Raw genomic sequence first — 60,948 nt, forward strand, 5'->3', positions numbered from 1 at the left:
AGTCAGTCACCTTCCTGCTCTGAGAGCCAAGGTCAGATGAGAGGGAAGCTGACGCCATTGGAGATACCGTCAGAGAGCCAGAGCCCTACCCCAGATCCTGTGAATCTGGTCTCCCCAACCTGAGACCCACTCCTGGGGGCCAGCGGGGAGGGCCAGTGGGGAGTGTCAGTGGGGAGGGGCATGCTGGCTGAAATGGAGTTTCATCCCCTTGCAAGAATGGGAGCCTGAAGTAGAACCTGTCCAAGGCTGCAGAACAGACCCACAGAGCGCGCTCTTGGGCACTCAGGTGGCAGACACTTTAGAAATAGGCAATATCACCTGGACAAACTTCCAAAAATCATCTGCGACCATTACACTGATTTGAAAAGAACAAAACTCCCTCAACAGGCACAAACTTTACAAAAAGAGAAAAGAAAAAGAAAACGACGGGTAATATTTCTTATGAGTATAGAAACAAAATTCCTTGAAAAACAATAGCAGGTCAAATCCTTCTATGTCCAAAGGAGGAAGCATCTGATGACCAGACTCAATGTATGTAGCTTTAAAATGGGAAAAGAGTAACTGTAATTCCTGTGTTATCAAAACAAAAGGAAAACTTTGTGATTATTTTAATAGATGCAAAAAATGTGAAAAACTTCATCCATTCATGATAAAAACTTTCAGCAAAACCAGGAATATAAGAGCATTTAATCTGATAAAACGAATCTATGAAAAACCTATAGATAACATCAGAATCAGTGGTGAAAGACTAAATTTATTTCCCCTAAAAGTAAGGTAAATGCTGTTGATACTCAACATTTCCCCCAAATCATGCTACAATTCACAGCCCACTCAGCAAGAGGAGAGAACACAGTCCAGACTGGGATGAAGATGTAACCTCGCCTCCATCCTAGGCCACAGCCCAGGGTCCCCAAGAGCCTCAGGAACCCACAGCGCGCTGATGAGTGAGCTCAGCAAGGCCACAGGTGCCAGCTGATCTGCACAAGTCCACTACTGGTGCTGGGCACTAGCAATGAACAGCTGGAGATTGAATTAAAAACACAATTCCCGCCAGGCACAGGGGCCCACGCCTGTAATCCCAGTGGCTTGGGAGGCTGAGGCAGGAGGATTGAGAGTTCAAAGGCAGCCACAGCAACAGTGAGGCACTAAGAAACTTAGTGAGACCCTGTCTCTAAATAAAATACAAAAAAGGGCTGGGGACTTGGCTCAGTGGTCGAGTGCCCCTGAGTTCATCCCCGGTACCACACACACACACACACACACACACACACACACACAAAGCAACAACAACAACAACCCCATAATTCCTCTTAGAACGAAACATACTCAATGTTTAGGGATTAAATTTAACAAAGGCTGTGCAGGATTTGCACACTGAAAACAAAAGATTGCTGAGAGAAATTAAAAATGACCAAAATTAATTAGAGTCTGATATAATTTGTGCCTATCTATGTTCAGTGCAATCCCAGTCAATGTTCAACATGCTTATTTTTTGGTAGAAACTTGCAAGCAAATTCTAAAATTTATGTGGAAAAGTAGAGGATTTAAAAATAGTTGAAACAATTGTGCAAAGGGGGAAAAATCCAGAAAATACATATTTTCAGATTTTGAGACATTATTAAACTAAACAATTAAAACAATGTGGGATTATCCCAAAATAGACATTAAGATTAATAAATAAAAACCCAAAGCCAGACTCACACATGTATAACCAACTGAGTTTTGGTGAAGGTGCTGGTCCAAGCAGATAGAATACAAGGCTCTTCTCTCTGAAGGGTGAGGGGACAGATGGATACCCATAAGGACCAACAGCAAGAACCCTCTTTGTACACCAGAAATTGCTTCCCAATGGAGCAGGACTTGAAAGCAAGAGTAACAAAATCATAACCTTGGTAATTTAATGGAGGCAAAGATTTACTGAGATACATAAAGCACAAGCCATAAACAGAAATATTAGGTAAATTGGACTCTATCAAAACTGAAATTTTCTGCTCTTCAAAAAACTTCTTCAAGAAAATTAGAAAGAGCCGGCCAGGAGAAGGAGCTGGTCAGGAGAAGGACCTCGGTGCATCGATCCCACGAAGAGCTACAGCCAAAGCACGCAGCAGAGCTTGGGAACCTGAGTGCAGGAAGACCCAGCTTCTGGGAGGCAAAGATCTGAACACAGGCTTCTACGGACAAGGGATGGATGCTCAACAGGCACACAACATCCTGAGCCCCAGGATCCACAGTGGAGCCGCATGGTGCCCCACTTGCCCTGGGGTGGCCAGGACGAACCATTGCCATGGATCACAGGCAAGGCTGTGGGGCCGTGGTGGCCCCGCATGTTCTGTGGTGTGACCGCTCTGGGAAGAGCTGGGCAGAGCCTTGTGGGATCAGACAGGCTGACCACATTCCCCACGGCTTCACTAGGGTGTTCATGTGGGAAGAAAAGAGCACAGGATTACAGGGCGAGACTGTAGAGGGGCTGCATTCACAACAGCCCGAGTGGGAGGCCAGCGGACGTGCGTCATCAGGTGAGGGATGCCAAAAGGGCGTTAATACAATAAGACACAGCTAACAACCGAACGCAAACGCTACATACAACAGTCACAGCCTGGGATGAGCCTTGAAAACATCATTCTGAGGAAAAACAGCCAGATCTCACCTGCACTAGATGGTGGCCAGCGTCACTTTTCCCTGAATGAGAGGCACGCGGCTTTTGCAGCCTCCTGGCACACCTGAATGCCCACACCGGTAATGACTCTTGCAGTCTAAAGATGTGCGCAGGGGCACAGCCCTCCAGGGACACCAGTGTGTCTGCGGCAGGTCCTCCCCAGTGGGTGGGCAGCGGTGACGTCGTTGGAGCTGTTCACACCTGTGTTGGGGCGCTCGTGAACAGAGTCCTGTAGGCTGAGGTGCCAGATGGCCAGGCCAGTTCACTCATTTAAAATGAAAGGGTTTGCCCCATGACTCCCACTCACATTTGAGGACTAGTGCTTGTCTTTAAGAAATACCCAAGAAGCCAAATAATCGTTGCAAAGTCATCTGAGGGCTTGGAGCTGGCGTGACGGCTGGGGGTGGGTTCCTAGGGCTGTGTCCTCTTCCGTTCTGTCCCAGCCATGCCACCGGGCAGAGGGCTGAGGGGTGCCTCTCGCTGCTGCCTGCAGCTGACCCTCTTGTGTCCCATCTGGACCAGCCCGGATCACATACTGACCTTGCTGGACACAGACACCTCTGCCTTGTTGGAAGACCTTAACTAGGTCTTTTTAGATCCATTTTGAATCATCCTTAGATTTTATGGCTTAATTGAGAATATTTTTTTATTTCCAAGTTGCAACCTCAATAATTGAATAAATGGAATATTTTCAGGTAAATTTAAGAGTATGCACTTAATGCATACTTACTATTTGAAAAAAATCCAGAAATCTATCATTTAGAGGAAAAATAAGTACATAACATTTTAAGTTGCAAAAAATTAAACACAGGACTTTCAGACAGTCGTGGTCACTTTTTAAACCTGTCCCCTCCTCCTCTGCCTGGTCTTTTCCTCCTTGCCCCCAGTGACAGTAGCCTCCTCTGAGTGGGCAGTCTTCTGTCCCCAGGCACATGCAGAACCTGCCTCCCTCAGTCCAAGTCCCTCACCAGGTGGCAAGAGCCAATTCCCAAGGCTCGCAGTCTCCAGTCACCCTGGCCAACACCAGTTGGGAACCAAATTGCTTTTAAAGAAGCCCACTGCTTCCACTGGAACAGCCCCTCTCCACGGTGCTCCTATAGGTGGCTGTTGATCAGCAACCGTCTCCTGGCCAGCGAGCAACCGTCCTCGCCCCAGAGCAGCAGAGCAGACCGTGTTACACTGGAGTTTGCTCCGTAGCCAGACCTGTCCATCTTCTCAGGGTCTGAGGCTCTGCTTCTGTGATGCAGACTCCTTGCCAAATCCTACAACAGCTCACTCTCTATTCTCAGGCTTGGAGAGATGAGCATCTGTGCCATGAGGGGCAAGTTCTGGTAGAAAGGCTACCGGGGCCATTTGGCAGATGGAGAGCAGCAGTGAGCTCAGTCGGACGACCCCACCCTTTCTGCAGAGACCCACTTTTCCTGCGGGAAGGCGCCATTTCTTGGGAACATATTCACAATGAAACCAGTTTCTTTGGTTTGGAGTTCTTTGGCATGAGTGACTACTGCATGGGTCGTGGTAGACTTTGAAAACTAGGAAATGTGTACTTCCATCAGATGGGCAGGAGGAGGGATGGTGAGGGATCCTGTGGCACCTTCTTGGGCACGTGGCTTGTTAAACCTCCACCATGCTTCTCCTTGGTCAAGGCACCAGGAGCCCCACCTATACCGCCATGGCCTGCAGATGGTCCACTGGCCAGAGCACTGGTGGCCAGAATAAGGAGGTCCCAACGGTTCCCTAGGACACATTCCTCAGTCTTCTTCTGCAGAAAGGCACAGACTCTGATTTAGCAAGATCGACAGGAAAGAAACAGAACATAAAGGAGTTTGTGCTGATTCCAAGTGGAACTTACTCTTCTCTAATGATTTTAAGGAGGATTTTGAAGTGAAGCAGATATTCTCATAGAGTAATACTCATCAATATCAAATTGGGAGGAAAATAAGGAGGGAAACACAATCCCCGTTGACCACAGGGTCCTTCACCCCACTGTACCTGGGCTGTACTGCCGCTGAAGCCCTCGCTCACAAGACTTCTCCACCGCCATTGCAGGTGCTTTGCCTGGTCTTTATGACTTAGAATAGCCCTCGAGTGGCCTGCAGAGTTCATTTCAGTTGATGGAGTAGCTATTTTTGTTCTTACTGTACATGGGATGCTCTCAGCTCTGCAGAGCCAGCCCCTACGTTATGGCCTGGCAGCCTCCCACCTCCTGCTCTCTGCCAGGGAGTGGAACCCGCCCCACCCGCAGGCTCCTCTGGGTCCAGACCTTCACTCCCGCTCCAGGCAGAGACAGAAGCATCTAGAACAGACAGCTCCCTGCCCAGCTGGTGTGGCTGCTGCCTGAGGCTGACTGGAGTGCACCTTGTCCTCCACAGCCCGCCTCCCTCTTCCCACGGGGGCCAGGCTCCTGTGCTTTATTACATTGCTGGCAGGAAACTCTCACCTTGTCCCCAAAGTGTCGCCTGGCTGGGCTGGCTGCTTTGTTTTCTGTGATGTCCCCAGGGTCACTGCTCTGTGATGTCCCCATGGTCAGTGCTCTGTGATGTCCTCATGGTCAGTGCTCTATGATGTCCCCAGGGTCAGTGCTCTATGATGTCCTCATGGTCAGTGCTCTGTGATGTCCCCAGGGTCAGTGCTCTATGATGTCCTCATGGTCAGTGCTCTGTGATGTCCCCAGGGTCAGTGCTCTGTGATGTCCTCAGGTTCTCTGTGATGTCCTCAGGGTCAGTGCTCTGTGATGTCCCCAGGGTCATTCTCTGTGATGTCCCCAGGGTCAGTGCTCTGTGATATCCCCAGGGTCAGTGCTCTCTGATGTCCCCAGGGTCAGTGCTCTATGATGTCCCCAGGGTCAGTGCTCTGTGATGTCCTCATGGTCAGTGCTCTGTGATGTCCCCAGGGTCAGTGCTCTATGATGTCCCCAGGGTCAGTGCTCTGTGATGTCCTCATGGTCAGTGCTCTGTGATGTCCCCAGGGTCAGTGCTCTGTGATGTCCCCAGGGTCAATGCTCTATGATGTCCCCAGGGTCAGTGCTCTGTGATGTCCCCAGGGTCAATGCTCTATGATGTCCCCAGGGTCATTCTCTGTGATGTCCTCATGGTCAGTGTTCTGTGATGTCCCCAGGGTCAGTGCTCTGTGATGTCCCCAGGGTCATTCTCTGTGATGTCCCCAGGGTCAGTGCTCTGTGATGTCCCCAGGGTCATTCTCTGTGATGTCCCCAGGGTCAGTGCACTGTGATGTCCCCAGGGTCATTCTCTGTGATGTCCCCAGGGTCAGTGCTCTGTGATGTCCCCAGGGTCAGTGCTCTGTGATGTCCTCAGGGTCAGTTCTCTGTGATGTCCCCAGGGTCAGTACTCTGTGATGTCCTCATGGTCACTGCACTGTGATGTCCTCATGGTCAGTGCTCTGTGATGTCCCCAGGGTCAGTGCACTGTGATGTCCTCAGTGTCAGTGCTCTATGATGTCCCCAGGGTCAGTGCTCTATGATGTCCTCATGGTCAGTGCTCTGTGATGTCCCCAGGGTCAGTGCTCTATGATGTCCTCATGGTCAGTGCTCTGTGATGTCCCCATGGTCAGTGCTCTGTGATGTCCCCAGGGTCATTCTCTGTGATGTCCCCAGGGTCATTCTCTGTGATGTCCCCAGGGTCATTCTCTGTGATGTCCCCAGGGTCAGTGCTCTGTGATGTCCCCATGGTCAATGCACCGTGATGTCCCCAGCCTCCAGGGCTCGCTGACATTCCAAGCTTTCAGTGCTCAGTGAGACCCCGGATCTTGAGCCTGCTGGCCCTCCTCTGTCCTCCCCTTACTTCCTGGGCTCCTACTGCAGAGCCGAGGCTGCTGGGCTCCAGGCTGTGGCTGTGGCTGTGGGTCGTGGTTTTGGACTTGGCTCGACTTGACTCTGGCTAGTCTTGGGATGCAGCCCGACTTGGCCACCTCTGGGCCACCTCCACACATGCTAGATGCTCCTCTGTCAGCTGGACCCTGGCCCAGTCCTGCTGCTCCACCTTCCCTTGTGTGGGCGCTGCTCCTTTCACCAGTCCAGGGGTCCCTGTGAACTGTGGAAGCCGCAGTGGGACCACGTGGATGGTGATGGGGGATCGAGGACCCTGAGTAGCCACGCCCTGGGGGACCACCGAGTGTTAGAGTCGGGATGGAGGGATGGATCCACTGGCCCAGAAAGGTGGGACCCCCACAGACTCCCTGGCTGGCTGGGGCCACACGACAGGTAACCTGGGCCTCAGTTCTTTGAGGCAGGAGGGAGGAAGCAGGGCCAGTGGACCACATGGGAGGCCAGCACCTGGGGACGCCAGGAACTTCCACAGTGGAGGAGCAACACCGAGCAGTGTGTCCATGGCCACTAGCTGCCCCTGAGGGCAGAGGCTGAACCTGAGCAGTGCTCCTGTCTCCTGCTGCCAAGAGCTATCACCAGGCAACCGGGGTGGACCAGGCGCTGCGTGCGGAAGGCGCCTGCAGTGAGGCAGAGTCCAGGGCAGGTGTGTGCTTGGGGGCCAGGCTGAGTGACAGCCCAGGGAGCCTCTGCTGTCCACCTGCAGCAGCAGGTGCCCAGGCTTCCCTGCCCGGGGTTTTAGGATAGTTTCTAGGGGGTGCTTGCCATCTTGGATCCCAAAGCCTTCCCCAGGGGCAGAGGTCGAATTCCTGCCATCATCCAGACCAGAGCAAAACGGAAGGCAAAGGGCATCTTGTGGTTTTTCAAAAATACTTTCAGTCACAAGATGATCAGCCCCAGAGAGCTTCCTGGGCTGGGTTGGGTCCAAGTAGGGTTGGGTCCCAAGACCACCCAGAGTAGAGTCAAGCCAAGTCCAAGGCTGAGTTTGCCCTGAGCAGCTCTCACAGCAGCACGGCCAGCTTCCCTTGGGCTGGAGAGGCAAGAGCCGAGCTGCTGGAAGCCAGGGAGGGAAGGGTCAGCCAGCCTCCTTCCTCCTAGCTCTGCCATCCCTTCCCAGAGATCCCCTCTCCCTCCTCTACTTCAAAGCCACCTGCAGACGCAGGCCTCTGCCCTTGCTGGCTCTGCCCAGGCTTCAGCTGCCCTGGCTATCCCCGGCATCTCGTCCTCCTGTGGCATCCCTGTGTGCATGGCCGTCCCCCTGGCATTTCCGTGTGCTCAGACCTCCAGCTCTGCTGCAGTGGGAAGGAGCCTGTGGATGAGGCTCTCAGGACCAACCCAAGGCTGCCCATGCCTCAGTGGTGGCCTCCCCAGCCGCCTGGTTGCAAGCAGCGGCAGAGGAGCCCAGGTTAGGCAGAGCTCGAGTGTGGGGTGGTCCGAGGGTATGAGCACTTACAGGGTGTGTTCAGTAGGAAGGGTAGTGAGGTGCAGGAGAAGAAAGCTGTATTCACAAACGTAATGCTGCTTTATCACACATAGTCTGAATGCGCGCCACGCACATGGTCTGCTTGGAGGTTGTTTTGTCAGTGATGATTTTGCTTTGTTTTGTTTTGGGGGTGGGAGACGGTGGAACTTGCCTTTTGGTTGTGTAAACAAACCATGTTCCTTGCTGAAAAAATGAAAAGAAAAAACATACAAAGATTAAAAACTTTCCTTAGCCCATCCCCAGGTCATTGCTTTGATTTCTGACAGTAAGGGTGCTGCATCACGGCGCTTCTGCCCTCCTGGGGAGGCGGCTCCCTCAGTCTGGCTGCTTCTGCAGGAGCTCTGCGCTTGAGCACAAAGCCTGCGGCACACCTGCAGCCTCCACCGAGGCGGAATGACTTGGTGGAAAGAAAGGGAAACAAAAGTTCAAGTTAAACAGTCCACCTCAGTGCCGCGGTTTGGAGATGAAAAGCCCGCAGAAGTTGTTATTGTCATTACCATGAATAATGGATGAGCACAGGCGGCCACAAGGAGCGTTTGTCTCAGGGAGTCCAGGCCCATGTGTCTCAGGCGCGGCTCTGGGCCTGGCCTCTGTGCCTGCTGTGCGGTGGGATCCTCTGCCTTGCTGCATTGAGAAGTGAGGTCCCTTAGTCTGGGCAGTGCAGGGCTGGGGTCATCCTCGGTGGCGGGCTGAGCTACCGCGGGGAGTCTGGGGGACCCCAGCTTGGGGCCAGGCTCTCCTCTCCCCAGGCAGCTCTCCGTTCCATTTCAATACTCTCCTGTGTCTGCCCTGTGCCCCAGACCTGGGATAGGAAAGCAGTTTGGGAGCTGGGGGGCTGTGGGCAGGGCCCGGATCATGAGGTCAAAGCTCTGGGAGTCCAGAGCAGTCAGAAACCACCAGTCAGAAACCACCAGCGCTTCTTAGCTCACAAGGTGCCAAAAGGCCTCTGCCCCTGGGGTCCCTGCCTCATGGGATCAGGAGACAGAGCCGTGGTGGGGGAATCTGGGGACAGGCCAAATTCTGAGTGGTCTGAGTTGGCACCGCTGCCTCTGGACTGGACCCTGGCCTTCCCTAAACCTCGGCCCAGTGAAGGGGCATTACTGGGCCTTATCCCAGAGAAGAGAGGGCTGCTATTGCAGAGGCTACAGAGAGCGCTGGTCAGAGTGGCAGGTGGCCCTGCCCTTTTCCACCTGTTGGGGCCTTTGACCTTGGAGAATGCACAGACCAGAGGGGTTGTCAGTAGTGGGGGTTAGTGTTAGCCCAGAAGAACCTGTCGGCACACGAACTGCTTATCCCAGGCCTTGGACCTGCACTTCTGAGGATATGAGCAGCATGGGAATATTCTGCCCAAGGTGTTCATTTCTGAGAACTGCACGTTTGTGGATGTTCATCCTTTCCTGCTGGATGGGGTGGGGACGGTTACAATCTCCTGTGAGAACCACACTTATCCTGTGGTCTCACCCTGACTATGGCACTGGCCTTACGGCCTTCAAGAGCAGGTTACCAAATCACTGCAAGAGCCTCGGTTCTCACAGAGCAGAACCACTGCCGACCAGTGAATACCGGGGCCTGCTCACTGAGTCACTTGGATTCTACCACTTCTCATTCCTTTATCCCACCTGCGTGGAAATGCTCAAGGACTGGAGGGCTCCTCAGCCACCAAGAAACCTGCCTGGAGGGGGGACCTCGAGTATTCCAGACAAGAGTCAGAGCGACCAGGACCCTGGGTGGCTGAAAAAGAAGCCCCAATTGCCGCAGTCCGGCTGCAGCAAAATAACCGGGGGTGACGAGCAACTTGTGTAGGTTGATACAGCAGGAGTGGGAGCCGTTTATTGTAGGACAGGAGGGGTATATATACATTCCACACAGCTTATCTTAATTAGCATAAACTAGATACAGCAGTCAACCAATAAGGAATCTCCACACTTAATATCTCGCTGGCGCCACCTCACAAACCACTCCCTCTGGCAAAGTGCCAGGCGCCATCCTGACTTGTTTACAGACTCTAACATTTCCCCCTTTTGTTTAATTTAAATAATGACCATAGTGGTTTTTACAGAAACACCATAAATAATCTGCTACAAGCAGAAGGGGAGGATACAAAATGTCACAATACCAAGCCAATTGATGGCTCCATGTAAGAAGCCCTAGGAAAAATTATACCAGCAATGACACCGTTAGTAAAGATACTGAGTTACAATTTGTTGTAGATTACAGTTTGTTGTTTTAGTCTAGGAAAAGCAGTGTCTCAATAGATTAACTCACAGTCTAAGTAAATCACAGTCCAGGTAAGTTTTGTAGGCAGCTAGCTTAAATCACAGTCCAGGTAAGTTCTGTGGGCAACTAGCTTAATCTGAAGTTTCGTCCGGTTTTCAGCAACACTGGAAATTCTTCCACCCTCGTCTTTACTGGCACTGGGACGAAGGGCAGGAACTTTGGATGGCTAAAGAAAATCTTGTAGTATTCCAGCAGGCACTGAGAAAACAACCTCCTGAACAATTTAGCACTTTATCTCAAGATTTTTTACATTTGAAATAAGCCTTAATGGTGCTCATTACTCATCAGCCTCCAGGTGTGGGAGAGCCATTGTAGCTTAGTTATTGGCATTGAAAATGACCAAAAATCAGGGACACAGTGGGCTATAGCGTCCCAGGCAGCCCTAGATGGCCCTGGGGAGAGTCCTGGACTCAAACTGTTTCTGGGCACAGGGAGCAAGAGCCTTCGAGACTGTGCCTCCGGGTCAGGTCTGGATTTGGGCTTTCGCAGTGTTGATTTACGCACCCTCCCGCAAGGAAAAGTATTTAGTGATAGCCTTTTGTTGTGACTTTTTTTCTGACAATCCTTTTTCCTCTGAACTTTTTTTTTTTGACTAGAGTTTTTGAGCTTCCATCAACACATGACTCAACTATTTTTGGTTTTACTGGGGTGTCTTTTTTTCTTATCAATTTACTTAACACCCCTTCCATATTTTTGTCACAAAGACAATACAACATTTCAAGACAAAACAAGACACAAACATACTGTATCAATTTTTTTCCATTTTTTCAAAATGTCCATTTTTCCTCTCGCCCTATCTGTCTAGGGACGAGCAGATTTGCTTCCGTCCTATCTAGAAATGGGCAGATTTTTTTTTTTGTCACTTACCCCCAAGTGCCCCAGGGCTCCCCGTACAGGCCACCATCTGTGGAAGCCTGGCTGGCTGAGCAAAATAGCTGGGGGGTGACGAGCAACTTGTGTAGATTGATCCAGCAGGAGTGGGAGCCGTTTATTGTAGGACAGGAGGGGTATATATACATTCCACACAGCTTATCTTAATTAGCATAACCTAGATACAGCAGTCAACCAATAAGAAATCTCCACACTTAATGGCTCGCTGGCGCCACCTCACAAACCACTCCCTCTGCAAAATGCCAGGCGCCATCCTGACTTGTTTACAGACTCTCACACCAATTACCCCACCCAGCAGTGCAGGCCCCAGGCTGGAAGGACCAGTTCTCGGAAATGGGGGCTGGTACGCAAGGTCAGGAGGACATCTGGCCCAGGAGTGCTGGGTGGCGGATCCCTGGGGCACGGAATAGAGCAGCGGGGGGCAGAGGGGAGCACCCGACCCCTGCACCTGGACGGGAACCCATAGAAGTTCCGAGGACTTGCCACGGCCACCCGGCAGTACATGGGAAGTAGGAACTTGAAGCCAGTCGCCTGGCTCAGCTCAGCCCGAAGCCCAGGACTCTGGGCTGAGAAGAGGCAAACATCAGAGCTACACACACATAAGGAACATGCCCATAGGACCGCTGGACAGCAAAGACAGGTGACCCCAGGCTCCTGGCTGCTGCTGGAGTGGCAGTGAGCCAGGGAACAGCCCAGCCAGTCCCCCCTCCCCCGCGGGGCAGAAGCATCGCACTCACGGTTCCAGCTGCGGAGGCTGGGGTAGAGGGTCTTCAGCTAGCCTGGTCACATCACTTTCAAGTGGTTGCACCAGGGCCCAGACCCTGGCCATCTGGTCCCCCGCCCACCTACTGGGGAGGGTGCTCAGAGGATCCAGGTCCCACCAGACAGGGGAGGCACCCCACCTCAGGATCTTTCAAGTGGAAGAGCCTCTGAGCTCTCCTGAGAGTGGCCCAGGGCAGGCTGCAGGTCCCTGTGTGCTCGCAGAACGCGCATTTGCTAGTGAAGCGTCTGTCTGAGAGGTCCTGCAGAGAGAAGCCCATGCTATGGAGCCTCTCCTGCGTCAGGGATGTCTGTCACCCTGTGGCTCAACCTGACTACTGCTGGGACAGAGCTCAGGCTGCCTGGGTGGAGAGGGAAGGATGGAGTCTGCAGTCACCCAGACCTGGGTTCACACCTTGCCTCTGCTGTGCAGTTCGAGCATGTCTCAATGTCTGGGTTCCTCATCCGTTAAGTGGGGACAGTGAAAGCCACATGGTGCTGCCCCTTAGGAGGTATTCAGTCAGTGGCACCTGTCCTTCTCAATATTCTTTTTATTATTCTTATCAGTAGGATTCTTATTAAATTGGAATGTTCATATTTAAACTAAGGGTCACTTAGTCTCCTCTTGTCCCCTCCGGGGTGTCTAGAAACGGTTTCAGTGACTTTCACAGGCTATCTGGAATAACCACCCTCTCTGCTTGCCCAGGTTCTTGGCTTCAACCAGGGCAGTGAAGTCAGAATTAATAAGAAGTGGCGGCACTTTCCCCCTCTGAGAACTAACAGTTTTGAGGAAATGGTTGAACTGTCCGTGCATTTAATAATTAGAAGGGACACACTCATTTGTGTTTCCTCTCAGAACTCACCGTAATTAAGATAATAGCACCGTGGGGGGATGAGGACCTGAAGGTGAGCCTGGCCCGCTGCGAGGTGCACGGCCAGGCCCGCTCTGCTCCCCCACGCTCTGGAACAGCCATCATTAGCGCCTGATTTATTTGCTCATTCTCATTTCCAGCCTGAGAGTCCTCGCTGGTTATTACTGCAGCCACTCCGCCCGCCCGCCGGCTGGGGCGGGGTGTCACTCTGCTTCCTCACTCACGTGACGCCTCAGGAGGGGGACTCAGATCCCCAGGAGCCCTGGGAGGGTGTGTCTGCCTCCCTGCTCTTGGGCACATCCGCTGTGCTAGGGTGACTGCTGGCCTGGCCTGTGATGGCGACACTCCGCCCAGTCGTGAGGAATGTGAGCCTCAGAACCCCAGCGGCGGGGCCCCAGGGGAGTTCAGCGATGGTGGGGCCTGCAGACGGGGACAGGAGCTCCGAGGGACCAAGACCACTGACTTGCTGAGCTGGGAGTGGCACACGCCCTCTGCTCACACACAGGTGTCCCATGGTCCCTGGGGCCGTGGCCTGGGAAATCCTGGCTGAGCCACCACCTCACAGCAGTGCGTTCAGTGGAAGGGGTGTGGCATTTGGTGGCAGGCTGCCCTGTCTCCATGCCTGCTCTGCTCAGTGGGACAGGGCCTCAGAGTCCTCTGGGCCACCCGTCCTTCACCCACCTCTGACGCGCCAGGGTTTGTCTGAGTGGCTTCTCGTCACCGCTCTCAGTGCAGACCCTCCTGCTGCCCCCTCCCACCTTTGCTCTCCATAAGGGTACTCCATTTATTGTTTCATAGTGTTTTATATCTCTACTCAAATAATCTCCTTTTTTTTTTACTTTTGACATATCATTTTTTTTCTCCTCTGATTGGATTTGACTGTCTCAGTATCTTATAAAATCTCATAAAACCTTTATTTATTCACAATAGGCATGTGCTAAATATTTTCTGCACAGATGAATGGATGGATAGATAGATGGGTTGGTGGGTGGGTGGGTAGGTGGGTGATAGAATGGTAGATGAATGTATGGACAGGTGGACGAAGGGATGGATGGACCAGTGGATGAACAGACCAGTAGATGAATGCATGGATGGGTGGATAGGTGGGAGAGTGGGTGGGTAAGTGAACTAGTGGGAGAATGGATAGATGGGTGGACAGATGGAAGAGGGGGTGGACGGGTGGATGGGTGGAGTGGCGGGTCACAGACTGCTATTTGGTATATGATGTCTGCTGAAGTGCCTGGGTGGAGGTATTTGTGATGCTGACTGGGTGTTGGGAGTGGTAGGATGTGGTCATTCCTGTCCCTAGCCCTCAGGGGTTCAGGCATGAAGAAAGGGAAGAATTCACTATGCGACCCTCTAATGAAATCTCTCTCCTCTCCTTGCCTGCAAGATCGCTGACCAATTAGCACTTAATGTCATAAGCCCTCAAAAAGGGATTAGCAAGTTCCCTGATTAGGTTAGAATATCGATCAGCAGGGAAAGCACATGGGTGGAACTTGCTCTTCTGATTAGTAGTCTTCTCCTCGGTCTTAAGTGTGAAGGATCCAGAATGGGATCTGAGCAGAGCAAGCCAGAGCCCGGCATCCCATTTGGTTGCTAAAAAGCATCGTGAGGGTAACCCCCAGAAGTGTGGCCAGCACAGGCTCTGGGTGGGTGGGTGAGGGGCCCAGGGACCAGGACTCCAGGACCCCAGCTGTATCTGCCTTTCCATGACTGGCCAGACCAGTCAGCCTCACCAGACAGGTTCATCCGGAAGCCCATTCATTCTTCTAGCATTTGTGAGGCAGAAAGGCAAGTCGAGAGAGAAACAGAAAAGGGAAGTTGTCAGGAAATAACTGCTATAGATCAAAGACCAAAACAACGTGCTAAACTGTGACACTCGGAGAAAACAAAGGGAGAAACCTTCACGACTCTGGGCTTGTCTGTAATTTATTGGATGTTACCTCAAAATCACGAGCAAAAAAGAAAAAAAAATAAGTTAGCTTCATGCAGCGGGAGCAAATATTTGCAAATCTTATTTCAGATGGAGGTTGATATTTAGGATATACAAAGACTGTCTGGCACTTGATAATATCAACAAGAATGAGCAACCTGATTATAAATACTGAAGGACTTAGCAGGCATTTTTACACAGAAGATGTGTATTACATAGAGCCAATAAGTATGTGAAAAGATGCTCAGTTACCTATTAGGGAAATGAAAAACAGAATCCAGTGAGATACTGCTCACACCCATTAGGATGGCTACTATCAAAAAATACCCAACTGCGGCAGAAAATAGCAAGAGAAGCTGAGACCCTGCCTGGCTGGTGGAGTGACTCACGGAGTGACCCAGCACCACTGCTGGGCACATGCCCACAGACGGTGACACCAGGGTCTCAGAGGGTGTTTGTGCACCGGTGTGCATAGCAGGATTAGTCCCAGTAGCCAAAGGTGGGGGCAGCCCAAGTGTCAGTCAGATGGACAGGCCAGCAATGTGGCACAGGCAGAAGCTACTTGGCTTTAAGAAGGAAGGACATCCCAGCATCGGCCACATCATGCATGAGCCTTGAGGACATTGCCAGTCCCAAAGAGCAGATACCCCCTGTGTCTACCCTCCATGAGGCACCAAGGGCAGTCAAGCTCACAGACACAGAAAGCAGGATGGTGGAGGGCTGGAGGGCTGGGAGCTGGTGTCCCTCAGGGACAAAGGTGGTGGAGGTGAAGGTGGTGGTGGCTGGGCGACCTCCTGGGGTACGGGAGCCTCCCAGGTGTGCAGGTAAAAATGGCTAAAGGGTCGATTTTATGTCACGTATATTTTATGCTATGAATAATCCACCACAATGAGAGGAGCAATAGCTGCTTGTTGATTTTAAAACAGTGCATGTCCTTTGTACAAGTTTTATACAAGATGAAAAGGACCACGTAACACCCACAGTCCCAGAGCCCAGGGAATCCCTGCAGCCCGGTCTGCTCCTCCTTCCTGTTCATGGGTGCAGTGAGTATTCACAAACACTTCCCTCATCGATGTCACACATAGGCATCCTTGGGACTCGGCTCGTGCTTGCTCTGTGGCACTCCATGGGTCTGGCAGAAGTTTTCCTCCAATGCCATCGAAACCACTTTGGTTTTAAAAAAGCACATAAACTACCTTTTTTCGTATTTAAAAGTAAAACAGTTTCACTGTGTGAAAGTTGGGAGATCACCCTTAGGTTGAAATGAAAACTGTCTAAGAGGAAGGCAGAAAGCCCCTGTCATCTTCGTGGGCACCTTGACCTTGGCTCTCTGTCTTGGACGAGCTTATTGGCCATTCTAGTTTAGTGTTGCCCACCTGCCACGTGGCGGTCCTCAGAACACAGACGCAAACCCCACTCACAGATGTCCAGGAGGCCCCAGGCCCTTCTCTGAGGTGGTCACAGGCCTTGGGAGAGGGCCCTGGCCAAGACTGCGAGGACAGGAGGAAGGTGCTGGGCGCAGACCTGCCCAGCAGAGCACAGGTGAGTGGAGGAAGGAAGCCAGGCGGGGCAGGTCATGCAGGTCTTGGCTCCTCCCCCAGGGTGGCATCTCGTTGGGGGTCTTGGGCCTCAAGGAGGACCCTTTGGTTTGGGTGTACATTGGAGGCCCAGGAAGTCTCCCACCACCCCGGGAAGCCCCGTCTCCCAGGGCTGCTGCCCCCTCCCGGCTGGAGTTTCCCCGTCAGTGCTCGGTGCCCCGGGCTCACTCTGGCGGGGAATCCCGGCGTGCCAGGCCCTTTGAAGTGGGAGCCCCATCAGGCCTGCAGGGTTCCATCTGGGCTTCAAAGGCAGATGAAGAGGGAGCTTCTGCCATGCAGGGGTGGGAGGACAGGCTCCCCTGCTCCCTTAAAGCCAGGGCACCAGGGAACCTGGAGCTGTCCGTGCAGTTCTGCCCTGGCCTCCCGGTCCTTACCTCCCCTGAGCTAGGAGAACCTCATTCACTCACTCACCAAGAGTCTGCTGGTATCCCAGGGGCCGGCTGCAGACAGATGGCTGTGGCTGTGGGTCCTCTCCTGCTCCAGCAAACCCCTCTCAGCCTACCTGCTCCATGCTGTCACACAGTGCCCTGGCCTCCGAATCCCTGCCATTGTCCTCACCTCCTTGAGCTCAGTCTCCAGGAAGCCCAGCTACTCCACATCAGCTGGGATCCTGATAGATTGGCCACCTACGGGGGCCACCTCAAGCAAGTCAAGTGGCTGATCTCCGCTTCAGTCCCCTGGGAGGACTGCACCTGGCCTGCCCTCCAGGAGGCCGGGCGAGTGGTGTGCTGCTCAGGCCTGGCTTGCAGACTCTCAGCTGCACGGTGGCCACATGGATCCAGGGTGCATGTGCCACTTGCCATCCCACCTGGGCATGCAGTGAATGTGGAAGGGGTGCTGTCAATGGCCCCTGAACAGCAGGGCAGCAGGCCCCCAACCCACATTCCCGAGACACATGGCCAGCTCTGCAGTGTGCATGTGGCCGCCCCTCCCGCCAGCCAGAGCCTTCCTTTCCTGTCTTCCACAGCACAGCTCTGAAAACTGTAAGTTACAAACCATTAGTGGATTTTTAAATCAATTTGGTGGGTCATGACCAGCACTTACATTAAAAAAGAAATAGGATAACATAAAACAGAAAGACGGAGGACACCTTGTGGAGGAGGGGTGAGATGGACGCTGTCCCATGAAACTCATTTGCTGACGGGCACATGCACACAGTGCTGGGGACGCACCATGGCCTGGGAGAGGCCGCTCCCAGCTGAAGGCGGTCCTCGTTCCTCTAAAAGCCACTCTTCTGGAAAGCCACGGGTCATCGATCGCATTGCCCATGCCACCAGCCGCCTGCCCCTCGAAGGCCCTTCTCTGTAGCAGGAACACCGTGTTGGCTCCTCCCAGCTTTGTGGGACAGCGCTGCGGGCCTCCTGGGGTCTTCCTGTGGGTGGTGACGGCCCCACTGTTCCCTGACCCTCCTTGGCTGCCCCGGCCCAGGCCAGCTTCAAGATCACTTCCTCTTGTCTATAGATTTGCCTTCAGTTAGGTTAGGCGTGCCTTGCAGGTGGCCCTGGTGGCCAACACAGGAGGCACACTCAAGGCACACACATGGCTTCTGCAGAGCGTTGGGGTGTTCCTTGTGGGAGGCTCTGAGGTCTGGGCCTCCCAGGCTTCTGTGGTCCTGTAGGGCAGGGCGCAGAAAGGCTCAGCTGATGCCCCCGATGTCACCCATAAGAACTGGAATCCACGCTTCCTTAGAGGTGACTTTGTACCAGGAGACTGGGTAACCCTGGTCTGCAGGTGGGGAAACCGGCACCGGCTCCCGAGTCAGCAGGGGTCTCACAGCTGAGCGTCGGCACCAGGACTCAAACCCTCACACTAGACGGTGGCGCTTCACTGCTGCTGTGGAACCCCGGACTACAGAGCACGCAAGGTGTCCGCAGGATCAAGAGGTTGCCGGGCAGGCCACCATGGCCATTCTGTCTCTTTAGGCTTGGCATCTCCCCTGGCCCTGATAGTGCTGGGCTGGGCACTACCCTCTGCTGAGACTTTCTGCTGCTCGTTTCCCTGCCAGGGCCTGAGGGGGTCTGCAGGACCTTCTGGGAGACTACAGGGGCCTCTGGGGGTCCTGCTGGGTGTCCTGCTGGGGACCTGCTGAGGAACCGGCGTGGGGCCTGCAGGGTCTTGTGGGACTTGCTTCCTGTCTGTTCTGCCTCCAGGACAGCCGTCCAGGTCACAGGCCCATCAGGCACCAATGGACCTCCCCATACAGCATCTGTGTACCTCCACAAACCTGTACGGTGGGGAGGAGAAAGGGGAAATGAGGTGATAAAAGTGAAACTAAGTTATTATCTCAAAATGTTCCGGAAACCAAAATAGAAAAAATCCTGGAGGTATTTTGAAGCCAGATGAAAACTTTGTAGGTAGATTCTCGGGCTTCACGCCTCCTTCTCACCACAGTTAAACCCAGATTTTGCATGGAGAGGGTCTGGTGGGACTGCCCACACTCCCGCCTCCAGGGGAGAGTGGAGGGTCCCCCGTGGGGGCAGCCCCCATCGTCCTCATCTGGTTCCTTCTCTGCTGCTCTAGCAGAACAGCAGACTCGGGAATTCATAAGGAACAGATTGACTTCTCATTGCTCGGAAGGCTAGAAAGTGCAAGGTTGAGGGCTGCGTCTGGTGGGGCCTTTGGTGGTGTCACCCCATGGCGGAAGGCGGAAAGGGGATGAAGGCACAGGACAGGCTTGCCTTTATAATAAACCCACTCTCAATATGGGGGGCCACGCCTGTAATAACAGCGACAATCCCCCTGAGAGGACAGCAGCAATGAGTCTGGAGTCTCCAGGATGGTCTCTCCCATGCGCTGGACACACTGGGCTGGCCCCACAGCTCCGGGCAGCCCTGCTCCTGTGGCTTGCTGGCTCAGCCCAAGGTGGCTCCCCCAGTGAGACCCACCTGCAGCTCTCTAGAGCTCGATGGCCCTGGTCTCACTGGTCCTGCCCCTGCACCCATGGCTCAAGCACTTTAGTCAGTTTTTGCATGACTGTGACAAAAAATACCCAACAAGAATGACCTGGACGAGTGAAGTTCATTGGGGCTCACGGTTCCAGAGGCCTCAGTGCACACACTGCTGACTCCATTGCTCTAGGCCCAGGTTGGGGAAGGGGCCGCAGGGAAGATGCCCCCTTCCAGGGCAGCCCACCTGCCTACAGCCCCACCCAGCGCGTCCACACACACTAGATGACTGACCAGCTCACAGCCCTCTAGCCATCCCACGTCTGAACACTGCTTCACTAATAGGAGGCTTGGGGAACCTCAGATCCAAACAGGACAAGGAGGGGGTGCCCTGGGGGCTCTCTGCCACACCATGCTGTAGGTCTCTCTCTGGGACCCAGGCTGTCCATGACATCCTCTGAAACCAGGTTGGTGCTGCCAGGCCCCTCAGCTCCCAGACTCTGCATCTGCAGAACGGGTAACACACAGGTGCCATCGGGTCTCCAGATCAGCCACCTGAGCTATGTCGTGGCTGGGCAGCTGAGGAGCACAGCACCAAGCTGTGGAGAGTGGACCTTTAAGGACCACAGGGCAGTGAATGCTGAGATCCTAGAGGGACCTCGCGGCAAGCCGGGCCCTGTGGTCCTGCCCTGGCCTGCGGTGGAGGATCCAGGCTCCTCCTGATGTCATGGTAGCTAGCACTTGGCCCTTCTCCCCAGTGAGCCCTGTAGCCCAGGTCGCTCTGGCCCACCCGAGCGCTCTCTCCTGAGCACACCTTTCCTTCCTTTATGGTTCTGGGGCACGGCCACCAGGTCTCCTGGGGGAGGGTGTGCGGGGCACAGCTACTCTTCTCTTCTGGACCCTCTCCAGAATGGTGCCTGTGCCCTGCTCACAGCCATGGGAACTCCTCAGGACTCCTCCAGCCTCCACCCAGGGACAGAACCACAGTGGCGTGCTCCTCAGGACGCACCTGTCACCAAGAACTGCCCGAGGGCAGCCCTCACAGCAGCAGCCCCAGGCCTCGTTCTGGTCTCCTGTCTCAGTCTTCCTCGAGCTGCTGTCACAGAGCCACAGAGGGATGACTGGTAAAGACAGGGCACCTATTTCTGAGGGTTCTGGAGGCCAAGATCAAGGTGCCGGTCTCTGGAGAGGGCCTTCTGCTACAGCGGCCATGGGGGACGGGAGACTAGGTCATTCTCATGAGACACGCTCCGCAACGGCGTTAACCCAGGCGTGAGGGCAACACCCTGTGACCTCTGGCCTGTTACAGGTCCCACCTGTCAGCACTGCGGCTTGAGGATTTGCCCCGGGACACGTTCCAACCACAGCCTCTTCCTTCCCTGGGACAATCAACGCAGGAGGAGAGTGAGAGCTGGGGGCGGCCTCCGGGGCTCCGGGGGAGGGTCCCTGATGCTGAAGAGAGTCCAGAGGCTGCTCTCTGCGCTCAATGTCCAGGTGGGGACAGCAGTGGCCCTCTTGCTCCTGAATAGGGTGCTGTGAGCCTCGCGGGCCTCAGCGTGGCGCCTGTAGAAGCCGCATGGCACAGCCTGGCGGGAGGCAGGAGGACACGCTTCTTGGTGACTGGTGACGTGGTGGCACACTGCCTCTGCCAGGGCTGCCTCGGGCGGGCACCAGCCACAGGGCAGGGCCCAGGGTCTGGCTCCAGGGGGACTCGTAAGTGCCGTGGCCCTGGCCCTGCAGCCAGACTCCAGGGACACTCCTGCCAGCCTCGTGTTCTGTCATGTGACTTGGGGACTCTCTTTCTGCCAGAGCTAGGGCTTGGGTTTGGTCGTCCACTTCTGAGCTCAGGGGAGGGGCTGGATGTGGGTGGTCACAGACTCCATCTGTCTGTGAAGTCAGCGTGCCACAAGTTACAGAGCTGGGACGGCCAGACGCCAGCCTCAGTGAGCCCGAGAGCACCCTGCACGTGAGCGGAACCAGCGTGGCCCACCTTCCCCCTGGAAGACGAGAAGCTTTAATCAGCCCTCTCCTGGTATCAGCCTCACCCCTCGGTCTGCGTGGGGCTTTCCTGCGCGATCGTTCCATCGGCCTGTTTCCTGGGAGTGTTTCTACGTGGTGCTGGGGCTGTCACCTGGGAGCATCCTCATGATTAGATATGGGAGCCCCCGGGCACCCCCGTTTCTTCTTCATCCTGGACTAGGAGGAAGTCCCTGTGACGTTCTCAGGCACTGTATCGGGTGTGGGGACCGTCCCTTCCTCCTCACCTGAGCCATCTGTCACTCTTCCTAAGCAGCAAGACTTGCCTGTCTTCGACCTTTCCACGCTGACCCTCCCTGCTGTGGGCGGTCACTTCATCAGGAGTCCAGCATGGCTCTGAGATTGAGCACAGAGGTGGCCCCTGCCAGGCCTCCTGCTTCAGACATGAGCTTCCTGTCCTGGCTCCCTGGGGGTCTGCCGTGTCCCCGGGGTCTGCTTGGAGTCAGGGCTACAGTCACTGTGCAGGGCCACCAGCTCCCTCGTCCCCTCTGACTTCTCCACGGTTCCCATCATGGTGAGCAGGGAACCAAGTCCTCACCTGGTGCCGTGGGCCTGGTGACAGGTTCTCGGGAGCCGTGGGGGTGGGGGAGGAAGCAGTGGAGAGTTCAGCAATGATTGCTTTTATTTAAAATTCGTGCCCCACGTGACCCTACTTTATTTAACACCCCAACACACATCAGAGCTATTGACAATTATGTGGAACTTAGACTCATCTAATTATTCCTTAGGATCTCTCAGTTTTAAAGTGAACTGAATGACCCTTTTAGAGACATGTTATTTCCCTGCTTCTCTACATTCTCAGCCCTAATTGGTTAAATGAAGGGATTGCTAAGTGTAAACCAGGTTCCGTGGCTTGTGCAATCAGCAACAGTTTTCTTTCAAATGAATTCAAGTCGAACTTGGCAAAAGGTGAAAGGAAGCGTCAATAATTCAAGCTAGTTATGTTTTTCTTTCCTTATTAAAGCAGTTAGGTGATCTTTGTTCTTCCAAGACAGCTCTGAGGCCCATTAGGCCATCTGCAGCTTTGCTCCCTCACCTGTGTGCGCGGGCGGCAGTCATCCCTGGCTGGGATTGCACCCTGTCCAAGAGCGAGGAGGGGACCTTGCAGGACATGCAGAATCTGGCTCAGCCTTCTGAAGTCAGACCCCCAAATCAGGGTCCCGTGGGTATCAGAGGCCACAGGGCTGGTGTTGGGGTCAGAAGGAGAGCCAGGGCCAGCAGCTGTGCCCAGCAGCCCTGCGGGGCAGGTTCCCACGTGCTCTCACGGTGCAGCCGCCGTGCTGGGTGGAGGAGGTGCTGGAATTCCCCTGCTGGAATCTCCCAATCCCGTCCATCCTCCAGGCCATCACCACACTCCTCCTTTCTGGTCATCCCAGAGGCTGGACACCAAGCGTGGAGCCCCGGCTCTCCTGGCCCCTCAGCAACCTGAGTCTCCCCAGGCCCCAGAGGCAGCGGGTGTCATGCCAACTTCATAGACCAGGAAACAGGCACGTGGAGGTGAGATGAGCCACGCGACACCACTTGGGGACAGGGGTGAAGCCACGGTCAGAGCCCTGCCTGCAGGACCTCAGGCGGATGCTGACACCATCCGACACTCCCACGGGCTCACACTGTGCAGCTGTGGGTGGAGTCTGCGATCCAGTTCCCCAACCAGGAGCCCGCGAGTGCCCTGTACCTATCCCCGTATCCTCGGCCTAGAGCACTGGCAGATTCTGGAGTCCCTGTGAGTGTGGGCGCTGAGGGCTCACAGTGAAGCTGAGGGCACTGTGCCCGGTAAGGATGGTATGTGGAGCCTCTGACAAGCCCACAGTGGGGTGCTGCCCGAGGGGTGTGCGCTCTTCTGGCCCTGGTGTGTTCCACCGCCCAGGCCATCGCTACCTGCTGGGCTTTCCTGCACTGCCCACGTGCTCTCGGTGACTTCTGAGATCCGACTTGTCTGATCTTCAGGCACAGCCAGATGTTAAATCTGCTTCTAGGAAGAACCAGCACCAGGGGCAGCACCACTGTGAAAACAACGTGTGTGTGCGTCTGTGTGTGCGTCTGTGTGTGACAACATGTGTGTCTGCCTGTGTGTGCGTGCACTTGTGTCTGATGGACATATTTATGGGGTGTGTGTTGGTGTGTGTGTGTGTGTGTGTTTGCTTGAAGGTGTGTCTGGGCCACCATGAGCCTGGGAGGTGGGCAGGAGGCCCTTGTGTGACTTGGGCTGGCTCTGTGCCTGAGCAGGTAGACCTGTGCCACCCCACCATGTGAGGACATCCCAGCGGCAATGCTGGCTTAGGGACTGCGGGGGTAGTGGGTGGGCCCTGGCCTCTGAGCCGGAACATGGCTGGCCTTGGCTGCAGGAATAGCAAGATCTGAGGAGGCCAGGGCCTGTTCAGCACCCAGCCAGAAGCTTGGGTCTGACAAGCCTTGCTCTCCCTGCCCTCCTCTGAAGCCATGTGAGATGTCACCTCCCACCTAGACACCTGTCCTCTGCCTGTAGGCATCTCTTCTAGAACCCACGTTCACCTCGACCCACCTGCACATGCTCCTTTCCTGGCCAGCTGCCTGGCCTGCCTTGTCCTCATGTGACCCTCCAGAGGCCATCTGTGAGGCTGTCCTCCTGGCCTCCCTCCTCCCCTGACACCAGAGTGCCGTCAACTCTGTGACACAGCTTCAACAGGCTCTGGACACAGGGATTCCCCAGGTTCGGCCAAGATGCTGGCCCTCCCACAGTGGCCAGTCCCAGCTCTGGGTGACCACTCCAGGAGAGGACCCTGGAGTCTGCAGTGCTCTGCACAGGTGAGTGGGCCGCGGCCTCGGCTCGGAACTTCCACCTCCGTGGTTTGAACACCTGCTCAGGAGGCACCTCGAGGTCTGCAGGAGAGACGAGCTCACGTGTGCAGCACTGAGCCTCTTCTGCCACATCCCCTCCCCTGATCCCTCCTTGCAGAATTCAAATCCCCAATTCCCCACAACGGCGACCCAGTTTCAGGGCTGACATTCTGTGCTATTTTCCCCCACTTAGAGACGGATTATTTCTTTGCCCCTTGGAATTGATGATAATAGGGTTTTGCTGTACATATTCATAATTCTCTGGGCAAGTCATTTGGCCATATGGATTTTATAGAGCAGCATTTCTCAGACTTTAATGTGCACAGGTATCACCTGGGAGTTCTGTTCAAATGAGCATTCGGTGGGTCGGTCTGCAGTGAGGTCCGAGAGAAGCATGAGGGACAAGCTCCCAGGCCCTCGGGTCCCACCTGCCAAGGGAAGTCTGCGGGGGGACCTGGAGCCCCACGGCTCCCTCACTTTGAGCTCTGGATAGTTGCTCTCAATCGCAGAGCACCCTCTCTCTCCAAAAGTGACATAGGGACTCACTTGCAGACCAGAGGGTCTGTGGAAGGCCATTTCTCTCTGGTCACTCCTCACGCTCATTTATGCCTGTATCCAGCTATACCAGGTTCCCCACCCTGTGTGCGGCCACCTTATGCGGATGGCGTCCAATCCCCTGTCACTGTGGGAGTGTGAGGGGCCCTCCGCCAGCTGCTGAGGGGACAGCAGCCCTTCACACGTTGGGGTTCGCAGGGCCACCAGATCCAGGTGCTCCGACGGCATCTCCCGAGCTCCGTGAGCTGGCTCCGCCTCTGCTGCTGAGGCTGGCCCTGTCCCCAGGTAGGTGTTGTGTACTGTGGTGGGAACTCACGGTCAGACCTGGACAGTCCTTACAGAGGAGAGACAGACGGGCCTCCCCACCACATTAGTCTCTGAAATGACTAGCCACTTCTCTGCCCCAAGCCCACCTCTTGGCCCATCCACCCCGCATGCCACTTGGGATGGATTCCAGAAGTCAGGGTTCCACTCAGCCATGACCCCCTGCCCTGCCACGGTGGACCTTCGTGGGTCCCTGCTGGCCACCCAGGTGAGGCGGATGGCTTCGTGCACCCGAGTTTCACCAACTTAGTGACAACAGCTCTCTACCTCTCAGCCCAGGGTTCTGTCTGGGCTGCACAGTGAAATCACCTGTGCCGACTCCCAAATGCCCAGGCCCCGCCCAGAGTCAGTGCTGGCAGCCCGGGCATAGCATTCCCTTAAGCTCCCCAGCTTCGAAAGTGCAGCCAAGATTACAATCTCAGTGGAGACAAGGCTTGACGTGCCGGGGAATAAAGGCTTCTGAAACCGGGCTCCACGGGATCTCAGAGCCTTCCGACTTTCACCCCTTCCTTTCATGGGTGAAGGAACTTGCCCAGAGCCATGTGGAAAGTGGTAAGTCTAGAACACCAGGCACCTAGTTTGCAGCTCTGTGTTCTTTTTATAACACCTGATTTCATACATGTCGAAAGGGAAGCTAAACATCACAAAGCCACACAGCCCAGGGCACAGAAAGCTCCCTGGCAATTCTGGAAAGGAAGAAAAAAATACTTTGAAAATATCAAGGTTATTACCAGATGTCAAATGAATGTCATGAAAGTGCTTCAAGTGTTTTCAACACACTGAGACTAATTTAATTTATTTAAATGTCTTTGTTAGTGTGAGGCAGTCTTAGCACTGTGCCTTGCTGTTTCACCCACCACTGGTCACCTAAAAGCGACCTCAGACTGAAGCCCCTGCAGGATCTGTTCTACTGCAGCTGACCAGGGTTCAAGACACTTCACAGTGTGGGGTCAGAGTTGTGGCTGCTCTCCAGGGAGGCGCTCAGAGTTGGGGGTCCTGTTCACCGCGACTCTCAGATTGAAGTTCTCGCTGAAGACTTCCAAGCAGAGCAGCACGTGTGTGTGTAAGTGACCATGAGAGTGCACATGTGTGGGTGTGTGCATGTGAGCATGAGTGTGCACAAGTGTGCATGTGTGTGGGTGTGTGAACGTGCACGTGAGCATGAGCAACTCTGTGCACATGGTGTATGAGTGCAGATGTGTGCCAGTGGGTGTGTGAGTAGGTGTGGGGTGAAGTGGGTGTGGGCTTTGGCCTGCTGTCTTAACCTAGACCCTGGCCTCCCTCGGCCAGCTGGCTGATGCCTTCGACGTCAGTGCTGCTGCCCTGCTGGTCTCCTGGCCCCAGCTGTGGCTCTTGGTGGAAATGCCAGAGCCCTCTGCTTTGTGGTCAGCTCACCTCCCCCTCTTCCTAAGGTGCTGCTGGACCCTGGGTGGACTTTGCTGACCCTGCACAGAGGTCTGGCCAGGGCAGGGGCAGAGGCTCAGTACTGGTTCCAGGGGCTGGGTGCCCAGCTGCTTGTTAGGTGGAGTTTAAAACAACAGCAGTCCGGGAGGACAGCCCTGTCCTGAGAGGGCCCAGCCCTGAGTTCCAGTTGTGACGGTAACCCTGTGTCCCCAGCAGTGACAGGACTCAAGTGCTATAAAGGAAGTGTCTAAAGTCCGCCTGCTCGTACGACACCAGTCAGGAACCCTTTCATGTCTGACTCACTTAAGCTGGAGCCGTGACTTAACATCACTGTGTGCCTTTATATTATTGAAGTTTAAAGGAATGCCTTTCAAAACCAATGTTTGGCTCGCGATGAAAGGGAGCCAGCAGCTTATTCTAAGATACATTCAATAATTACATAAGTAACCCTTTAAATACTAGATATGCAAATACTGCTCTATTCTTCCTATAATTACTCTGTGTACACGGTTTGATAAAATCCCAAGATTGTAATACATGTTTATGGAGAAGATTAGCAAATATGATTTCATTCTGAATGGAAGAAGTGAGCTAGGAATTTGAGGCTTCGCAGCTGCTGTGCGTGGCTGTGTGGGGACGTTCGCTGGGAAGGGATGGCAGAGCCGGTGGGGGCTCTGGGCCTGACCCTGGTGGAGGGGACCGTGGCCTCTGAGGATCCCAGGTCCCCGATGACACGTGCTCCCATGGAGGGAACAGCTCTATCCATCCACTGGGTGGGAAGTAACTGTGGGGTTCAGAGACCTCGTCCCCACCTCACTTGGTGCAGGGTGGGGGGTCTGTCACATGCCCCCTTCCTCACATTGTCCCCTAACCCTGCGAGGCGGAGGAGTACAAGTGACACGGGCTCAGATCAGCAGGCTTCCCTTCTCCTCCCCAGAACACTTTTAGAAAGAAGCATTTTTCAGCGTGATTCATGCTCACTGTAAAGATAACCAAGGAATGCTGAGGGTGATTGCTGTTCACCTTTCCTGACCTCATAGACCAGAGAGGACACTGTCGGCAGCTCTGCATGTATCCATCCGCACACTCCACCTGCGTGTAGAGGCATGCGTGTGTGAGCCCCCATGTGCCTTTGAACTTGGGAGTCACGTGAGGGGCTCTGCTTTGTAACTTGCTTCATTCATTCCTGTGGACTTTGTGGCTTTCAGCTTGTCACTTGGACTATCTCCCGTAACTATGACAAAATGCCCAATACTGAGGACTTCATAAAAACAAAAGGTTCATTTATCTCACAGTCCTGGAGATTGAAATGCACAGCACAGCGTCCTCCGGGCTCTGGCGGGTCTCTTCTGGCTACGTCACATGTGATAGGCCACATCTTGGTGGGGCCTGTGGGAGAGGGAGAGGCCACGTGGAAAGCCAGGGAGGCTGTGGGACTCAGAGGCTGTGTCCCTCTTTAAAGCGACTCACTCCCTTGGGAGCTAAGTCCCACGAGAACCACACTGATGCCTGGAGTCAGGGGCCCCGATGGCCCACCCACTTGCAGCAGCCCCACCCCACAAAGGTGGCACCACCTCAGCACCGGCACACGGGGCCTGAGCTTCCCGCACACCAGCTTTGAGGACCTAGTCGAGCCACATCCCAGCCACAGCGCAGCTCGCGCAGGCCTGGCTCATGCCCCGACTGGTGAGGGTTAGGGTTAGGGTGGGACCGTGGGACCCTCCCATCTTCACCTTCACCCACACACTCGGGGCCAACCGCAGCCCCTGGAGCTCCAGCTCCAGGCCACGGGAGACCCCTGGCCAGCCACGTGTGCGACGGACCCTGGGCGCTCACTCACCCCCACGAGGACTTATCAGTCCACTTATCCGTGTGTACCAGCTGTGCCCAGGACAGGCACCGCGGGCACAGGCTCACGCTCCTGGGAGCTGACACTGGGGCACGCCACGGGTGGGTGATGAGCCAACGCACGTGGAAAGCGGGCAATTACGTGGCGCCTGGTGGAAAGTGCGAAGAGGGAAACGAGGAGGGGGAGACGAGGTGCTGCTGCGTGTGGGCGGGGGCAGCAGTGAGGGAGGCCCTCAGCAGACAGGAAGTGCGGTCCAGGTGGAGGAGCTGGGGGTCGGCAGGGAGCCCTGGAGTGGAGTGACAGGAGCAGGGACAGTGAGGGCAGGGGCGATGCGGGGCGTCTGGGCCCAGGCCAGCCCTGGGCTCTTAGGCTGGGTGGGTGTGGAGACTGCGGCGTCTGAGCGGAGGGCAGTACCAGGAAGACCCTGGGCCTGGCTCGGAGACGGACTGTGGGAAGCACCTGAGAAGCTGAGCGGGGGCTGTCAGGGTACCAGCCCAGGCCACAGAGCATGGGGAGGCCAGGGAAGGCCAGGGAAGGCAGGGAAGGCCAGGGAAGGCCAGGGAAGGCAGGGAAGGCCGGGGAAGGCCAGGGAAGGCCAGGGAAGGCCAGGGAAGGTCAGGCAAGGCCAGGCAAGGCCAGTGGAAGGCCAGGGGAAGGCCAGGGAAGGCCAGGGAAGACCAGGGAAGGCCAGGGAAGGCCAGGGAAGGCAGGGAAGGCCAGGGAAGGCAGGGAAGGCCAGGGGAAGGCCAGGGAAGGCAGGGAAGGCCAGGGAAGGCAGGGAAGGCCAGGGGAAGGCCAGGGGAAGGCCAGGGAAGGCCAGGGAAGGCAGGGAAGGCCAGGGAAGGCAGGGAAGGCCAGGGAAGACCAGGGAAGGCCAGGGAAGGCCAGGGAAGGCAGGGAAGGCCAGGGAAGGCAGGGAAGGCCAGGGGAAGGCCAGGGGAAGGCCAGGGAAGGCCAGGGAAGGCAGGGAAGGCCAGGGAAGGCAGGGAAGGCCAGGGAAGACCAGGGAAGGCCAGGGAAGGCCAGGGAAGGCCAGGGAAGGCCAGGGAAGGCCAGGAAAGGCCAGGGGAAGGCCAGGGAAGGCCAGGGGAAGGCCAGGGAAGGCAGGGAAGGCCAGGGAAGGCAGGGAAGGCCAGGGAAGGCAGGGAAGGCCAGGGAAGACCAGGGAAGGCCAGGGAAGGCCAGGGAAGGCCAGGGAAGGCCAGGAAAGGCTAGGGGAAGGCCAGGGAAAGCCAGGGAAGGCCAGGGAAGGCCAGGGAAGCCAGGGAAGGCCAGGGAAGCCAGGGAAGGCCGGGGAAGGCCGGGGAAGGCCAGGGAAGGCCAGGTGCAGTCGCAGAGACGGCAGCCGGGCTCAGAACCCTGTGAAGGCGGAGCCGGCGGGATTCCTGGGCCCATCAGGGACAACGAAGCCACTGTGGACTTAGGGGAGGAGAGTGCGGGAGAAGAAGCTGGATGGAGGGAGGGTGACCAGGAGGGTCTCCACTGGGCAGAGTTGGCCTCCGACACACAGTGTGAGCTTGGAAGAAGAGCCACTGCGGGTCTTCAGATCTGGGGAGTGCGGCTGAGGAACTGCAGCAAGGACAGATGAGGCCGAGTCCAGCCAAGAAGACGGGCAGAAGGAGGTGAAAGGAGCGGGCAGCCCAACACGGGCTTCCGAGCAGGGAGGACAGAGAGCTGTGCAGACCAGCCGCCGAGACCAGCTCTCCGCTCCCTCGAGCCGAGCCTGGGGAGGTGGGCAGTGCGGGTCCAGTGTGTGGCTCACTCTGGAAAGCTAGCCTCGCCTGTCGTGGGTGGGTGTGGGCCCTGCAGGCGCTCCAGGATGTCCTCCTGGGGGGTGGTGTCTCGGGAGGGTCAGTGCCCGAGGCCTGGCCGTCTCCAGAGGGTACAGCTTGGTTCGCAATTTGAATGGGAAGCATCTAGTGACCAGCTGTCTGGCCTCCAGGAAGGAAAGAGGACGGAGCTTCCGTTCCCTCATCTGCAGAGTGGGGTGGAAACAGCATCTGCCAGTTACGAGGAGCAGACGCGGGAGGCGGCTGCTGGGAGCCAGGCAGGACGACGCTGAGATGTCCCGCTGCCCGGCTCTCTACCCCAGCACTTCCCTCCTCTTGTTAGTGACCTTGGCACTTCTGCTTTCCCTGCGGCGGCAGGTTAGTCGCACTGAAGCCTCCAGCCCTTGACGGACAGCGCCTGCAGACTTCGGGCCACGTAGACACGTGGACACCGCTGCCTTTGGCTTCCCCACGGCCCTCGCTTCTCGGTAGGTTGCCCCACGGGGATCTCTGCCTCCTCACAGGGACTCCCATGTTCACTCTCTTCTGGAAGCCTGTGGGCTGGGCTGAGATGCCTTTCATCACGCCTGGCACGGGGCCCGTATCAGGAGCAACTGTGTCACCGTGAGTCACGTTCGTCGCTCTCTTTCTTTTTACTTAGTACTGGGGACTGAACTCAGGGGCACTCGACACCCCCAGCCTTATTTTTCTTTAATTATCTTTTTTAGGGAGAATATTTTCTTTTTCTTTTTTGTAGATGGACACAACACAATCCTTTATTTTTATGTGGTGCTGAGAATCGAACCCGGGTCCCGCCCGTGCCAGGTGAGTGCTCTATTGCTGAGCCACAATCCCAGGCCCCTCCCAGCCTTATTTTGTATTTTATTTAGAGACAGAGTCTCACTGAGTTGCTTGGTGTCTCGCTTTTGCTGAGGCTGGCTTTGAATTCCTCCATCCTCCTGCCTCAGCCTCCTGAGCTGCTGGGATGACAGGTGTGTGCCACGGCACCTGGCCTCCAGGCTTTCCTAAGCGCCAAGGTCAGGTGAATCTGTGACGCGTTTCCGCCTGAGGTTCTTACTGACTTCAGTCACACTCCAGTGCGGCCTCCCGTTGGTTGGCTTTTTCTCATTTGCTGAACTCGGTCTCCCTGGCCAACGTTTTCATGACTATAAGCCTCTGACTTTGAGGATACCTTCATCTGCCCTCATGGGTGGTTCGGCTAGGTGAAGAACTCCAGGTCCAAAGCCTTCAGGCGGGGAGATTGGTTCTGGCATTCATTCCGGCCTGGCTGGTGAGGAGTCCGAAGCCGGTCACCTCCTGGAGACTTGTTGGGTGACATCTCCTGAGTTCTTGTATTTTGAAGGGAGGGTCTTGAAGAACTAGCCCCAGGCAGTGCTTCCTGGCCCCTTGTGCTCATCTGTGGCTCTTCCTCAGGTCCTGAGTTTGGTGCTCCTGTGTTCCTGCTCCTGTCTCCTTCCTCGTCCCTCCATGAATGACCATCAGGGGACGTCAGGCTTCCTGGTCTGTGCTCCAGTCTGCTACGCCTTCTCCCTGCTCCCTCCCTGCTCCTCCTCCTGTTCTGGGAGCTGTCCCACTCACCGTCTTGGAGTGGTCTGTCCCTTGGCTCTGCCCAGCCCTCAGCCCAGCTGCAGGTGCCGTGAGAGCTGTCCCACTCACCGTCTATGGAGTGGACTGTCCCTCGGCTCTGCCCAGCCCTCAGCCCAGCTGCAGGTGCCGTGAGAGCTGTCCCACTCACCGTCTGTGGAGTGGACTGTCCCTCGGCTCTGCCCAGCCCTCAGCCCAGCTGCAGGTGCCGTGAGAGCTGTCCCACTCACCCTCTGTGGAGTGGTCTGTCCCTCGGCTCTGCCCAGCCCTCAGCCCAGCTGCAGGTGCCGTGAGAGCTGTCCCACTCACCGTCTGTGGAGTGGACTGTCCCTCGGCTCTGCCCAGCCCTCAGCCCAGCTGCAGGTGCCGTGAGAGCTGTCCCACTCACCCTCTGTGGAGTGGTCTGTCCCTCGGCTCTGCCCAGCCCTCAGCCCAGCTGCAGGTGCCGTGAGAGCTGTCCCACTCACCGTCTGTGGAGTGGACTGTCCCTCGGCTCTGCCCAGCCCTCAGCCCAGCTGCAGGTGCCGTGAAGCGTCTCAGGCCCCAGGAGCGTGTCCTACTCACTGCCTTTTCCATGGGAGCCTGCTTTTCCCGGGCGCCGTCTCCTCTGACTCTCCTCAGGAAGGTCAGGCAGCGTCTTCTGAAGTTCTCTGCTGTCCCTCCAGTCCTCGTGGGGAGCCCCCCGCTCAGCCTGTCCTTCCTCGGTGGCCAGGGTCTGTGTTTCTGAGCCCCAGGGGCCGACAGGGGGTGCGACTCACAGCCGTCCAGGTCCACGGGAGACAGGTCCCTGGAGGAAGGCTGCCCTGGCCTTCTGGGGAAGCAGGAGGGCAGGCTCGTGGCTACGTGCCAGCTCTGCCCCAAGTCACCCTCCCTGGGCGAGTTTTGGGGTTTCCGAGCCTCAGTTTACATAGGTCCAGTGCGTCATGGGGGAAAGTGTCAAATCAGGGATCTTCTCAAGCCCCTTCGACTGTCCATTAGATGGTGGGTAGCCAGAGGCCTCCCTGCAGAGGGCAAGGTGGAGGCCACACACTTAAATACCTGGAAGTCTAGGCCATTTTGGGCTGGGCGCAGTGGCGCACACCTGAATCCCAGCAGCTCAGGAGGCTGAGGCAGGAGGATGGCGAGTTGGACTCAGTGAGACCCTGTCTCTAGATTAAACACAAAACAGGGCTGGGCATGTGGCTCAGTGACGGAGTGCCCCGAGTTCGGCCCTGGTACGCCCCCCACAAACCCCCACCTTGAATCTGTTGCCCAGGCCACACCAGCAGCTCTGTCTCTCCGTGTTGCCCTTTGCTGTCCAAGTCTCTCAGATCCAAGCACAGCCCTGGCTGTCGGAGCCGCAGGCTGGACGCAGAGACCCCGAGACCACCCACACTGGCTGCAGACCAAACAACCTGCCTTGACAGGAGACGGCAGGAGGCGAGGTGCTCTGAGGAGCCTGCTCACACACGTGGCCTTCAGCCCGTGGGGTCAGCCAGCTGCCAGGCCCGGGTGTGCCGTCGGCACCTACCAGGCCAGGGAGGGCGGCTGTGCGGTGGCCCCAGGGGTGAACCCAAGGGCAGCGGCATCCAGACAGCGATTTGGGTGGGCAGGAACCCCTGCTGGGCCACCCGGGTCCCTAGCTGAGCCAACACTGGTCCCTCCATCGCCCACACAGTGACAGACTCCACTTATCATTTCTCTAGAGCAGGTTTTGTCCAGCTGCTGTGGACTGAGTGTCCACTCCTCGAAACTCATCCCCCAGTGGGATGGTGTGGACAGGGCCTTCGGGAGTGATCGGGTGAGGTCCCGAAGGAGGGGCCACAGCAGGATCAGCCTCCAGGTGAGAAGAGGAAGAGGGCCAGCACTCCCCTCAGACGTGAGGACAGGGCACAGGACGGCGGGCCAAGCCACCAAGGGCCCACGCCTCAAACCTGACCGGCCGCCCCGACTGGGACTTGCCTTCCCTGGAATCATGATGAGGAAACCCTGCTGTCCAGCCGCTGTCCCTGTCACCTGTCTGGGAGCCCAGGTGGAGATGTTGGTCCTGTGCTGTGAACGGTGGCCAGTGTGACGGAGAAACTGAAAGTTCTGACTTGACTCAGTTTTAGTTAATCTAAATGGGAGTTTAGTCTCGTGGGACTCATGGCCACTGCACTAGGCAGCACGGGGGTGAGGGACACTGACTCACCTGCCTGGCCCAGCATCGAGGAGTGGGCTGCAGGACTGGCACACCGGGGGAGGCCCCTCACTGTCACCGAGCCCCACGCCTCCCACGTGTCCTGAGAGGCCGACAGACCTGCCTCTTTAAACGCTTCTCTGTGCCCTGGGGCCTCGTTCTGCTCCCACCACGGTGTGAACCTCCCTCACGGCCATCAGAAACCCAGGCCATGGCAGCGCCCCTCGTTGCCCGGACGGGTGAGACCTGGCCTCGGCCCCCAGAGTGCCACCTGCGGCTCTCTGTTGGTGTGTGTCCCCAGAGGCCGGGGGCTGATCAGGTTTCTACGCCTTCAAGGGAACAGCTGGGGACAGCCGCGTCACCCACCCAACATTCCCGCACTGAGGCCTATCGTGCCTCAACTCAGGGAGAAAGTAAGGTCATTCCACCCTGAGAGGCCCAGGGACAAAGACCCTGGACGCTGCTTCCTGAGTGGCCACCAGGAAGTCCGGCAGCTGTTCTTGTCCAGCTTGAGGTTTAACTAATTGAGGAAGCCCACAGGCTGTGGGCCACCATGTGGCCAGGGCTGCCCAGGGGACGTATCTTGAGGTCGGGGCAGGAGGTCCCGCTATCAAGGCGCTGGGAAGTGCTGCAGGACTCTGAGGATCTGCGCATCCCAGGAGAGGCCACGGTGGGCCAGGAGTCAGGAGTCTCGCGGTCGGTGCTCAATGCTGGCGGTCCCGTGACCTCAGGATACACCTCCTCCCTCCCCGACTCCCTGCTGAGCGGGCCGACCCCTCTAGGGTCCTACAACGTGAAAACCACTCACGGCAGGTTGCAGACACCTGAACCCTTCACAACCTGCGTCCAGAGAGGGAGGTCTGCACAGTGCGTGTGCTGGATGGAGAGCACAGGGGGCACCGCAGAGACCCTGCCACTCTTCCTCCTGCGTATTTCCTTGGCTCTGGCCACCTGGAACTTCAGAGGGTCGTCCTGGGTCAGTGGAGAGGGAGCAGCCTCTCCAAGTCCATCTCCTCGTAGAACCAGTTTGGTTTTCATGGGTTAGAAGAGCTTTCTCTGAGAGTACCCTCCGTTCGCAGCTGCCTTCCCTCGCGCAGGGGCAGAGCATGCAGGTTGTCTGCCGAAGTCTGCGGAAGGAGGTAGAATTCACGTGACTGTAGGCCAAGGTCAGGCTCCGGCGGGAGTCCAGGAGGGCAGCAAGGGAAGCCAAGGGACACTTGTGAGTCAAAACCCAGAATTCAAAGTGCATTTCAAAAAGCAAAACTAGTAGCATGTCTCACTGTGTGCTTCTGAAATTTAAGCTTGCAAACTCAGGGAATAGTTGGAAACTTGCACCTACACATTTTAGTAAAATCACAGAATTGAAAACAAAATAAATTATACTATGTGACCTATCAAAATCATACTTGTTTAGGGAGGAAGGACAGTCAAAGTGGGGGCCACCCAGGCAACCGCAAAGCAGGAGACCTTGACCACACACACCCTCCCCTGTCCCCTCCCCTGGAGTGCCCGCTGCTCACTGGGTGAACCTGGCCTCTCTCCTAGCACCGGAGTTGCTCTGGAAAGGATTCATCCATAAGACAAAGGAACTGGTAGCGAAGATGCCCTTGAGCCATGACCCACTGCGACTGGGCCCGGCCCCTCTTCTTAGGCAAGGATGCTGCAGCCCAGCTGGCAGAGTCACCTGCCTGACACCACACATACCTGGTGGCAGCCCCAGGAGGCAGCCACATCCTCCACCCCTCCAGCAGGCTGCCTGTCCTCCTCCAGAGAAGTCCATGTTTTACTGTGAACCTGTGAGAACAAGGGTGAGGGTCTCCAAGAGGGTCCCAGACCTATGGAGAAGAAACCCTGTGCAGACGCCGGTGCCCAAGGAGAATCAGGAGCGGTTCGCACAGCAGGAGGCTAGGCTCAGCAGAGGCTTTTCATTTCAATTTTGGAGGCACCAAGGGTAGGCTGGAGTGTAATTTTCCAGGCTTGTGGTCGACTGCATTGATCCTGTGAAGCAGATGGAAAAAGAAGTGGCTTCTATTCAGGTGAATGACAGTTTTTGTGGATGCTATCGACTGGCTGGGGTTCTGAAGTAGAAGTTTCTGGTTGTGATGTGAGTGGTGTGGACGTGGCCAGAGCCTCAGCTGGCTTCTCTGTGCTGCACCTCCTCTTCCAAGTGGGGCTCTCCAGGGGCTGTCCGCAGCTTGTCCATGCAGGCGCAGCTTGGACCTGGAAAAGCGGCTCGTCCTCAGGCAGAGGTGAGGATCCCGCCCAGATCCATCTCAAGCCTCAGCACCCAAGTACATTTGCAGTTCCTGACATTTATTTGAAACAAGAGAGACATTTTGCACCTTTTGATTTTCATGTAATATTCCAGACTATAATTACCTGTGACTGACATAGGGATCTATTTCACCCCAAGCAAAAATAGAGCATGTGGATTCTGTCCCCGTGCCTGCACCTCTTTCTCCTGCCAGTGAGGAGGACTGACGGTGCCAGGGATGTCCCTGCTTGTCTGAGGCAGATGTTGAAGACCTTGCTGGGCAAGGGATGGAGATGTGGCCTCAGGAGGAGCTGAGTGCTAGGGCGATCGTGCTGGGTGGTGTGCGTGCCTCCCAGTGGCCCTGTGCCCACAGCCCTGCTGTGCCGATATTTCTGGGGACGGTGATGTCCTTCCACATCCTCCTGGTAGTGGCGGTAAAGGCAGGTTGAGCCTGGAGCAGCACCGCAGCTCTCAGGAACAACGGAGGCTGCTGCAGAGACACCCACCCACCTGGGCTCCCGCCCTCCTCCCCAGATTGCTGGCGTCTGGGAAGGGGGACTGTCCCACACTCCGCATCCAGGGGTGGTGGCGACCAGGGCACTCTGCAGCCTGGGTGGACTTGCGCCGTGGAGGTCGAGGGCCCCGGAGGGCTGAGGGCTGCTTTCACCTGGACTTCAGGCTTGGTTTCACCCACCGGGCTTCGATGTCTGCCTTGTTTGTTGACTTTCAAGCCGGGGGCGCAGGACAGAGTGAAAGTACTGAGTGGTACTAGGTTTGACGGATGCTTGCTCCACAGTTCTGAAATGCAACCGGAGCCAAGGCTGTTGAGCCACCAACAGGTGACGTCCACCCTCGGGACAACCTGGAGATGGGTAGAAACTGATGTGGAGGCCAAGAAGTGTAGAGGTGGGGGCTTCCTTGCAGCCTGAGCCGATGCTGGCCGGGCTGGTCGGGAGCTGCTGCAGGGGAGCACTGGCTCTCTGTGTCTTCTGCGTGCACTTGGGCCTGCACATGCGCCTGGCGGGGACCAGAGGTGCCCCCCACTGCTTCCTGCTCGGACAGGCTGACGGTTTCCTTCCTCCTTCTCAACCCTCACCTCATCTTCACTACCACCTTCCCCCTCTCCACTCCCAGCCCAAGGTCCACTAGGCCCCCAACCCCACTCTCCAGCTCTGACACCACTGCAGCTGCCTGCCCACCGGCCCACCAAGGGGGTGGTCTTCCAGGTCTGCACTCCAGCTCCACCACCAGGAGGCCCTTCCCCCGCCCGCGGCCACCCCCAGGCCATCCCCACTGCACACCCCATGGCACTGACCACCACCCAGGGCGGGCCTAGGAGTCGCCTCTTCTGTTGCCCAACTCCCCTGCTGGGCCGGCGACTCTCCCTCAGGGTCATCTTGCTGACCAGGACAGCAGGTCTGCCGCTGGCCTCTAGACCACAGAGACCAGCACTGCTCAGCAATCCGCTGTGCACAGGACGACCCCACAGCACCACCAAGCACTGCGAGAGGCCAGCAGAGCTGAGGACGAAGCCCCGTTGCCCGGACAGACTCCGAGGGCCGCCAGCTACGCCCTTGACCTCTCGCACACTGGCGCTCAGCAAGCACTGGTCCAACATGGTTGCATGAAGGTCCTTCACCCACAGCAGCCTCCGCGTCTGTCACCGCAGCAGTGGGTCCCTGACCTGTGGAGCTCGCGTCACCAGCAGAGAGACCCCCATGGAGGCGTGTCTGCCTCTCAGCCCCGCAGGAGTGCCGCCTGAACGGGGCTCAGCGTTGGGAGCCTAGATCAAGGGCTTAGCAGGAGGTTTGGCCTCGCGGAGTTGTTTCTGTTAGGTGAAGCGCAGCTCGGTATTTCAGCCCAGGATTTGCCCCAGTGTGTAGCACTGAGCACAAGGGGCAGGGAAAGCCGCATCATTCCTCCAGCACTGAAATGCCCCGACTCAGGAGTCGCTGATGAAGAACCTCTTATCACCGCTTCCAGGGAACTGTTCCCCTGTTTGTCCACAGCGATTTCAGAAAGAAGAAAACTGACTTAATGCCAAGGAGCCTCCAGCTGCTGAGACGGAGACTGTGAGCGGAGAAGCCAGGCTGAGCGGAGTGCTTCCTGGGAGCAGGCGTGGGAAGAAGGTGGGTTCCTCCCGAGCCAGTGAGGGCACACAACATGGAAACGCAGCACACTTCTCGCCAGGGGACGCCAGCAAGAGCTGAGGCCTTCTCCGCAGAGCCTGCGCCTGTGGAATCTACTGGCTGACTGCCTTGGTGTCCCGGAAATTTTACATCTTTATTATTTTATTTGCAGAAATTTTTAATGATGGGTTAGTTTATTTTTCAGCTATATTGAGGTATAACTGATCAATAAAAATCGTACCTATTCAGGGCATTAAACTGTGGTTGTGAGATTATTACCACACATGAACGAGCATGTTCATCACCTCACATAGTTATCTGTCTTGTATGGTAAGAGTACTTAAGATGGCCTCCTTCAGTCAATTTCAAGAGTACGGATACGGTGTCATCCACTAGAGTCACCATGCTGTGTATTGGCTCTCCAGAACTTTTTGTATCCTTCGACCAGCAGGACCCCGTGACCCGCCCCCAGCTCTCGCGACCACTGCTCTGCTCTGTTTCTGTGAGTCTGATTGATTGACTGCCACCCACAAGGGAGAATGAAGCAGTATGTCCCCGTCCTGGTTTGGTCCGTGTTCACGTGCAGTGTTGGAAACGACAGGATTTCCTTAATAGTATAATAATAGCTGAATAGTATGCCATCCGCACGTGTCCTACATTTTCTCCATCCATTCACTTGGGGTGATTCTGTACCTTGGCTGTAACAGCAATGCAGCAGTGACCACAGGAGTCCTCACGTCCCTTCGGCTCACTGACACCAGCTCCTCTGGGTCGGTACCCAGTGGTGGTTTGCTGACTGGACAGTGGATCGATGTTTAGTTTTTAGAAGCCTCATACCATTTTCATAATGGCTGCCCCCATCCACATTCCCACCCCAGGAGGTCAGGGATCCTATTCTCCATGTCCTGCCAACATGGACCTCTCGTCTCCCTGATAATAGCCACCCTAAGGCATGAGGCAGGGGATGGCCTACTGTGGATCTGATTGGCGTTTCCAAAATAAAAGTGACGTTGGGCACCTTTAGGCGCCTGTTGGCTCTGTGTCTTCTTTGGAAAGAAGTCCATGTGCTCCATTTTTTAATTGGGTTATGGGTGGGATTTGCTACCTCTTGGAGTGAGCTCCTCCTAGGGTTGTTAACCCTTTGTTGGTATCCGGTTTGCCAATACTCTCTGCCATTCCGTGGGTCGCCTTTACTCTTTATTTTACATCTGCATGACTAATGGAAATTAGCCCCTTTCAGAAAGGAAATTTGTGAACTCAATTATAGCTGAGCATGCTTTAATAGATGTTCGCAATTTCAGTTTTTGGATGATACTAAAGCAGGATCAATTAATTAATTAAAAGCTGACTCATTTGAGAAAGGATCGGAGGCAGCTGAGATGAAAGGCACATAATGTAAAATCAGCAGAGATTAAGGGGAAGGCAAGAGAAAGCTAAAATGAAGTCAGCACTGGAATTAATACTCAGGAAGGTGGCGCAGCGCTCTGCATAGCTGTTCAAGATGAGCCCATCAGGGCTCATCGTGGGGTTTTGCTACCAAGCATGAGAAGATAAGGCCAATTACCAGGGTTAGAGTGGTCATGAATTAAAACATAGCAGTCAAGATTGAATTAATCAATAATATCAGAAGCCTTTGTGTCAAAGATCTAAAAGGAACTATGAAAATTAATCTGGGTTAAATTCAGAAAAAAAAGTCTCCATGAATCTAATTACAAAATGAATTCAATCAATTTTCAACTTATACGTGGTTCTCGCGGCCACAGGAGTGAGGAGGTTGCCGGTTGTGGCTGTCCTTCCAAACTGCACGGGCCTTTCTTCTTTTGGGAAATGTCTGTTTAGGTCTTTGTCCATTTATCGATTGGGGTATTTGGGGTTTTGTGGTGTTGAGTTTTTGAGTTCTTTGTATATTCTGGATATTAATCCCCTGTCAGAAGAGATCTCCTCCCGTTCTGCAGGATCTTTTTTCACATTTTAAATCATTTCCTTTACTGTGTAGAAGCTTTTCAATTTGGTGGCATCCCACTTATTGGTTCTCGCTTTACTTCCTGAGCATTGGGGATCTTGCTGCGGGAGTCAGTGCCTGAGCCAGCGCGATGGAGGTTGCACATCGTGATGGAGCTGCACAGTCAGGTGCAGCTGGGAGTCTAGGTGTTTGATCCGTGGACTTTGTGCATCGTAATAGAGAGGGGTCCAGTTCCATTTTTTACAAATGGCCAGTCAGTTTTTCAAGCACCATTTGTTTAATCGGCTGTCTTTTTCTCAATCTTGTTTTTTTGGCAGTTTTGCCAAAGATGGGATGACCGGTTATCTGCATGGGCTCCTCTCTGTGTCCTCTATTCAATTCCAGTGGTCTTCATGAATAAAAATGGCCAACAAATAGATGAAAAAATGCTCGATGTAATTAGCATCAGGAAAATGTCAGTAGAAACTACACTGTAATTTCATCTCACCTGTTAGAATGGCAATTTTCAAGAATACAAATGATAAATGCTGGTGAGGATGTATGGAGGAAAAACACTCATGTGTTGTTTGGTGGGACTGCAAATTAGCACAACCACTATGGAAAGCAGTATGGAGATTCCTCAAACCACCAGACCTGGGGACCCCACATGACCCAGCTATACCACTCCTTGCTATTTGTCCAAAAGAACTAAGGTCATCACATTGTAGTGATACAGGCCCATCAATATTTATAGCAGCACAATTCACGGTAGCCAAGTTATGGAACCAGGCTAGGTACGTGTCAACAGATGAATGGCTGAAGAAACACACACACACACACACACACACACAAACACACACACACACTATGGAGTTCATCTCAGCCATAAAGGGAAATGAAATTGTCATTTGCTCTTAAGTGAATGAAATTGGAGATAAGCCAGTAAAATAAGTGGACGGTTGACTATTTTCTCTCATATGTGGAAGCTAGAGAGAAAAAAGGAAAATAAGGAGGGATCTTACAAAACAGAAGCACCATCATAGAGTAGAGGTAGGGGACCAAGGGAGAGGAAGGGAGGGAGCAAGGGGGAAAACTGGGGAATACACTGACCAGCTAGCCCTGTGCTCATGTGGATAGACCACAGTGAATCCCACGTCTATTATAATCATATCAATGAAAATATATGAAATGTATATTTCACACATTTTTCATCTATTGAAATATGTATAATTTACCAATAAAAAAACATGCATGTGCAAACAAGTAGAAGACCAGAAGAACAGAGGAAGGGTAAAGGGCAGAGGAAGGGGGTGGGGGAAGAGGAAGACTGGGAGGAAACGGAGTGAGTCCTGTGCGTGCATGAATGTGCTACTGTGTCTAATTGCAATGCATTAATAAAACAGGAAAAGAAAACACTACGAATAAATAAATAGCAACAATAATGTCAGGCACTAAGTATCTCTGAGACACCAGAGAGTCTAGTAGATGTGCCAATGTCTGGGACTGACCAATTTACTTCTGTTTTGACGTCTTGTGCAAATGAGCTAGGAGATGCAGGTTTTCATTTCTAAACATTTAGACACCAAGATTCCAACAAAAGGGCCTAAGGAAACATTGGCGTCCTTATTTCCACTGACTTCCAATACTAAACTGAGGTACAAAGCCGTTATTGATTACCCAAGCCATTCTCCAATCATAAGACACAGGGGAAGTGTCACCGTGTGGCTTGTGTTCTGGGGTTCAGGTGTAGTACTATAAGGTAGATCGAACAATGTGTGCACCTGTGGAGGCGCCTGAGCGGTGCTGTCCAATATGGCAGCCACTGAGGCCTGGGAAGGCAGCCAGCCAGAATGGAGAATTGCCAAGGAGGAAATGAGCCTGAGAGTTCAAAGACTCACTACAAAATAAGAATGCAAAGTATCTTATTCATAATTTAAAATATTATTGCATTTGAAAGGATTGTATTTAGACACATTGGATTACTAAACTAGATTATTAAAATTAATTTTATCTGTTTCTTTTTCTAAACATCAGTGTGTCTACCAAAACCAAAAAACTTCATACGAGGTCCCGTTTTTTCTACCGGGCAGAGCTGGTCTGGAATTGGAGACAGAGTCTGAAGCAGATCTCTTGTGCAGGTGGTGACAGCTGTCTCAGGACTTCACTGAGTGACATGCTGACGAGGGGACTTCACAAAGAACGTGCCCACCGTCCCACAGCCCCATCCAGTGACACTCTGGCGTCACTTGGAGCTGTGTGGCTTTTGTGTCTGTTGACAGACTTTAGATAAAGACATAGGTTCGCTGAGATCACATCGTGAGTTTCCCCCTCCCCCTGGCTACAGGTTTAAAGGCCACAGTTATCACAGTCGGGCATCCCAACAGGGGACCGTCACGACTCATTTAGGCCCGTTCCCACTCTCGACAGTTAGACCACACTGTGCCAGTCCCTCTGAGAACACACGCTCCTGGGCGCACAGCGAGGGCCTCTCCTAAGAAGAAAACGCACTGAGCACCCTGGCCTGGCCGAGGAGCCTGGAGCAGGGCGACATGAGACCCCTGCCGTCCCCTCCCCACCATGGGGCTGCCCCCACCAGGAGAGAGGACCGTGCCTGAGCCTGCCCAGGAAAGAGCGGGCACCCTCATTCCCAGGCCTGTGGAGAGCAGAGCAGGCCTCACCACCCCGAGGGGAGGCAGCCTGGAGGGCAGCTGGCCAGTTGTCTGCATGGGGGTTGGTGCTCCTCCTTGGTGCAGATCCGGGCCACTGGCTCAGAGGGGACACTCTCAAGGCACATGTGGCCAAACTTACCGGCCTGTGAACCAGGAGTACCTACATTGTGTTTTACAGGTCACAGGAAGCTGCTGAGGGTCCCTGACATTCCCTTGTTTATACTGATGCTTCTAAGGGTTAAAGTCACACAGCAACCCATGCTGGTGGCAGACACCTGTGTCAGCGTCATCCAGGCACCTTGCCCCATCACTAGACAGAGGAGGACATGCTTCCCTTGCAGCCTCCCTTAAGGACACGCAAACATGGCCCAGTGGGAGCCGACAGACCCTGCGTGGAGAGGCAGAGGGGGGCCAGGCTGTGGCGGCTCAGACCCAGCCTGCTGGGTCCCGACAGCGGCGGAGAGCAGGCGGGAGCGTGGGAGACCACAGGCCCCGGGGGATCGAGGACACACTGTGGGTGTCAGGGCTTAGGCTCTCGCTCTGGCTCCTTGAGAAATGTGCTCTTGACCAAAAGAGAACAGATTTGCAAGGCATCAGGAGCCCGGAGAGAACTGGCCGCGTCTGAATCCGAGGCGTCTGTGGAAAATCCCCACTTGCTCACTTGGACCTGGAGGAGGGACGGGCAGGCCGGGGAGCTCCGGGGCATCAGCTTGGGGTTGCCAGAGGAGAGGAGGAAGGCTGAGCTGGCCTCCACTGACTCCTTTCTCCCGACTCCAAGACCCCTCCATTCTCTGCCTCCAGCCAACCTGCTCCCAGGGAAATCGGCGTCTGCCGATGGCATCAAAGTTAAAGAAAAACTGGTCGCAGACTTAAAACCCAGGGCCCATAGGTAGCCCTTCCAAAGGGTCCGCACGTCCAAGGCGCTCCAACCTGGCGGGACTCTGAGATCCGAGTTTGGCACCCTGCTCTGTCAACAGGGAAGGGCTCTCTCAGTGCCATAAACGTGAATCACTCACCTGTCGCCTCCTCTGCCTGAGACTAAGGCCACCCTTGAAAGGAACAGAGACATTAAAAGACATCAGATGGCCTCTAAAATCTTTGTTCTAGAATTCACTTTTGGCAACTCTACTGAGTTTATTCCCTGGCAGATTTTTGCAGCAGTAAAAGCATGCACCATGATTATTGTCTTAGGATGACTCATGCAATTTCCAGGTTGAGTAGTCTTCTGGTGTATGACCCCGATTTGCAGGTTAGGAAGTGGAGATCCAAGGAGGAAAAGAAGCCAGAGGATCTTGGACGTGTGAAAGGACTGAGGCCTAGGGTTTGGGTCTCTCCCTCCCTCCCTCCCTCTCTCCCTTCCTTCCTGTACCAGGAATTGAACTCAGGGGCACTCAACCACTGAGCCACGTCCCGGCCCTATTCTGTATTTTATTAGAGACAGGTTCTCACTGAGTTGCTTATGCCCTTGATGTTGCTGAAACGGCTTTGAACTCATGACCCTCCTGTCTCAGCTTCCTTCGGCTCTGGAGGATTACCGGTGTGTGCCACCATGCCTGGCTCAGTTCTCTTTCCATTATAGTAATTTTAATTTTAAGGGGTCGTGTATTATTCTATTGGGAGGAGTGGACAATTCTCCAACTCAATACCTGTTCTGCTATTTTCACTGAGAGAATTATAAGGAACAACAGGATGTTTTAGCTCAATGAGAATTAAAGGATGATTTAGCTTTCAGGGCCTTCTACTGGACAGCTATCATCACCACCACTATTATCAACACCACCAATAACAACATCAACATAACCACCATCATCACCACCATCATCACCAACAACAACAGCATCAACATAACCACCATCATCACCACCATCATCATCACCACCATCATCACCACCATCATCATCACCACCATCATCATCATCATCAACATCATCAATACAACCACCATCATCACCACCATCATCACCCCCGACAACAACAACAACATCAACACAACCACCATCATCACCAACGACAACAACATCGTCAACACAACCCCCATCAACATCAACACCACCGCCATCATCTCCACCCCCTGACCATCAACACCACCATTGTCACCACCACCACCATCACTGTCTTACAGAAGCAAACCCCGAGGCATTCATGCCACTGGTCATTAGAAGTGCTGAGGGCGAAACAGGCGCCCGCCCGACCACACCTCTCTAAGGCAGCACATCACTGTTCTGTGTGGGTGCTGGTTTCTTTGGGGAGGTACAGACCCAGTGCACCTCACGGAAGGTTAGAAAGCTCCATGTGGCTTGGGGGTGGCTTGTGGCCTGTGGATGTTTCCTGAGTGAATCCGGAGAGTGGATCGTAAGTAGAATGAAAGCGGACTCCAGGGTGGGGACCTTCTCAGCCAGTGCTTGAGAGCGGCCTGTCCTAGCCAAGCCAGGGCCCCGCGCAGTCAGCCACAGGAGAGGCCGGCGGCCGAGCGCTACCTTAATTCTGGAGCAAACACGGGGTATTTTTTTAGGATAATGTACAGGCAGAGAATGTGACTCTAATTTCTCTTTGGAGACAACAGAGGGAAAGAAGAATAGAAAAGAATCTCTATTTTGGCAACACTTCTTGATCTTCTTTTGACAAAGGAAGTTAAAGCCGCAATTCCCAGGTGCAGAGCCGGAGCCCGAGACAGCCTCCCTGGAGACCCATGAGGTCAGCAGGGAGAAGCCAAGGAGAAACCCCCTGCACTGGGTCCCAGGGCCCGGGTTTGGTCAGAAAACCACGGAGATGGTTTCAGAAAAATGCTTCTGTTTCAAAAATATGAGAATTGTGTCAGTGTGGGACTGCAAGTGACGGTTCTGGCAGACAGTGAGATAAAGGGGAAGAATCCTGGGGGGAAGGGGAGAGGTCGAGGCCTGGACTCTGGTGTCAGTCCTGCTACTTAGCTGCCCAGTGATGGAGGGTCCTGTTAGTCAATTACCTCGGATTAGTCATGGCTTTGAGGCTCTGGGATGTGATAACTGTTCTGGATGATACTGGGGAATGTGTAGACCCAAAAGATGCAGGATTTAAGTTAGAGAATGCACCCCAAGTCCAGGAAAGCCCTCTGAGAGTGGGTTTTGAATCTAAACTGCCTGCAGCACGTTTACTTCCCGTCAGGTAGGAGCGATCAGTCCTGTAAATCTGACCCCACAGGATGGAAGATGGAGCCACAGCTCAGGGGGACAGAACTTCTCCTTTAACTGCCTGCCTGTGCCGGGTGCGTGAGCTGCTGCCCTTGGTGATTACAGAACTCCAGGGAGCTCAAGCAAGACCCCGCGTCCCCGAGCGTCCCCACTGCCGCCGAGCTCCGTGGTGCTGGCCAGACACAGGGCTTCCCACACCAGCAGGCGCTACGTCACTGCCGCCAGCCCAGGATTCTGTGCCCCGGAACGGGAAAATGAGCCCATCCCCTGGTTTTATTTCCCACGTGCTTTGTTCCCAGGGCCCTGGTGGCAGTCCTTGACCTCTGCGGATACCAGAGATGGATGTCTGCCTCTGTCTCTCTGCCTCCCCCGTCGTCTCTGTCCATCCCATCAGGAGGTAGAGGCGAGGCCCTCAAGGCCTGAGTCCAGAGGGAGGCAGGAGGCTGCCCAGGGTCTCCTTGGTCCTGGGGCCCACCTACTGTGTGCTGAGGGCCCGATGCCACTCCGCACAATCCCAGGAGGCACAATCCCAGCCACCACCACAGCAGGGGGAAAGGCGCCCACAGCACCCTCCGCAGAGGGCGGCGGCCTGGACAGTCCCTGACGCACCGGGGTCTTCCCTGCAGCTCAGGGAGGTGTCACACCCGAACTGCATTCCGGGAAGGACTCTACAATCCAGGGGCCCTCACCTTCTCCCCCGCGACAGGAGGGCCTGTGTGCGAGTCCCAGAGAGCCCCGAGGTGGGCCCGGGAGCCTCCAGAGGCTCCTGGCTGTGCTGCCCCAGGTGGAGGGGAGAAGTCCCCGCAGCCTCTGCTTTTCCATTCTGACTCCACCAAGCTAGCGAGTGGACGGCCTCAGGGGGCAGGCCAGTTCCTCAGGCCAGGGCCCCCCATTTCTAGAGGCTGCTCTGCAATGATCCAGTGCCGAGGGCGAAGGTCCCTCGACATGAAAGGAGGAACGCAGGAGCTGAGACATAACCGGCGTCCAGGGGCCGTCCTGCGGGTGCGTCGTCTGAGCCTGGGGCGATGGATGGCAAGGGGACTCGGGGAGATGCCGGCAAGGACAACCTTCCCGAGGACCCGGGCTCTCACTGCATGTCCACTCCGAGAGAACCACTAGGGCCTTTCCATCAAGGGTCTTTCTAGATCATCTCAAAAGTCCCTGTAACACACTCTGTTGGCTCTAAGGAGGCCTTCATCTAAAAGGTTCAAAATGTTTCAGGTGACACTAAGGAAGCAGAAACCCTGCGGGGCCCGTTTGTGTCTCGGTGAGATGGATCCTGATTTCAGAACTAAGAAAATGTGAACCAGTGTGCCTCAGCATCCTGAGACGCAGCCATCCACACGGGAGCCGAGCGGAGCTCCACGGGGAGGGGACGTGGGGGGGGACGGGGCGAGTCCCCTGCGATCCGCTGTCCTTTGTCCCCCGGGGCCTGGTGCAGTGTGGACGTGAGCAGTGCCCAGTCACTGGGGCTACTCAGGGGCTTCACACCCCATTATTTCTTGATGTGGGGCTGGGCTTTCCATGGGGGAGGCTGCTGGCCAGCGGGGGCAGGCCAAGGACAGGTGCCTGACGTGGCCAAAGAGGCCAGCAGAGCAGAAGGAAGAGAAGTTGGCGACCGGCGGGCACAGAGGGTGACCACTTCAGCAGCCTCGCGGGGGTTCTGTGGGAGCCCCTCACAGAGAAACCCGTAACCACAGGGCACCAGGGTGCAGGCCTCAGGCCTCTCTCCTTCAAGGGCAGAGGGCAGAAATTCAGCAGAACTAGACCCCGACTCCACGGGAGAGACCCAACCGTGGGCTCTGAGGTTGGCTAGCAGCACGATTTGGAGTTTCTGGCCTCTGCCCACAGTATCGGGGGCAGGAATCACGCAGCAACGTGGCGTGGAAGGCCTTGGCCGCAGCTCCCCTGGATGGCGCGGCTCCGAGGGTGGCAGCAGTGGGGATCTTCCCTGTGTGGTGCGCTGGGACCCAGGCTGTGGGCAGGTGCTTCCCAGGACCAGTCTGAGGACGTCTGTCCTTACCGCAGTTAAATGACAGCTCTCCAACTGAGGTATGAACCCAAACCCAGCACCATGTCACTGGCTAGCAGGAAAACATGAAATGAAAAGGTGCAGGAGCTGCGTTGGGCAGGAAAGAAGTCAGAGTTCACAGCGTGCTCCGCGTAACTCACGGAAAGAACGAGGTGGTGACTTTCTATTGTAAAGGGAGCCATTCACAACAAAAGGCTATAATTGCTGTGACCTTTTAAGCAGGGAAACACATTGTCTTTATAGAGGAAAATGAATGTCAGCAACGTAAGAGACATGAGCAGAAACCAAACGAAGTCCGAGACCCTGTCCAGTAGGTCCGCCTGTCGTTGACAGGTCATTTGGGCAAATTGTACACAAAGGGAGAGAAGAAATGGACAGAGGCATTAAGAATGGTCTGAGGGAGGAAGCACCTTGGGAAATGGGACTTTTTCTCCATGTCCATGGGAGAGTGGATAAAATGCACCAAGTGTTAGGCTATAAATAAAGCCTCCAACTGGCAAGAGCAGAATGTATGTGGATTGTATTCTCAGACCACAGCACTCAGACACAGAAGAGAACAGGAGAGGAAGGAAGGGCGGGTGGAGAGAAGCTGCTCACATTTAAAAATTTTAACCTTTGAAAATTAAAATATGAAAAACCTCTTTATAATCCTGAGTTTAAAACAAAGGGAAGGTCATAGGAGACCCATCGAGGCGGAAGGAGGACCAGGGCCGCTGGGCCTAGCGCTTGGTTCTGGCCTTCTTTGCAGAGTGACGGGGTCACTTCCCCAGCCACAGTGGGGTCGGGTTCCCTCCCCTGGTGTTTGGACTGCGCTCTGATCCACCTGCTCCGAGGGAGCCCTGCAGCCAGGCCTCTGGAGATACCTGTGCAACCTCTGCTGCTTGGGAAGCGGAGAGACCTGAGCTAGCCCTGGGGTGCTCAACCCCAGGTGAGCACCCCACATCAGCCCTATGGGACTTCCCAGCCGTCGTGGACTCCAGCCTCACCAGAGACCTGCCCACTACCACAGGGACAGAAGAACCACCCGCTAAGCCCTGCCCGACTGCTGACCCGGCCGTCCTGCCAACCCCGGGTGTTGACGTGAGCTGCTCTAGTCCTGCTTCTTCAGAGAGGAGAGAGAGCACACTGTGCAGTCCAGCTGCAGAACAGGAGCCCGAGGTCATGGTTTTCTGTCCTGGAGAAACACCGCACCCGGCCCAGGACTGCGACCCGGCGGCTAGTCGGCTGAGTGTCTTTGGCCACTCGCATCTGGTTTTTGTAGGGGCCACAATGATTAATTAATGTGAGTCTGACGGAGTCTGCCTTCTCTAAGTGTGGAAGGTGTGGCTGCCCTGCTGTCCCCCCGGGCTGTGCTGTCCACTCGGGCTGGGCAGAGTGAGGGCAACTTCATAGGCACACACTTGGCCTTTTATGCACTGACCCCATAACCAGAGGATTCTCCCAGCTCCCAAGTCTGTCCACTCCACTCACATGTATTCCAGACAGCAGATCTGGGGCTCCCCGTGAGCTGAAGAGAGGCTGCACCCCACCCCTCTGCAGCCAGCATGGGGTCCGTGGTGCACCCTCGAGAGCCTGGGCTTCAGTGTCACAGCCTGGTCCAGCAGCCCTCCGGGGTCTGGACACCTGCTTTTCCCTGAGGTATGACCCCCTCCGGGGAGCCCTGGAGAACCCCTGTGTCGGTGACACAGTGACCCGGCCTCTGCTCAGTGGGGGAGTTCTGGGTCTGGGAAACTAGCAAAGGAGGTAACATTCTACTGGACGTGCTACCCCCTTCCTCCTGGTCTTGCCATTGATGTCGGTTGATTGTGTAGAATAAGCGGTTCCATCCCTGGCGGCCACCTCTCCATACCTAGGAACACCGTGTTCCGTTGGCCATGTCCGCAGCTCCCTGGGGAAAGCACCTGGTTGGTAGCCCTTGGTGATGCTTTCTAGTGACATACCATCCTGCTACGGGACATGCTCCCTCCCAGCCTCGGTGTGAAATGTCCCCCATCACCACTGCCATCTGTGAGTCAGTTTGCAAAGGCCTGTCCTGGTACCATCCTATCCAGGGGACACTCCTGGTACCATCCTATCCAGGGGGACACTCCTGGTACCATCCTATCCAGGGGGACACTCCTGGTACCCTCCTATCCAGGGGGACACTCCTGGTACCATCCTATCCAGGGGGACACTCCTGGTACCATCCTATCCAGGGGGACACTCCTGGTACCATCTTATACAGGGGGACACTCCTGGTACCATCCTATCCAGGGGGACACTCCTGGTACCATCCTATCCAGGGGGACACTCCTGGTACCATCCTATCCAGGGGGACACTCCTGGTACCATCCTATCCAGGGGACACTCCTGGTACCATCCTATCCAGGGGGACACTCCTGGTACCACCCTATCCAGGGGGACACTCCTGGTACCACCCTATCCAGGGGGACACTCCTGGTACCATCCTATCCAGGGGGACACTCCTGGTACCATCCTATCCAGGGGGACACTCCTGGTACCATCCTATCCAGGGGGACACTCCTGGTACCATCCTATCCAGGGGGACACTCCTGGTACCATCCTATCCAGGGGGACACTCCTGGGAGCCGATTTTTGGTGCACTTCGCCTAGGCCAGACATTAGGTGGAACACTCTTCTGAATGTGCCCATGAAGGTGTCTGGGTGAGAGGGACATGTGGTTGGCAGACCGAGTGAAGCAGACGGCCTCTACCACCTGATGGCCTTGCCCGATGGGGCAGGCTTGAGTAGAGCCAGGGGTGGACCTCTCGGGGCCAGGAGGCGCCCCTCCCACCTGCTGCCTCGCCCCCTCCCAGTGCAAGGCACCAAGGCTCTGTGCTGCGAGGAGGCCTGGGGTGGACACCTGCCCTACGCCGGTGACCCATCGCCCTCAGCCCTTCAGCGTCTTTCTCCAGAACCACGGCTGCCCTCCACCCAGCGCAGCCACCTGCTTCACGATCACAACCCACACTCGCCTCTCCAAACACCCGCAGATCACACCGGCTCTGATGCTTCCCGGCAGGCGGGGAGGCCGGTCGCCACAGCTCCCGGAGTGCCTCCGGGAGTGACTTCATCCTCCTCCCGACACGGGAGGGAGGGGACAGCCCTCACTTGGTAGAGCACTATGAAAATTAAATACCATGATGCATTTAATATCGCTTAGCACATTTCTTGGTATACAGGAAAGGCTAAAAAAAATTAACTATAGAAAGCACATACACTGCGTCCTACAAGTCAGTTTTACTTATCAATATAGAGGCAACAAATTTGAGAAAAATGCTGTGAATATGTATTTGGCATTATATGGAAAAACGCATCACATCAATCCCAACTGACATTTTCATTCATGATATTAGTTGTAGTTTAAGTTGTGTGTTACTATGATTTAACATAGATCAAAAATTAATCATAAACTCTGCGGATATTGGAAATACATTAACTAAAAACTTCATTGCTGGTTAAAATGAAAAGAAAACCTCTTAATTGATTAGGAGTATATCTCTGTCAGATGGAATAGATTTCTCTCTGTCTCTCTGTCCCTCTGTCCCTCTCTCTCTCAGTGCTGGGGATTGAACCCAGGACTCGGGATGCTTCCCCACTGAACCACATCCCCAGCTCTTTTTATTTGGGGACAGCTCTCCCTAAGTTGCTTAGGGCCTTGCTAACTCACCCTGGCTGGCTTCAGACTTGCTACCCTCCCGAGTCTCCAGAATCCATCTCTCCCAAAGCAATAGCTAATGTCATACTTTATACTGAATCAGACCCATTAATTCCCCAAATAATACAACGATTGCTATGATCACAACTATTATTAACCAGCTTATTGATCAAGATAAAGTGATGAGACAAAGAGTCAATTGAAGTTATAAGTCGAAAGTAGTCTAGGTTTAACCATATCACCCCCAAATCAGTGCGTTGAAATCCCCAACCCATACCTCAGACAGTGACCTCATCTGGAAATCTTTGCAAATGATCAATTTAAGATGAGTCAAGGGGTCCCTGATCAATATGATCTGTGTCATTTACGGATGGGAGACTGGACACAGAGCCACTCAGGAAGAGCACCGCAAGAAGATGGCAACAGAGACGGGATGAAGCTCCCTCAGGCCACACAGCGCCCAGAGGCCAGAAGAGAGTCTCCTGCCGGCCACAGAAGGAACTTCCCTGCTGACCTCTGCCCTGGACCTGCCTCCAGGGCTCTGAGGAAGCACGGTCAGCGGGTCAGGCTGCCCGGCTCGCGGTCCCTGGTCCTGGGAACACGGAAGGAACTACGTCAGAGAGCAAGAGGCTGGGAATGAACAGCTAAGGTCGGCCTGCACGTAAAGTGGGTTCGCTGCACATACAATAGGTCTACAGAAAAGCCAGCCCACGTGAAGTCGGAGACGGCTGATTCAAGTGCATAACGGGGGAGACATCCCATTTCCCAGAGAAACCTGACGCAACGCCAGACGCCAGGGCCTTCCCAGGGCCTGCAGCAGAGGCCCAGGGGAGTGTTTTGGAGCAGCGAGAGCCAAGGCACAGGGAGGGGACAAAGGAGGGGTCACCACGCAGCTCTGGGTGGGAAGGCCGGGGAGGTGTCTTCTGACACGCCGACCGCCGTGCAGGAACAGGCGCCCAGCGGCAGGGCATCGGCTCCAGGAAGCGGGAATGGGTCAGAGGATGAGCAGGGACCAGTCCAACAGGAGGAGCCCACGAGAAGCGGCAGGAGCGTGGCCGTGACTTGAAGGCTGTGGTCAGCTGGACCTTGCTCTTGAGGGAAACCTATGCAGCGTTTGGTTTCCCGTGTAGCAAACCCCGCCAAACCCTAACCCGTGCACGTCATCCATAGGGCTGCCGAGTCTTGGAAAAGCATTGCATCTGGGTTAAAAAAGAGCAAACAGGTCACAGTGAGGGTCCCAGGTGACCTTGCTGATGTGGCAGGTAGAGTGATACACCCACCAAGAAGTCCCAGTCCCCGACCTGAGGTTGTGCAGCCTCACGTGGAAAAGGGGATCTTGCAGGTGTGACTGAGGCCCTCAAGACCGAGGATGGTCCTGGATCTCCGGACGACGCGACCTCTTTGTGGTCACCTCCGTGTTCATAAAAGGGGCAGACGTGTCGGAGAGAGGAGATTGATGATGGAAGTAGAAAGCTCAGAGAGGGTGGGATACTCAACAGTGCCACACAGCTGCTCTGAGACGGAGGAAGAAACCAGAGCTGGCCAGCCCAGGCAGCCTGGGGGACAGGGAGCACCAGCTTCCAGAAGGACACAGTCCTGCCAGCACCTGAGGGCTGCTGACACCAGAGCCACCTGCTGAGGTCTTTTCTTTGGCAATTTATTTGCTTTGGAAGATAATTAAACATGCAGACTGAAGGACGTGAGGAGCAGGAGATGTTCCCCCGCAGCAGGGACAGGGGCACATGGGACAGGTGCAGCATTTGGAAAGAGGTTCAGTAGAATGCATCAAAATTTAACATCGACCTCGTAAAGTCAATCTACTTCTGATTTCCTATATCATAGTATCTGTAGGTTACCAGAAAAATACGTACAGAAATATATCTTCAAAGTGTGAAATACCACCTAGAGCTGCAAACAAAAGTCCAACAGTCAGAAATGAGCCTGTGACTCAGCACATGCTGGACTGGAGTCGTAGGTGGTGATCCAAACTGGTGACACGGGTCTTGGCCACGAGATCTGTGACACATGCGCCAGAGCATAAAGTGCCTGTTTTACATAACAAAATATACACAGTGATGCCTTGTTAATCACTCCGGTTCCCACTGAGGTACCCGAAAAATATTCACAAAAGTGTTACTAGTGTTTTGTGTGTGTGTGTGTGTGTGTGTGTGTGTGTGTGTGCATGATATAAGGTAATTTTGGGTTAAAGACTGGTCATTTTTCTCCTTCTTATAACTATGTTTATATGGACAATTTTTACGGTTTGTGGAGATAATATTGGAGAAGGAACCACAGCAGGCAAAACAGGATAAGTGCTGGGATATACAGATGGCCAAGGATAAAGAGCCTTCACATGTAATGGACACTGTGGGTCACTAAGAAGAACTGAAATATATAAAAAGAACGATTCACAAAAAAAGAAATACACAGCCAAGAAAGACCCCCACCAAAATCTTAATTCTCAAGAATAAGCAACAAATGCAATGAGAGAGTGAATTTGAACGTTTCTGTCACGTGGGTAAGGGAAAAAATCATCACTGAGTTACAACTCCTGACTGATTCTAAAAGTCCAATCTGTTATCGCAAGTTGGTTAAATGCCGGCGAGGCCGCTTTTTAATCTGGAACACACTCGGATGGTGTCATTAAGACTGCACAGTTTCTTGCGGGTTGCTGGGGTCCCGCCTGGGGGCAGTTTCTGGGGCCGAGTCGCCCGGGTGAGCAGAGTGGCGGCAGCCCCAGTCCCCAGCAAGGAGAGCCTCGGCGCTCTGCCATCTGAAGGCCAGCATCCTGTCCACCGCTTGGATAGAATCCCACTGAAAGCTTTCTCAAGACTATTTTGATTAATTTCTCCAATTTATAAAGCTGGGAAGTTTTTTTGAAAGCACAATTGCATTATCTCATGGAGACTTTATAGATTTGAACCACCAACGTGCATTAAAATAGCTGCAGTTATAGGAAACGCCAGGTCTCTGTTGGTAGGGTGTCTGCTCTCCAGCTTGGGAGCCGCTATCTGAACACTTTATCTTTGGTGGTGGGACAGAATGTTCTGATCATTCAAACACATCCATTCATCAAAGCCAAGATGAAACTCAGCTTCAAAAACTGACCTTGTCGTTGGAGCTGGATTCTCTGCCAGCAGGAAACAGAGAGCGTCGCCGGAACGCGCGCGGGGAGGTTTATGGGAGTCCCTGACACAGATCTGCAAGAGAGCGGCATGGTTTCAGGGACATGCACCTCCATCCTCCACCCTGAAACAGATTTCTCTACTTTCTGCTCTTTGTTGCCTGAATTCATCCAACTGAGCCTTCTTTATCACCAAAGGCTCACAATTGCTCTAAAGCAGGGAACACAATCCATACCCAAAATGGTCCAAATGACCGACATCAGGCCTCTTGCAGAACAGAAGGGGACGGTGGCGTGCTGGACGTCAGCCTGCAGGAGGAAGAGGTGACAGAGACCGTAGGGATGGAGGATCAATACCGCAGTTTGTCCTGTCCCACCGTAGTTGACGCTATGGCCAGTGTGTACACTAGGTAGCAAAGTGGTCATCACTATCCATTTGTCTGTTTTGATGCCCATAGATTATGACATCCATCCTTGAAATTAAAGATGAATGCTTGCATACTGAGCAGAAATCCCATTAGTGAGAAACCAATAAACCCAAGCAACTGGTTAGAAAGGTCTCTCCATTTTTCTCGTGCTCTCCCTTAAATAAAAGGTAAATGGCAAATGTTGAAAGGCAAATAAGAAAAATATTCTGGACTTTCATCTTTATGCATATCTTTAAAGCACTAATTTAAAAAAAATAAGTAGAAGGAAGACGGTGGAGTAGAGGACGGGTCGGGTGGGAGGAGGGGCGGGAAGGAGGTAACACTGGGCCTGGAAGTGGAGCAATCCATACTCCACGCTTGTGAGATGGGGTCCGAGCGAGCCCCACTCCTGTGCGTGACCCTAACACACCATGAAAACCCCAGGAGAGGAGGGTTCGCTCCTCAATCCTGTCCCCACAGCAGTCTTGGGCCGGAGGTGCCCACATCACAGGCTCGGACATGTTGAACTTCTAAAGCAAGGGAATGTGCGGCCCCTTATGTGAGCTTCCAGCACGGGCGTATTAGAAAAATGTGACGAAAAAGAAGAACCTGAGCTCTGGGAAGCCGTCAGGCCCAGCAGTCATCTTGACATTCCAAGGAGACTGAATGTGACACTGAGAAATCACAGGACACCAGGGTGCTGCTATTTAAAACTGAGAAAGGGTGACCACCGTGACTTTGAGTTTGCAAAGATCCCTCTGGAGCTGAGTCCTGTTTTGGAAGGCCACGGTCACCTCCAGCCCTGCAGATGGGTGGGAGGCTGAGCCGCAGCGCGCCCCTCGGCAGGCGGCCCCAGCGCTCCGTTCTGTCGGAGGCGGGCGGTGCTGGGGGACCCTCTAGCCGTGAGCACCCAGGCCTGGTGAGACCCAGACGCCCCCCGGACAGCTCTGCCTGGAATCTTGTAATTCCATTTCTAGGCAGCGCCAGCTGCTGGGAAATCCTTCTGCTGAGTCTCTGCTGCTTCACCTAGAGCCGGGTCTGGTCTGGGCAGGCCCAGCTCACCCCTCCCTGCCGCTCCAAGACGGCCCCCAGTGTCTCTAGGCACACTGTTTTCCTCCAGGCGTGGAATTCGTCCCTCGCCCTTGGCGAGGTTGGCCGTGACGCTTGTCCATCGCTGCAGTGTCCAGAGCTGAGGGTCACAGCACAGACACGTCTGTCCACCCCGAGCAGCACAGCCGTGAGCACCACGGGCCTTGTCTGTCCAGGCTGCCCGTCTGCTTCTCCCGGCACCTCACCCCAGTGCTGCCCTGGGCAGATGCGCTGAGCCTGCAGTGGGGTCCTGAGTCCTTGATGAGGGCCAGGCTGGGAAGGAAGTGGGGCTGCTTCCACCCCTCGCCTGGAGGGACTCTGCTTCTCACGCTGCCACCACCAGGGTCCTTGGAAATGCGTGAGGAAGAGGTCAAGGACCGACCCAGAGGCCTCTTTAGCCCAGGCTCGGGGGTTCAAACTGTCCACTGCTCGTGGGAGTCCAGGAGCCCCAGGACTGCACACCTGCCCTCAGCAGACGAAGGTCCACCTCGGGGAGGGGGGGAAGGAGGCAGGGAGGATCGGCAGAGCCCTGCGTTCAGGGGCGACGGTGGCAGGGAAGTTCAGGGTAGCAAGCGTTTCTCCATTTGTCCCATCTGTCCTTTCCCCTTGGACAGACTGGCCACACGCTGCAACACAGACATCCATACTCCAGGCATCTGCACTGCACACCCAGACAGTGAGGCAGAGAGACAGTGAGGCAGACAGAGAGTGAGCAGAGAGACAGTGAGCAGAGAGACAGTGAGCAGAGAGAGTGAGGCAGAGAGATAGTGAGGCAGAGACACAGTGAGCAGAGAGACAGTGAGCAGAGAGACAGTGAGGCAGAGAGACAGTGAGCAGAGAGACAGTGAGCAGAGAGACAGTGAGCAGAGAGACAGTGAGGAGAGAGACAGTGAGGCAGAGAGACAGTGAGGCAGAGAGACAGCGAGGCAGAGAGACAGAGAGACAGTGAGGCAGAGAGACAGTGAGCAGAGAGACAGTGAGGCAGAGAGACAGTGAGCAGAGAGACAGAGAGGCAGAGAGACAGTGAGCAGAGAGACAGAGAGGCAGAGAGACAGTGAGCAGAGAGACAGTGAGGCAGAGAGACAGTGAGCAGAGAGACAGTGAGGAGAGAGACAGTGAGGCAGAGAGACAGTGAGGCAGAGAGACAGTGAGCAGAGAGACAGTGAGCAGAGAGACAGTGAGCAGAGAGACAGTGAGGAGAGAGACAGTGAGGCAGAGAGACAGTGAGGCAGAGAGACAGCGAGGCAGAGAGACAGCGAGGCAGAGAGACAGAGAGACAGTGAGGCAGAGAGACAGTGAGCAGAGAGACAGTGAGGCAGAGATACAGTGAGCAGAGAGACAGTGAGGAGAGAGACAGTGAGGCAGAGAGACAGTGAGCAGAGAGACAGAGAGGCAGAGAGACAGTGAGCAGAGAGACAGTGAGGCAGAGAGACAGTGAGCAGAGAGACAGAGAGGCAGAGAGATAGTGAGGCAGAGAGACAGTGAGGCAGAGAGACAGTGAGGCAGAGAGACAGTGAGCAGAGAGACAGTGAGGCAGAGAGACAGTGAGCAGAGAGACAGTGAGCAGAGAGACAGTGAGGCAGAGAGACAGTGAGCAGAGAGACAGTGAGCAGAGAGACAGTGAGGCAGAGAGACAGTGAGCAGAGAGACAGAGAGGCAGAGAGATAGTGAGGCAGAGAGACAGTGAGCAGAGAGACAGTGAGGCAGAGAGACAGTGAGCAGAGAGACAGTGAGGAGAGAGACAGTGAGGCAGAGAGACAGTGAGCAGAGAGACAGAGAGGCAAAGACACAGTGAGCAGAGAGACAGTGAGGCAGAGAGACAGTGAGCAGAGAGACAGTGAGGCAGAGAGACAGTGAGCAGAGAGACAGAGAGGCAGAGAGATAGTGAGGCAGAGAGACAGTGAGCAGAGAGACAGTGAGGCAGAGAGACAGTGAGCAGAGAGACAGAGAGGCAGAGAGACAGTGAGCAGAGAGGGCGCTACGCTCAGAACAATCTCGCAGGCGAAAGCCAGGGAGCTCAGGAAACCATGAACCTCAAGGTTTCCCCCGGTGCCTGGCAAGCAGAAACCTGGGAAACTCTGGAATTCTCCTCAGGTCTGCAGGCACTGGAGCGACAGGCAAGGGGTCCCTGGCCAGCAGAGGGTCTCATGCGGTTCCACACAGAGGCCCTGAAGGAAGGCCTTGGCACAGGTCATGGGCCAGAAGGAGCCGTCCTGAAATCCTGGTCAAGGTGGGCAAAGTGAGGCAGGGAGGCCATCAGGGGCTCTGTCCTGCTGGAAGCCCCTGAGAAGCGTTGACTGTCGTTCTGCCATGGACCCGTGAAGGCCAGGGGGCTGGGGTGGGTGTGCATTCCAGCTGCCCTGGGTGGTTCCCCAGGAGAGCGGAGTCCCCAGCACCTTCAGCTGCTGCGCAGACTGAGCGAGTGCCACGGACTCTCTAATGTTGCAGCAAGGCCAGCAGTGTGCAGGGGACTGTCCACCCAGCCACACATGAACTGGAGAAGGCCCGCAGGGACATGGCAGGATACCACCTGCCTCTGCTGTGGAAGAGCTGCTGAGCAGCGTGGTGAGGCTGGAGCAGAAGGCAGCTGCTCTGAGGGGTGTGGAGCTGGCCAGCCATGTCCCTTCTCCTGCCAGGGACCTTCCCGGGGGGTGAGTGGAACCTGAGACAGGACAAGAAGAGAGGCTGCATGCTCTGGCCCATGGCACTGCCTGAAGGGTTGTCCCCAGGCAGCAGTGGCTGTGTGCCCTGCCCAGGGCCTGTCTAAGGTCTGTGCAAACCAGGCCCCCATCCCCAGGGCTTCCTTCCTCCAGGGCCTCTCGGGTCCCTAGCCCTCTGCTCTGCTGGGTCATTTCCTGTATGAGTCAGTTCTTGCATTAACTCTTCTGTTAAAATCGGTGTGGGCGCTCTCCCCCTGGACCCCAACCATTGTCCTCAGAAAGCTAGAGGTGGGGGCCCCTGGAGGCTGTTGGGCAGGTGGGTCACTGCTGCAAAACCAGAGGTCAGGCCAGAGCAAACCAAGGTCACCCAGAGTCAGTGAGGTGTGGGGGACACCTGAGGTGTGGGACTGGCAGTGTGGCCAGAGGCCCAGTGAGAGATCCTCCTGTCCACCTTCCCATGTGGGGACCTGGCTAGAAAATTCTCTCTTGGTGCAGAGTCTTGAAGATAGTGCCAAAGAGAACTCCACATGAAGAGACAGCCTGGGGGTGCCGGGCTGGAGCAGAGAGGGCCCAAGGTCGGGGTCAGGTGGGGTCATCCTCTCCTACCCCAGTGCAAAATAGAGAGGATGCGCTGACCATGCCTCGTGGTCTGAATGGGTCCCCAAATCCATGCATTGGGGACTGTCCCCCAACACAACTGCTGGAGGTGGGGCCCTTGGGAGGTGATCATCCTGAGGGCTCTGCCCTGACGAGTGAATCGGTGTCACCCAGGAGGTGGTTGCTGCAGACAGGAGCTGGGCTTCCTCCCCCGGCTCCTGCTTCTTGCCCTCGCTGTACCACCGTGAGATGCCCTCTCCGTGCCCTTGAACTTCCCTCCGTGTGGTCCATATGCCCTGCTTCTCCGACAGACACAGGGCACCCTGGGAGGGTCCCAGTACCATCAGGAGCCAGGGAGGGCTCACCCCAGGCACTCGTGCTCTGGGGGATGGGCGGGCACCGAGGGGAGGACCTGAGTGTGGGTTGGATGCTGAGGTGTCGGGGAGATGGGCCTTTCACAGTCAGCAGAGCGACCTCAGGACTCACAGACCCCACAAGCCCTGCTCAGACCCCCGGGGTGGGGGCAGCTATACAGAGGAGCCCGGGCCAGCGGGGGTCTGGCCATGTGCTGACTGGAGTCTGACCACGACCCCCTTCCCTCACAGCTGCACCTGGATGCCACTGCAGGTCTGCGGTCACTCAGGACGTGGCCCTGCTTGGCGGTGGCCAGGGCAGCTCCGCCCCTCCCACCAGGGCCTCCTTCTCCAGCAACTCACCCCACAGCCGGGCTTCTGGCCACAGAAGGCCCAGACATTGGAAAAGAACATGGTGCCCGCTCCTGCCCGGGCAGTCACTTAGCCAAGGGGCCTGGCGGGACCACGCCTACCCTGTCCCCAACAGCCTCACCCTCATCTGGACCTCAGGCAGCAGGCAGGACCGGTGCTGGGGACGGAGGCCTGGTCCCTGGGGGCCGGCCCTCCTGCACGTGGCTGCCAGACGTTTCCTCCTTGGTGGCTGCAGCCCCCCCCCCCCCAGCGCTCAGGCTTGTGATTTTCATAGAAGAAACAGGAAAACCCTGTGGGTGAGCCCAGCCTCCTCGCCCTGCCTTCCAGGAGTGGTGCCATGGAAACCAAGGGCCTCGGGTACCATGGCAACGGAGCTGCAGGTCAGAGGCAGGTGTGTCCCCCAGGGAGAGCACTCGGGCTGCGTCCGCGGTCTCCCCCGCACCCGCCTCAGTGGGCGACCGCAGGGCAGCGGGTGGGTACCAGAAGCGAGTCCCCCAAGCTCTCTTCCCTCCCCATGGGTGGTCTCTGGGAGCAGCCCCAGGTGGAAATGGCAGCGTCTGGTGATGTCTTAGTGCGGTGGCTCTCAGGGAGGAAACTTGCTGCTGATTCTGAAGAATCCTAACCACACAGTACGCTGGCCAGGAGGCGAACACTCCGGAGTCACCAGCCGCTTCTGTCCTCCCTCCCCAGCACTGGTGTGGCCCGGGGGAGGACTGAGTGGCTGGAAGACACAGAGAGAAGCCCCTCAGCTCTGCTCCTGCGGTCAGTCGTGTCCACAG

At 55.2% G+C, this 60,948-nt stretch overlaps 2 long non-coding RNA genes across 3 annotated transcripts; one reads left to right on the forward strand and one right to left on the reverse strand.

The window, feature by feature from the left end:
- The first annotated feature begins 30,026 nt into the window (after positions 1-30,026).
- LOC144375514 (uncharacterized) lies at positions 30,027-38,639 on the forward strand. Its single transcript, XR_013435543.1, has 3 exons — positions 30,027-30,441; positions 30,711-30,778; positions 31,388-38,639. It is a non-coding gene; the product is annotated as an uncharacterized LOC144375514 (long non-coding RNA).
- A 12,495-nt stretch (positions 38,640-51,134) lies between these two features.
- LOC120891772 (uncharacterized) lies at positions 51,135-60,406 on the reverse strand. 2 transcript variants are annotated; one of them, XR_005736306.2, is made up of 3 exons: positions 60,291-60,406; positions 54,676-54,767; positions 51,135-53,613 (listed from the first exon to the last, which is right to left on the reverse strand). It is a non-coding gene; the product is annotated as an uncharacterized LOC120891772 (long non-coding RNA). The 2 variants fall into 2 exon arrangements; XR_013435544.1 differs by lacking the exon at positions 60,291-60,406 and adding an exon at positions 54,928-55,186.
- Between the last annotated feature and the right edge of the window lie 542 nt (positions 60,407-60,948).

Source organism: Ictidomys tridecemlineatus, chromosome 2, assembly GCF_052094955.1.
Source record: "Ictidomys tridecemlineatus isolate mIctTri1 chromosome 2, mIctTri1.hap1, whole genome shotgun sequence".
NCBI classification, from domain to species: Eukaryota; Metazoa; Chordata; class Mammalia; order Rodentia; family Sciuridae; genus Ictidomys; species Ictidomys tridecemlineatus.